At 36.4% G+C, this 67,026-nt stretch overlaps 1 protein-coding gene across 1 annotated transcript; it reads right to left on the reverse strand.

The window, feature by feature from the left end:
- Window positions 1-18,047: 18,047 nt before the first annotated feature.
- On the reverse strand, window positions 18,048-60,278 carry grid1a (glutamate receptor, ionotropic, delta 1a; the record flags this gene model as incomplete). The annotated part of the gene is made up of 9 exons (XM_038293911.1): window positions 18,048-18,951; window positions 25,029-25,269; window positions 29,942-30,108; window positions 31,559-31,754; window positions 42,957-43,095; window positions 48,270-48,597; window positions 49,057-49,254; window positions 52,219-52,320; window positions 60,159-60,278. Coding segments are annotated over 9 exons (1,929 nt in total), but the record flags the coding sequence as incomplete, so codon positions are not given.
- Window positions 60,279-67,026: the final 6,748 nt, after the last annotated feature.

The raw sequence follows: 67,026 nt of genomic DNA on the forward strand, positions 1-67,026 counted from the left end.
ATGCAATTACAGATTTCATCAGCATGAATAGAAAAACATAAGCTATTCCAGGCAGAGGCTAAAAATCTATAATGCACTGTATCTTCACAAAATGTTAACTGTATAATAAAAGTTATTCTGGGCAAACCTAATGTGTTGTTCAATAATGGGGAGGCTTTAGTCACATAATGACGCTGGCTACTGATGACTACTGCAGTGGAGATACAAATACTGTTACATTATGTTCATGGAAAGTTAGTCAGCATTAAGATTGATCCCTGACATGATTTATTTCAACCAGATGGTCACGCAAGCTGCCACTGAAACGTTCTTACAAGTATCACTGGCTTTTGCTATCAATAGATTTTGTTTTTCTTTGGGCAGCCATTAGCTCTGCTTCCCCTGCTCAAATGACAATTTTAGAAATGGCATCTTCATTAACTGGCTGGTTGTATTGTGTGGGTGAACAGAAACAGTCTGGTGTGCAGGGGAGGAATACAAGGCATACAAATTCTGCACTTTAAACTATCCAGAGTAGAAGATACTATTTGGGTATATTTGAAGAACCAGAAATGGTTGGGGGGTTAGAAGAAAAGGAGAAATATTGGGATACTACCATCTGTGTCTGCTATTCAGCAAGAGGATGAGCCTTTGCAGAACCGAGCATAAAAGTTTCATAGCTCTGTCGGGATGCTGCGTTTCTCTTGGATTATTTATCAGATAGCGAGAAGTTGTTTATCAGACAGCTAATACTCCTCTGCACAGGTAGGAGCAAGGGAACTTCACATATTTGGCCCTTATAATTAATATTAATCTGTTTTCTGCAGCAAGAAGGAAATAAAATGGATGGTCCATATTGGTCTGACTAATGCATAGAATAAGATGGGAGCTTCTCAGCCCAGCTAGGGAGCTCGCCTTATGTTCACAGAATAATATTCTGCAAATTATATGCTACACAGAATGTTTTAGAAATATTTCCAGCTTCAGTTTTGCCAAACAGAAAAACTAATAAAAAATAAATTGTGGAAAGAGCATTTCTTTAGGCTTCAGTGCTAGCTTTGTGTTTCACATATTAGTAATTTAACCAGACAAAATCTGGGGACATTTTCAGCTCAGATATAAAAAAATTATAAGATGTTCTCAGTATGGAATTAAGAAATATGGGTGTTTACTGTTTTTTTTAGTTGTTTAAGCAATAAAAATCAGATGTTATAGCAAGAATAATTCACCCCCAACACACTTCCCCTGCCTCGTCTGTTATTGGTGGTCAGAGGGATCAGTGGCACAAATGTTAGGCATCTGTAGCTATAAGATAACTTAACATTTTTTATACGTGAGTCAATGTAGTTTAGAGTTCTTTAGGGTTCTTGGTGAAGACCAAGACATGATAAGAAGATTTTTAAACAACAAAATGTCTTCTGGCAAAGGCTTTCTCCAGATCTGTTGCAAGACAGACTGATACAGAAGATCCTTCCTGCCTACAGCTATAAACACTTACAACGACTCGATGGTGGGGAAAAAATATATATATATATTTTGAAATATATTTAATTTGATAAAGCTCTATGTAGCTACAGGACATTTAAGCATTCCTTTGCACTGAAAATACACTGTGGTGTAGATGCTGTTAATAATGAAAAAAACAACATTCTGGCTATCTAAAATCAATATGTGGAAGAAAAAAAAATTTAAATTGAACTTCCATGTGCCATAAGGCCAAAGTTTTTCTTTTTGTTTTGTTGTTTTTTTTTTCTTCTTTTTCCTCTTCTACTAAATTAGCTACCAAACTAAACTTCTACTACGCAAGCCAGATTTGGGTATGTTGACTGCCTTTTGAAAGTCCCTGCTAAGGTAAAAATCCACTCTAAGATAGGCTAAAACCTTTATTGCATTTCTCACCTTTTTACTTTGTCATTTCCTTTTTTGGATATGGAATCAACAAAAAACAGTTTGTCTTAAACCTCACAAAACCGTTATGTTTTTATCTTGTCTCCTGAACATCACTTTTGATCCACATGTATATAAAAATTTATGTCTTTACTTTATTTGTATTTTACTTTTCCAAAAAGTTCTCTTTAAACAATTGCAAAGTGATTGCAGTTTTATGAGCGTAAATATTGTTACTTAGAAACCTGCTGGGCTCTTATCCAGATGCCTAAAAAACGAATAGTTTTAAAAGTTTAAACGCGGGTCATTGAATGCAGAAGTATTTACTGTGAGGAGACCAACAAAGTGTTTAATAAGGCGTAAATAATGCATAATTTAAAAGTAAAGCACTTAAGCAGCTTTACCATTGTGAAAATGTATTCTGTAACACCTATGTTCTTACTGCAGAGGCCCTTTAACTTCATGAAAAATCCATTGCTTTTAAGCTACAGTGTTTCTTATCATACAGAAATTATGAACTTTAGTTTTCTTTACTTTTGTTAAAAGTAGTTTGAGTTTTTCTCACTACTAGCAGTGTGCATTATGAAAGTTGTATCTTGTTACCTTGTTGTGAAAAAAGCTCAGTTTGCTGCTTCTCTTGTGTTTTGTTTTTCTACAATTCAGGAAACCATTGACTAATTTATTCTATTCATGAATGCAACTGTGCAGTTTGTTGGTTCACCACCCTCTGGCTCCATTGAGACTCTCACAAACTGTCAGTCAATAGGCTCTCTATTCAGTTCCATGTGAAAGAATTCTGAATATTTGGAGGCTTGCAAAGATAAATTTTAAAGGTATTCATTTGTGTTGCAGTGTTTTGGGGATTTGTCTTTATTACTTTCATCTGCTTATCAGCTGTAATAATTAATTTCAGTCTTTGGTTTCAGGCAATGTACAATGACCAATGAGGATTTTCATAACTGTCAATATTGTCCCAGTTAACCTTTAACAAGAGCAAGTTGATTCAATGATTTATTTATTTTCATAGGACACCACCTAAAAATTGTCTGCAAAGCTATTGCGAGTCTGTCTGATTTGATATATATATATATATATATATATATATATATATATATATATATATATATATATATATATATATATATATATATATATATATATATATATATATATATATATATATATATATATATATATAAAGATATTAACTATTATTCTGTAGTTCAAATCATCAAAAATAATCAAAATATGCATTTGGCAATTAAGGTCCCAGAGTTTGAAGGGGCACCCGAGAAACACTGAACAAATATCTATGGAAGTTCAGTATGGAGTTTTCACAATCAGTGAAGAGTTTGGGTGCCTTATGATATGCTTGTGCTGATTGACTTGGTTTCACAGTTGGAATCAAGTTCACAGTTCATGCCACCTTCTACATGGAAATATGTTTTGGCCAACTTCTTTGGTATTGTTGAGAGGTAGATAAGGAACACTACACAAACAATGCAGATGAACTAAAGGCAAATCAGCCTGGCCTTTCATTAGTCATTATTAATGCCATAGGCTGATTGTCTCCATACCATGCTTTCTTTTGCTATGAATTATTAAAAAGTGGGTTGAGGCAAGTATTAAGTGCGGAGAAATAAACATACTTCTGCTCTTTAAAATGTACCTTTAAAATTATCTCCTAAAAGAAAGTGTTTTTGAGGCAGATATTTTATGTTTTGAATTTTTATCTTTAAGCTATAAATCCTAACATTACCCAAAAAAGACTGGAAATCTATTAATTTAAAATTTTTTCCAGTTTGTTTTGTTGAGCTAATATAGCTCTGAGAATTGATGTCCTACAGCTAGCTGATAGTTCAACAGCTTTGCTTTCACAAGAAGACCATTAAACTTTATTGAACATTATTTGGAGAGTAAGATTGTACACAACGGACACGGTAAGGGAGGTGAGAAAGAAAAGGGGGATAAGAATAAAGGCTATAGAGGGATGGAGATAAAGTAGAGACAGAAACAGGAAAAAAGAGAGAAAACAAATCAAAAAGCAAAAATAGACTACACAGAATATATAGAGTAACTCCAAGAAGTCTGTTTCCATACCTATATGAGATGAGAGGAACAGAAAGCAGCGAACATAACAGCATACGTAAATAAGGCAACAGACAACAAAAGTTAACTTAAAAATAAAATGCTTCAAGAGCAGCGGGTATCGTTTCCATGTCTATCGGAGTCAGAACCTACGTTGATTACACAATGTTAATCAGAGTGGTATATGTATCTGTAGCTGCTGGTTCATATTTAGTATTAGTATGTTACCGTGTTTACCCGAAAACAAATGCATGAGCATGCTCTTAAAGCTTCTTCACGAGGGCAGTACGCTTAATAGCAGGTGTGGTTGGCTCCAGACCAACCCCACAGGACCCAGTATAGAAAAGGAGGCAATGTGAGTCCCTTTATCCAGAGGCACCCCAGATCACTAGTACTGTACACAAGAAGGGAAGACATAGGGATGGCAGCACCCACCAGCACAACGAGCATGCAGATGAGCTTCCATGAGACGTTTCAAACAGTTAGTGAGAAATTCTTTGATTATGTAAACAGATTGTTTCAGCACTATCTTGAAGTTGAACATGCTGGATGTAGAGGCTGGTGTCTTACACTGCAAAAAGGATTTAGAAATAAGTAAAAAAATCCTTAAATCAAGTTTATTTACCCTTGATTCAAGTAGGTAAAAAAAATGATTGCCCAATGGAATGAGTATCTTTCACAATTAGATAATTGGATATTATTCACTCGAAATAAGAAAACAAAATAGAAGAAGAAAAAGGAAAAAAAAAAAAAGAAAAAAAGAGAAAGGATGAAAGAAAGAAGAGATAGAGAGGAGATAATGAAAAAACATTTTCAGTCTGCTTCATCACCTGTAACGAGATGAAAAAAGAACAGCACATCCGAAAGACATGGTACGAGACATTCAATAAAGCAACACCTTGAAACTATCGCTATAGTAATATTATACTCTGTGTTACCTGAAGATATGAATGTGGGGTTTCTGTATGGAAGTGAATCTCTGAGTACCTGAAGCCAAGCACCTGTAATTGTTTGTGAGGGTGCACTTGTGCATGTAAAGTTTATCTATAGAAAAAAAAAAAAAAAAGCTCAATAGTGGTTTTGGAGAGCTGAAGAGGCACACTCCCCAGAGCACTGATTCCGGCGCCGGGAGACCCAAAGCCCCAGGCGCCCAAAGGGACCCCAAGAGCGAAGGCACCAAGGAGGGGCCAGCCCCGGAAATCAGACCCCCACCAAGGGAGGAGGAGAGACAGCCCCGAAGAAGCACCTGCCCACAAGCACCTCCAGCCTTTATTATGAACCTGAGAGAAAAAAGTATATTCTTTGCTCTTAGGATAAAGAGAGAGCGCCATGTACCACAAAGTCCAAAATCCCTCATGTACTGCTTATACTATATGCATTGACTGCCAACTGCGTTTCAATCTGTTGTGTTAAGCTTGTCTATTTCTTTCTGAATGTTCCAACAGAGCTGTGAAGAAAGAGTTAAAGAATGAGGGGTCATCAAATACAAAAGCTTTGGTTATCTATAGATAACTTTAATATTATAAATATACCCCCTAGGTCTGTGCGTGTGTCTAATACTGTGTTTTTTTTTTTTATTAAGATAGCTACTTCTCTTTGCTTGGTCTTATAGCAATCAAAGAACACATGAAGGAACTCATGTGATTTAAGATCATTTACAGTTGCAGCTGATTTATGAGTCTCTTGTAATAAGACAACATCTTCCTGTAATCTTGAAAGTTGGTTAAAATATTTTAACCTCTTTTCTCTGCTGCCAGCTCCATGCATATTTGCAGTGATAGACCTTAGTTTACCCATATTAAAGCATGAGTGGATAATGCTAAGCAATGTGTATCACCATAAAAGCGTATATGACCCAGTAAAATCATGCTTAAAGCCTGTGGTTGTCTAGATATTGGTTTAAAGGCAGAATTATAGGAAGCAGAAATACAGAGAGGCAGAAAAGTGAGGAGAGAGAGTTTGTGTGTGACAGAGAGAGGAGACAGACAGCCAAAAGGTTCTGATCAGACCACATACACCGTGCAGTATCATACTAAGCTGTGCTTCACAGTAATTACAGTTAATGATAAACTAACAGCTATCTTATCATTTGGGATTTACATTTATACATACATTTTTCACTGAATCTAAATGTTATATAAAATATTTCCTATTTCAAAACAAGTTTACATTTCTGTAATGAAAAAACATATATATAATTTCTGACCATTTCATATATATATATATATATATATATATATATATATATATATATATATATATATATATATATATATATATATATATATATATATATATATATATATATATATATATGTATTATATATTTAGCTACATTTGTTAAAAACTATGAAGTTGATGTTCTTCTCTTACTCAAATCTTTACTTTGTTTTAACACCTACAGGACAGAATCTTGACTTCTACAATTTAAGAAGACCTACTGTTTTGGCTACAAACCATCTTGATGGTTCCAGAAAAGGTTAGAAGTGACACAGAGTATTACTCTCTGTGTTTTTGCTCTGTGTTTTTTTTTTTTTTTTTTTTTTTACATTTAAATCAGGATGCAAACCTTAATTCTTTGGGAGCCCTTGGCAGTGACATAGTTTGTTTTGCCATTTTGTCTGGTAAAAGCCTTGTTGTTAAATTGATAATAAACAAATAAGAACTTATTTTTAAAAAAACACGCTCTGACCTACCCAAGCAGATTTCCCAAACTTTACAAAAGTGACTTGTGGCAGTTTGTAGAAAACATTTAAATGTGCATTCAGAACAAATTTACGTTACAGTAAAGGTTGCCCTGTCCTTCAGAGGATATTACATCATCTACTGTACAGATGGCTCTTAAGGTAACATATGGTCGGAGAAGAGAGGTTTCTCTCCCTGACACATCATAGGAAGTAATATAACAGATTGCTAGGTGTAATTCATGATTTTTAATTTTTTTTAAAAAGCATGCAAATAATCAAAAGTTTTTAATGAGAAAGGTTTATGTCAGTTTATGTTATTAAACATAAACTGATAAACTGGGCTGGTTGAAAGTTACTCTTAATGTGGTTACAAAAAAGAATGAGGAACTTGGTGAAAGCCCTTTATCAGCCTCTAAGGTACAATGGCTCAATGAATGGATAATAAGGCTACAGCAGCAGACTGGACAGACGGTCAGTGATCCCCCCACAGGGAGAATAGAAGTTATTTTACAGCAGATTGCCTCACACTGCCCACATGAGCTAATTATACGGCCTATTCATGCAAGTCATGTATGACAAATTTTTGTAATCGCACAATCTCTGTTCATGTTTTAATGTGCTTCATGACAAAATTATGTAGATCTTAGTTTTTTATGTAATTTGTCTCTTATTATGAGATGTTTCTTCAATGTACTGAGTGCACTGTTCGCTGTAGCTCTGCCCTATTATCTGTGAAACGGATTTGTCTCGGAGCTGATCTCTTCAGTAAAATTAGATGAAAGTTATCAGTGTACCTCTGGGGATTTATTTCTTTGAAGTGAGACAAGGAATTGTGCATTATTTATCTGAACTAGAGGTGAAAAAGGCTACAAATTTGAGTCTTGACACAGGGATGACAACAGACTGTTTATGTAAGGCAAAACACAGGAATCCCCTACTCGACAATGCTCAGGTTGCTCCCCCAAAAAAGATCAATGGTTTCTTTTAGACCAGCTGTTAAGATTTTACACTCTTGCTGAGCAGGGTGTGTGTAACTGGGTTTCTCAACTCCCACGTATGAAGGGTTCTTTGGGTCAATACAGAAGAAAATAAACCTCTCTGAGTTGAAGTATCTTAAATGAAATATAATCTCTGGGAATTTGTTGGAAAAAGTTTGTAACATTTGTGTCTCTTTGTGGGACAGTTAAGTGAAGTGGTGCTATCTTAGCTTATGAAATAAGATATGATAAACTAACAAGGCTGATTGCAATTGTGTTAAGTCACTTATCATTGCATGTTTAGAACTAAAGTTTTTTTCTATCTTGGATAAATTTGTAGATATAAAGCAGATTCTGAGTCTACAGTATTCTATGGAAAAAAAGATGTTGTTTAGGGCAACAGCTATTAGATATTTTAGCATATAGGTTAATAGAATAAGTTATTTAATAGTAATGAGACACAACTTGAAAGGTCTGCCATTGTCTGCCGTGCTCTGATAGGCAACCTATTATTTGTTGAGGTCTCATAACCAAATCTACTTTAACTGTGTTATGGTAAAATTTAGGTACAGATCCCAGTCCACTTGTTACTGTCAGTTTAGCTTTTGGAAATTTCAGTAAAACCTCCAAAGAAATTTTGTTTTCAAAGGCATAAACTAATAATAACTTTAGAATATCAGAACTTTTCCAGAGCAGGGTATATGCCGCAAAAACAGTGGTGGGTAGCAGTGGTGGCTGGCCAATAGAGGGCACTAGTGCGCCGCCCAATCAGCCCAATGACCTTGATTAAGACATAAAAAAATCTAATTAAAATGAAATCATAAAATAAAAATATTTCAAAATATTTTGATATTTTTTAGATGTGCAAGATACATATTTAATCATTAATGACGACTAAACTGTAATTTCATTTTTTGTCGGATTGGTTACGTATTTCTGCCTTAGGGCACATAAATATGTTTGCCCATAGACTCTAAAAGTTGTACATGAACAGTGGCTCCTATGAAATACATAAGTATAGAAGAGCTCTTGGCACACCAAAGCTACGCTCTGAGGTGACAGCAACTGTAATCACAGTTGTTGTGAGGGTGATTGACAGGCCAAGTCATGGGAGCGAGGCAAACTTACCAAGAGAAGCTGGAGGTAAAAGCATTTGGACCTGATCAGCCAAACATCTAAATAAATCAGCAGTCCAAAAGACAGATGGAGATGGTACACTCTTTGATTTCTCAGGACCTGGTTTAGCTACAAGGCTTGGCTAACTGCATTGGAGCGAGGCTAATGCTTTATTCTGCTGCCTTGACTGCCTGCTTCCTTTTTCAAACATCAAGATCTGACCCAGCATGGATAAAGACTATGGGGTTAGTGCCAAAATATGTTTATGTGTCTTCGGTTATGTTTATGTGTCTTCTGTTATGTTTATGTGTCTTCTGGTATGTCCATGTGTCTATGTAAGGTGTGCATGTATTGTGCTTATGTAATGGAAGCTGTATATGTAGTGGTTTAGAGTCTATATGTCAGATGCATATTTTGTGTCTATATGCTGTGAGCATATGTATTGTGTCTACATGAGGGATAACATGCATTGCATTATTCTTCACTTTATGGTGTTTGACCATGTTGTTGAACCTGTCAGCATGTGATCTTGTTTTGCTGTCGTTTCCTTTGCTGTTACAGCCTGCAACAACAACACGGTCAAACAACATAAAGTGAAGATTTTTTTGATATAAAAATATATATATGTATTTTTAGGAGGAGTTTTACAGCATTGTACTTTTTACTTTTACTTGAGTGAAGTTATGATAAAATATCACTACTCTCACTTGAGTAAAATTTCTGGCTACTCCATCCATTGTGAGTAATTTAACTTAATGAAAAAAGTTTGTTTTAAACTAACATGCACAGATGAGAGACACCCTTTCTTGTTTTTGTACTCAAGGCTTATGGGTTAGATGTTATTTCAAACTGGGGAGACTCACATGGAGAAAAGCTGCACTGAAGTCAAATTTGATTCAATTCAGTTTATTTATATAGTACCAATCCACAACATTTCATCTCAAGGCACTCCACAGAGACCATTCAACTATATTATAAAGAAACATTGGTTAAATGTTTTTTAAGGAAAACCAGCAGATAGCATGCTTGTAGCAACAGAGGGGAGGAAAAATCCCTTTTAACATGGCGGCAACTCAGTGCATTTAGGCATGTAGACATGGTCAAGACAATCCCCTGCAGTTCAAACCGAGCATCAGTATGGGGAAGAAAGGTGATTTGAGTGACTTTGAACGTGGCATGATTGTTGGTGCCAGAAGGGCTGGTCTGAGTATTTCAGAAACTACTGATCTACTGGGATTTTCACGCACAATCATCTCTAGGGTTTACAGAGAATGGTCCGGAAAAGAAAAAACATCCAGTGAGTGGCAGTTCTGTGGGCGGAAATGCCTTGTTGATGCCAGAGGTCAGAGGAGAATGGCCAGACTGGTTTGAGCTGATAGAAGGGCAACAGTGACTCAAATAACCACCCGTTACAACCAAGGTGGGCAGAAGAGCATCTCTGAATGCACAGTACGTCGAACTTTGAGGCAGATGGGCTACAGCAGCAGAAGACCACACCGGGTGCCATTCCTTTCAGCTGAGAACAGGAAACTGAGGCTACAATTTGCACAAGCTCATCGAAATTGGACAATAGAAGATTGGAAAAACGTTGCCTGGTCTGATGAGTCAATTTCTGCTGCGACATTCGGATGGTAGGGTCAGAATTTGGCGCCTACAACATGAAAGCATGGATCCATCCTGCCTTGTATCAACGGTTCAGGCTGGTGGTGGTGGTGTCATGGTGTGGGGAATATTTTCTTTGCACTCTTTGGGCCCCTTGGTACCAATTGAGCATCGTTGCAACACCACAGCCTACCTGAGCATTGTTGCTGACCATGTCCATCCCTTTATGACCACAATGTACCCAACTTCTGATGGCTACTTTCAGCAGGATAATGCACCATGTCATAAAGCTGGAGTCATCTCATACTGGTTTCTTAAACATTACAACGAGTTCACTGTACTCAAATGGCCTCCACAGTCACCAGATCTCAATCCAATAGAGCATCTTTGGGATGTGGTGGAACGGGAGATTCGCATCATGGATGTGCAGCCGACAAATCTGCGGCAACTGTGTGATGCCATCATGTCAATATGGACCAAACTCTCTGAGGAATGCTTCCAGCACCTTGTTGAATCTATGCCACGAAGAACTGAGGCAGTTCTGAAGGCAAAAGGGGGTCCAACCCGTTACTTGCATGGGGTACCTAATAAAGTGGCCGTTGAGTGTATATCAGTGCTTTTATCTGTGTCTGCATTTAAAAGTCTATTCTGATAGATGCATGCAGGGGGTGAGAAAGCATTATGTCAATCTCAAATTATGACCGGCAAGACTTAATAACTATTTCTACATATGGCTATCAAACTGTCTGTTATATAGGGAAAACCTGCACACAGTGTCTATATTTGCCAATTCTCTACTTTCTACCTTCTACTGAGGCAAACCCTGAACATACGCAGGCAGCCTTCCTAAGAACATATGATGTGTCATCTCTATACTTCATTTACTTCCCCCTTTCTTTCTTTTTTCTTATTTTTGAAACCCATTACAACCACTGTAGATCTCTTTACGCGTCATATTACAGAGCTGAACAAACAACCAAATCAGAACTGAAGCTTGATCACAACAATCTATGGTAGGCACTATCACCCTTGGGTTAAATCTCTCCACTTTGGTCTGTAGTCACACTGCTGTAGATAATAATCTCCCTGAAATTAGTTTTTGGAACTTGGGATGTCTGTAACATGTGGTGGTGCACTGTCAACAATGGTTCCAATCAAGGTGCGCAGTCACTATTTTCGGTGTGTGATGTGTGATCATATACTACTGAGAATTGCATAATTGTATCTTCTTGGCCGATTTATGGAACTGTTGCCATATCCTGAAGCTTTTTCATATGATGTAATTCATATGTACTTCATATGGGGCCCACCCAGATAACTTACGGGCCTATTGTTGTGTGTTTCCACCATTGTTCAGTAACCCACATAAATCAGCTGGCATAGCAGCATGAACTGAGCCATCAGCTAGACAAAAGGTTGCAGGCCCCAACAGTTCAATGACTAGCTGTGTTGCAGACCAAAATGAGAGCAACTTTTGAAACCAATGAGGTTGACAAATGCAATGTGTATAGTATAACATTACGGTTGTGTTAGTTAGCAAGATATTAATTTTAGACAGTAGGGATCAATGTCACTGATGGTTTTCTTTGACACTTTTCACATTGGTGGAGGTTTACAACTTCTTTGTGTTTTTGATGATTTTTGATCATGCTTAATGGCTTACTGTATTCAATCCACTTGCCTTCCTCCACCAAGTTTATAATCACCGCTTATCTTATTCACCTGCTCCTGCCTCTGTTTAAGCTGCTTGCTCCCAGTCATGTGTGCCATTTAATTCAAGGCTTTGGTGAGAGTTCTCTAGCGTACCTCTTGTTTTTCTGATTAACTGATCCTCACCAGTTGTGCCAATGGACCTTTGAGCCTCCCTTTTTCGGATTTGTTTGTCTGATCGGTCTTCGGACTCATGCTTGTTTCTGCCTGCGGACTGAGCTGGATCTGCCTCCTGACTTTGACTTGATTTACCCTCTGTACCTCTTCGGATCTCTGATCCTCTGGTCTGGACTCCTGTTAAACTCTCCAAAACTGACGTGGGCTTCATCTTCTGGAAACTCCTGCCTTCCTTCATCTGCTTGGATCTGCTCGGCGTCAGTCAGTTCAGCAGTCTTCAGGCTCCGGCTCCTGTAACTCTTTTGGCAGCGTTCGCTGCATGCTGGTAGCCATCTGACTGGATTCCACTTCTTCTTCTGTGTACAGACTGAACTCTAAAACTGGGTTAGAGACTCACATGCTTGTAAACATCCTGCATCAGATTTACGTGGTCACTAACCCGAGTTTTCCCTCTAGAGATTCTGGTATTTGACGCCCTTGTTGCTGGGTTGCAGATCCGATGTACAGTACGTCAAACACTTTGGTGAATCACACTTATCTGCTTCGAATTCTGGATCCTTAGTTCTGATCCTTGACAGTTTTGTTTGTTTGTTTTTTTTTGCTTACATGGAATATATTATGGTTGAAGCAAAAACTAGTAGATCTACATAAGTTGGAATTATTTTCTTTGACTCAGAAGTTGTTTTTTTTCAGTAGGAGATAAAACAGACAATATATAAAAAATGAATGTAAATGGTGCACCAATCATATACATCTGATTAAAATATAACATCACGAATTCTAAATGTAAATATTCAGATTAGCATTTCAATCAGTCTTCCCAGAGCTTGTGTCTGTTTTTATGTTTCCACTGGTGTTTTGAGAATTATTCTTGGGTGATTAGCTCTAAATCTGTTGACATAGGGAACCCCAAACACAGTTTAGCAACATTCACAAATTCATTTTAGTTTGGGTAGGCACTCTGGGGGAACTTCTTTGAGGAATACTTAAAGCTACAGTGTGTAATTTTCAGCGACATCTAACGTCCAGACTGCAGACTGCAGCAACATGAACGTCTCCCCCCCACCGCTTCTCCCCCCCAACAGTACGGCGAGCGTTACGGGACAAAATGTGTTCCACGACGTCCGCATCACCTACCTTCTCAAGTGATGAGGTTTGTTTACATAGATAATTTTACATATAGTATTTCATTAGTCTGTGTAGGGTATAGATTTCATGTAGACTTTAGATAATAAATATACCCGTTATTTTTTCTACGTCGTTGTGACGTTTTGGTGAGCTGCTTTGCATGGTGATATAAACAGACGAAGTAATTGTACTCATTAGTTTAACAGCGAGATTGTGTTTGTTGGAAAAATATATATTCCCCGTTTACAGAGTCCAAGTCTTGTTTGTGGCACGGGGGTTACAAGGCGAGGAAGAGGGAGAGGAAGAGGGCGAGGGCATGCAGCTAGGGCCAGGCGAGGGAGGGGTGCCAGCGGGGTGACTAGAGCAGAGGAGGAAAGGCTTGAAGATCTCCAAAGGAGCCGGAGAGAAGTAACCGAGGTATCCAGAAATTTATTTTACAGAAAATTACTGAATCATTACCTGTGAAATGTCAGGGACGTTGCTGAATAAGTATACTGGAGAGTAACAGCATCATCACGCAGCATGTTATTGTTTTAGACAGGTCTGAGCATCCTGTACTCCAAAAACTGCAGTGATATTAGACAATTGTGTGTGTAGGATTAATTACCTGTCCAAGAGAAAACTGGCAACTTGAGCGTCACTTTGAAAACCTTTTTCCTCCATCAGTGACTTCCATCGTGTAAATGCCATGCCAATGTTGATCCGTGTTTTTTGTTGTTTCTTGTCACGCTTGCATTTATTCTCGTCGTGTTTCCGCTTCTTAGATGACGGGGGTTCGGTGTCCGCCACTTTTCGTTGTGATACAGAGTAGGCATGATCCTCCATTCGTCTGATGTTTGGCCACACAGTGCCAAACAGTTTGCAAAGTCACTCACGCCTGCCGCCTTGTTCACCTTTCTTGTTACTGAGGCGCAGTATACCTGCTTCTTCTTCTTCTTCGGTTTCAGGCAGACTAAACGCTTCTCAGGCATAATACTGCCATCTACTGTTCAGTACCGTCTCAGTTAATCTCTCTCAACTTGCCGTAGTTATTTTCGAGCGTAATGGGAGATCTCGCAATCGCTAGTTTGTTGCCTCTGCGCTTGCCGTAGCGCAAAGATGTCAGCCTCCATGGCTGCGAGACCCGCTCCTATGTAATTATAAACAACGAATTCTAAGGCAACGCAAATATTATGGTTAAAAGGCTGAGCTCATAGGTGATGATAAATACCATAGTTATGTATAATATATTAAATTTCTTACTTTATATCCCTGTAATTATTACACACTGTAGCTTTAATAAAATGATGAAAATCAGCTTGAAACAAGACATTTGACTTTGGTGTCCCTCAGCATAAAAAAAATAAACATATAAATAATAAACCTTCAGTGGAAGAAAAACAGGTATTTCCCATTAATTTCTGAAAGAAGAGGCTTAATTTCAAGTTGTACATTTTGACTAGTAAAGTATGCTGACATTAATGGCATGACTTCAATTTAATTTATAATAAAAAATCAGTTTCTAGAGCTATTGGAAAGTTGTCTTTTCTATAGTCAGAGCAGAAAATTATACCTGATGGTTGCTCTAATGGTAAAGCTTGACTGGCAACTACTGATAAGGCAGTTTTTAAGATTCAGATATGCATTACCAATTGTTGGTGTGGTATGTTGGATAGGTTCAGCTGTGATTGCAACTCCTCAAGCAACCATCTAAGCCCTCCTAAAACCATGATACATATACTTTGATGTTTAAATCGTATTTTCTAGATAGGATTTAACGTGTGGCTTGAGTGTGAAGTGAAAGACTTCGCAGAGTTGTTTTGTTTCCTTACCTGCTGTGGCAGTCAAGGCGATTAGAGCTAAGATCTTGCAGTTTAAAAACAGACAGCTGCACTGAGCTCAATATGAGTGCAGGTAAGCAGGTCAAAGAAGTCAGTGGGAGAGTTGAGAGTATGATTTTTATCAAAGAACATCACCCCATGTTTGTCCTGCACGTGATGGCTGGATAGAACATTGAAATGTCTCTGTTGTGGGTGACCTCACAAATCCTTTACTTGGTCTCGGGGCTCAGGAAACTGAACTTTTGAAAATAAAAAACGAGGTGTTTTAAATATTTTACTCACTTGAAATCCAGTAATTTCAGTGAATAATTACTTTAGAACTGCCATATTGTGTTTTTTAATTACATATATTCAGATCAGTGGAAGTTGGAGTAATGGTCTTCAGATCTTTGCCAAAAAACAAATTGTATATGTCTCCAATTGTTTTGCAAAGTTTACTTTACGGCTTTTGCATCAAAGTTTGTTTCATGTTCCATTTTTAACACCCACTTAGAATAAAAATTTCTTCAGCTACTCTTTGCTTTCCCAACATCTCCATGTACACCCTTCCCTCTAAATCTTGCACCAAGCTGTGTTTTGTTCATATTACCCCATGTGTGCTTACGGAGTAGTAGGAGTGTGAACACTTGTCCTCAGACTTGACAGATTTTGTTTTCTTCTTTACCTTTTTTTTTTCTCTCCTTAATGTTTTGCCAAGCTCGACTGCATAAAGAGGGAAATCAAGGCATAAAGTGAGATTACCAGTTGATATTAATTGCATTAAACATTGGCAGTAGGGCTATTAATATTGGTCTCTGGTGCTATACTGATAAGTACAGTACTTGGCTCTAACTGGTAAAAATTGTGCGCAGATACAGGAAATAAGAACTTCCTTTTGGTGTAAATAAATAATTTATCATTTTAATTATCTTTATCTGGCTGTTTGTTTAGTTTTCCATCATTTGGAGTCGGCAGAAACAGGATTTCTTTTTTGCAATATAAAAACAGCAACTTTTTCATAGATTTAACTGCTTTTACTCAGAGAAAAAAAAGTGTATCCTATTTATTCTAAAGTAATATATCTTTTTGGTACAAATGATCAATACACAAGCACAGATTTTTGTTTTCCCTGATACAGTAGTAGGTATAACAAATTAAATAGTTCTTCAAGTGATCAGTAATCCATGTGGAGGTATTTGTACAATGCTAAACTATATCATTCTAATGGAGCTTTAAGGTTTTTCTAAATCTTAGGGGGTTTTAAAAGAAAAGAAATACAATTCTTTGTGATATTTTCAAAAATGATAACTTTAAATGAATATAGATTTAATTCAATTGGTATTTTTGCTCGGTTTTAGTGTTATTGATGACTGATTAGCCATTTAATGCATCTCTCAAAAGAAAATTGTGACAGATGTGTTATAAGCACGTTCTGTAGTGGTTTATTTATAGCTAGCTGATTGGCAATGTGCAGCAAAACGTATGGCAGAGCTATACTGCGCCTGTGTTTCAGAAAGCTGTAGTAAACTCCTTTCCCTCCGATAACATGCAGTATCATGCTCCTCTTCAGGATTTGAAAGTAGGAATGGTATACTAGAAGCATAACAACCTATTATAAAATAATAGACAAAGCCACTGAATAGTTTGAGAAAATATATTTGAAGACTGGGAGGCAACACAAAGTAACTGCTGTTCCGACCTGCTTCCCTTTAAAGGAACTGAAAATCATATTTTTTACAAAATAATTATTCAAATGTGGTTGCTCCATTTACACTCTTTTTGGCAAATTTCAGTTATATAACTTTATCAACAACAACAAATTCAGGCAGTTAAGGTGTGGACTTTATAGTTATTTTTGAGTATATTAAGATGTTGTCATGGATGATTCTAAATCAATGTTATGGCTTGATTAACTTAATGTTAATATATAGCTTAATTTTAAGTAAGCGCAGAGAGCAGAACTTGGAATGACATTATTGCCTGGACAGTTTATAGTGAGCACATAAGGTCACACACATATAGTCCCTCATGGTACCAAAGCAAAAATAACTTATAAGAGCCACACAAGCAGGCACAGGCTGAATCAGAATACATCAAATTCACAAGGACTCTAGCCAAAGCAGATGTGTCAGCCGTTGCCATAATAAGTGCTGTTAGGACAGTGCAGTCAGTAAACAAAGGGGTAGAAAAAGGAGCCTGTATATTTCCTATCATAGTGTCTGTAGCAAAGGGACTTTGTGAGGTTCCTAACTGGTGTTAAGGAGCTGTAAGGAATCCCACCAGTCTTGCATGACATGATGTATAAGCACAGACCACCTTAAATAAATAAGCAAAATAAAAAATTATTTCTTCATGTGTCCTCTGTGTGACACATGCAAATGAACACACCTTTATATGTTTGGGGTTTTTAAATGGAGAGCTTCAGTTGTTCTCTACGATTGTGTAACTTGCATTTTTGTAGTTCTTTTTTTGAAGGCTGATTTGACCACATCCTCCTTGAATTTTGCATAATGATGTACAGAAGGCTAGAGGCTTCCTAGAATTGGAACATTAGTCTGGGTTTCCTTTCATACCTACAATAGTTTTGGCTGCTGAGGCCATAAAATGTGAAGGAATTTCATGTACTTGAATTCAAACATAAAGCAGGTGGTATACAACCATAATAGGACTATCTACAACATGGAGACCCTCAATATATGTTATATATGATTGTGCCCAGAGTTGGGAATAAACAGCTGATATCACTTGCCTCCGTAAATCACTGAGCCATTAATGATGACTGAAGTTCCTCCTGCCTCATCCTCAACACTTCCTTGTTGTCAAGGAAACTTGCAGATTAAAGGAACCACCATCGTTTCCCCCCCTGACTCAGAGATGCGAGGCAGAATGATAAAATGATACCCTTATCCCCAGTTATAGTCTGGCAGCATCTTTTATTCAAACACACTACTGGGTCATTTGGTGTTTGTTAGCTTTTATTTTTTATTAAACAAAATCAACTCTTCCCATGTATTTTGAGGTGTGAAATGTCTTTTTTTCATGTATTCTCACAGTACAATCAGTTAATGTTGATCTGAAAGAAAACATTTTTAAACTTGGCACTTAGAAAACAACCACAAAGAATTATCACCTTTAATTGTTTGGAACAAAATTTACAAATCCATTCAAACAGTCATTTTTTAAAGTCTTTTAGGATTTTTTTTTAAACTCAACTGTGAAGAATATTCAAAATACACTTTTTAATGTTGCTTTTTATTTGTACTTACAAATATCTACAATAAAGTCTTAGTGTCTGTCATGTGTCGTCTCACTTACAATAAAAATCCTTTGTAGTGTTTATTTATATCTCCTCACTCTGTAGGCACTCCAATTAGTTCTGGACTCTTCTGTTTGAGCTTGAGTATTTGTGAACGTTTGCCATGCTCAAATAGATGTCCCGTGGCTGGGCTCTCTGGCCTCTGGGATTGGTCCTCCTGGCACTGGTTGGTAGGACAATGGCATGGGTGTCTTGACTGGGCTCTGTCGGAAAAGACCCCCATTGGGCGCCCTGTGCTTGCACCGGATAGAGGGCATTGTGGCACTGCTGAGTGGCAGGGGCAAGGTTCTGCCAGCGGCTGCTCCTAGTGTCCTCCCTGCCCCACGGCTCTCCTGAAGGAAGGTGGTCACAGACAGGGGCGAGGGCCCACGGTGTGATGGGTAGTCTCGAACAGACAAGGCCTCCAGAGACTGACTGGGCTGCATATTGCCAATGTCGAGGGCGGAGATCTCGATTGACTGACCTGGCAGCTGCTTGTGTGCTAGGTCCTCATCCAGGAGGCTGTTCAAACGCTGGTGGACCTGTTCCAGGTTCACCTCTTTGTCCTAAAGATGGATGAAAGGGAGGACAGTGCCAAAGTGTGGATAAAGAATAAAAGCCAGAAGAGAATTGTGGATAGAGGATATATTGGAATGGAGAGAGCATGGATGTTATTGAGGAGAAGGTTGATAAAAAAAAAGCCAAGTTGGGACAAAAATAAAGGTTAACGATGAAATGAAAATGCAGAATGAAGGAAGAGATTTGTTATAATAGTTCTCAGTTCATCTTTACTCATGAATACAAACTCCATGCAATCTATTCTACTATCATGAGAACAGGTACTGCCCAAGCAACTTTGTTGAAAGATGCTGAAATGGTTTATTCCAGCTTCTTTCATATAGGTTTATATTTCTTTTAGTTTTAAAGCCAATGTCTTAAGTGTTCAATGGCAAATTTCAATGACTTCCACAAAATATATTCCATCTAGAGTAGGCTTACATGTGTTGCTTTGTGCAAAAGAGATATTTTTTGTATAATTGGATGACAGAGACGAGACACAGACTGAATCATCTGGTCACAACACTGATTTCAATGCAACACACAAAGATGCAAAGATGATTGAATTTAAATAAGGACAAATTGAAGTTTGCCTCTTTGTAGGAGTGTGATTATCCAGCTTACAAGATGGGACATAATACTTGACTAATGAGAACTAGACAAGAGTTTATCAATACTAAGATTCTCATTCATTGGAAAATAAGCCAAAGATAGATGTTTTAGACAGATTTCCCAATAGGTATTCTCATTCTTCATTTTGGCTTTTTCCCTGTTTGATGCACCCATTTAAGTCAGACAAAACATGACAGCCAGATATAGGATAGACAATGAGGTGAAATAATGGATGATGTGCCCTCCTGCCCTGCCCTACTGCCGGGTAACAAGCAATGCTGACAATGTTGCCTTTTAGTTTAAGTTACGGAGAGCCTATAGAGGCTTAGAAGGGATCTTCCTTATCTGTTTTTTACTTGTTTTCTTAAGCCACAGAAAGAACAGGTAAAAAGACAAGGAAGAAAAATGAATCAAATGTGTCTGCTTGCTCTCTTCCTGTCATGACAGATGCCAAAACCTAAAACTCTTTATCTCCATCTCCACTTGACCCCAAGATCATTTAGTAAAAACCATTGGTTTAAATTCAATACCTTATCTTTGTTTGTAATGACTTTTTACTATGTTGAGAAAACCTAAATATAAAACGGTCATAATTCTGACTTGACTGGGAATCCTCATAATCAAAGTGTATTTTAGTTGTATTTAGTTTGGATAATTGATTGAATTAGTTATGTGACAAAGACAGTCAGGGGTAAAGATTATAAAATAAAATTCTATAACTAGCATATAGATAAACAGAATAACTAGCCAACTTAGAGCAGATCAAACCCTTGAAAAATTTGAGCAATGCCTGCGTTTTTCTAATCCTAAATCAAGAATCTCTAACAGCCATTCCAATGCTATTTTTGATGCTTTTGATCCTTTTCAACTGATCAGTAACATTCTTAAAAGCATTTTCCATAATGTTAAACCATTTGGAATGTTCTTTTTCATTTTTATGGATATCCATTTTAAACAGCTTTCATTGTGCCTACACACAATAAAAAAATTAAATTTACACACCAAATTCTTTGAAAACAATATGCTCATTCTCTGCAGGCTTGAAACGTATGTTAAAAGAACACTATCAGACTTTTTTTTTTTTTTTTTACATTTTTCTGTTTAACACCAATGTAGCATACATCAGTTAACTAAAATAATTTTGTTTTGTAACTCTAAACACACAAAAAAAAGTAAAAAGAAAACAACTAAAGGGCACGATAATGGTTTATGGTATAAAATATGTTTAAACCACTAAGTATTCAAAACCTGTTCTCATCTCACAAATAAATTAAAGCATTTGAGGGGTAGGATTGGATAGGAGGGATTGGAATAAAAATTCCAACAGAGAAACTAAAATGTTAAACTAAACAGTAATGTTTTAAAAAAGAGTCAGTTTTAGTCTATTATTGCTTTGTGAAATAGCCATGGACTGGAAGCAAAAGAGTGAACTTTTGGTCTTTTGTTTTTGCCAGTTTAGTTTGGACCATTTTAATGTTAAACTTTTAGTTTGAGCTGATTTACTTCTGGAAACAACAGGTAATATGTCACAATAAACAATAGAAAAAAAGCATCTTGCTTGGCTGCAAAAGGCACAAGTGTATGTTGTAAGTCCTGGCCAGGGGATACCAACATAACCATGTCATCTGCAAAACAGATAGTTGATATCCATTAGTATCACAACAAAACCCCTCTGCTCCTTGACTGTGCTTAGACATCCCTACCATGAAAAATATGAATAGAACTGTGACAGAGGGCAGCCCTGCCAAAGCACAGCATGTACCGGGAACAAGTTGGTTTATGGCCTGCACTTATATTGTGCCTTTTCAAGTCAGGGGACTCCAAAGTGCTTTACACTACATTCAGTCATTCAGCCTTTCACACTTAAATTCACACACTGATGGTGGCAAGTACATTGTAGACAGCTGCCCTGGTGCAAAACTGACAAAAGCCACCATGCCCTCTTATTACCATAAGGGAGAAGTGGCTTGCCCAAAAACAAAATGACTGAGATGGATGGCGCTGGGTTTAGACCTGGCAATCCTCCAGTTGCAAATCAAACTCCTGCATTCTATGCCACTGTCGCCCAAAGTTAGACTTAATGCCAGCATTGCAAATAATACTACTGCTTTACTTGTACAGTGATCTGATGGGCGATACTCCAGGAGCATCTCCTCCAGGCAACATAAGGCACAAGGCTCAATAACTTCTCTATGTCAACATATGTGAACCAAGCTGGACTGGTCCAGTGTTCGGTAGCTGCGACAAATACCACAATTCTCAACCTGAATCTGTTAGACTACGCATAGTCCCCCACACATATAAAATGTCAGTCTGCATCATGCCATATTGATAGACAAGAGCATCACTTGGCAACCACAATAATTATCGCCACATTATTCCACACAAACAAAAATGAAATATATTGCCATTCTATTAAAACTCCAGTTTGCAAAAGCTAAATATAAAATTGTTGCTGTTGGGATCAACCTATTTAGGGAAGAGAAGGGAAAAGTATTGCTTCCCCAGCTATCGTATGACACAGTTAATTACTAAGAGAAGACTACCTACAGAGAGAAGTAACATATAAACCTGAAATCCATGGACACATACAATCAATGTTTTAAAGACTCTGTAAATGACATCAGAATTCTTTCTGGGAATAACAAGGTTCAAGTGAATTTCAGAATGAGAAATTACATAAACATAAACCTCATAGCTTGAAGATACAGGCTAAAATATCAACACTCATAACCATGACATTTGATTACATTCTGACCTGTTCCAATGCAACATACAAATAAATAAAAAAGTAAAAAACATATTAATACACTTTGATACCCAAACCTGGTTAGCCATTACTTAAACCATTCTGGAAACCAACAAGGCAGTTATCTACACAGATAACACAAATAGGTTATATCACATGGGAACTATGTATCGGCCAGACTCTCCTCTACAGCACAAGCATAGCCCCATCTGGAAAAGGTTGGATGTGTGATCCTCTGTACGTAGCTGGAACACATACTATGGTAAGTCTAATTGTTTTGAAGCCTTGCTTTGCAAGACTTGGTGGAAGAAGAGATGTGTCATCATGATCACCCCACAACATCCCTAGACAAACCTCATCTCCCACTGATGCCTAACACCGTAGAACTTTCCAACCACATCAGTGACTTCAGCTTGGGTGATAGGGAAGTTGAACTGAGAGTCCCCAGGCTCTCCTTCGACAAGGGAAAGTATTTTTATGGTTCACCAGAATCATCTAATATCATCCAATAGTCCTCCACTCCACTCAGTTTTTGCCACAGCAACTGCCTGGGTCACAGCATCACTGACCTTTCGTGTTTGACATGACGTTGAAGAATATCCAAAGCATCAGGTATAGCAAACCTTAGGGTTACAGCTAGTTATGGGTGAAAATGTCCGGAAGGCTCCAACAAAGGAGTCAGAAGACTCTATTTAGTGTTGTCTTCTGACAATAGATCCAACCGGTTGGATTTATCATCAGCTCAGCACACCTCTCTATTTGGGTGTCCAAGACACAAATCAGAGTTCAGAAGACACATCTACAAAGTCATTCTGGAACCCCTTATCTCTGAACATGATAATCATTTTGGACAATCTGTGACTACTGAATGTTCAATAATTAAAACATCACTTATCTTAAGTGTGTCTGTTTTTGTGTTATTTTTTATCACTTGGTAATTGCCACAATAGTTTGTATTATTCCCATATCTCAATTCTTAATGTTTTGTTACAAATATAAAGTTTCTATGACAAAGTCAACGCTCAGCTCATATCTTTTCCCAGCCATTATTTTGCATTGGTTGTAGACAACATGTTTGCAGTTTAGGAGCAGACTGCAGACTCCAGATTCGACTACCCCCACTGCAGAATGATGCAGTCTTTTTATGACTATCGGGTAAAATCTGGCAAAACATTGTGCAGTGTCTACAGTTTTAGGCAGAAAGTTCTGCAGAGGCCCTGTTGTAAAACTTAATTTTTAATCAGGTGTGTAGAAACCAGGGGATGATCTAAATTATTAGAAACCCTGGCTCTTAAGAAAGGAAAGACCCCAAATAAGATGAATTCAAATCAGACAAACTTAAATGATATAAGAACTTAAAATTGAATATATCAGCTTCAAATTTAATAAAAAGTGCTTCACAGACTTGTACTACATAAGAATTGCAAATGTCATTGAATTCTGTTAGTTTCCTGTTTGATATAATATTGACTATTTGGGAAAATAATTTTTTTTTGTAAAAAAATAAATAAATATTGCTTTCTTTTGTAATAGTTTGAACTGGGATTTTTACCTAGATACTTTGCATTGACCAATTTAACACGAGAGCTAGATAATACCAGTACTAATATAATGATTAACACAAAAAACAAAACAAACAAAACACCACAGGCTGTGATGTCGACCTAAGCACTTAATATGTAAAACTTTTATGAGAACATCTTTGGAAATCATCTAGAACAAACTGATCTTTTTCTACTGTGAATTATTCCACAGTTTTTTGCTGCTTGCTCTTCTCTAGCCAATAAATAGACATTTTAGTTCTAAGGTTCAAGCCCACAGAGAAATGATGGCGACCAAAGAAATATGTAGGGTGGAAATATCCCAACATGCTTACAACATACTACTACTTGATTATAAATTGTGTCCTGATTTTTTACAGCCTTTGAACCGTAAACATATTACGCTGTTTTAAAGTAGGTGCACAGGGCGACATTAGGATAGGTGTTATCGGCTTTAACAAACTTTTTTGGGACCAAAGTTACACGGCTGTGGAGTTTGTGTTTGTCTGTTTTTTTAAAATGTGTTTTGGCCTTAAATGGGTGTTTTCATCTAGTATTGTTGAACTGTCACACCAAACAGGCTGGTGAAGGCTCACACTTTAGTTTAGGGATCCATGTCAAGCCTTAGTTGTCTGGACACCTCCTGCAGAGGGGCTGCCCAGTTCACAGCAGCAGAATGAAGGCAGAGCTCTAAAGCATTAAGACTTGAATGGATTAGCTAAAGAGAGCTATTGCACAACTGAAGCGCTTATCAGAGTACAATTTCAGTTGTGGAATTAGCAATACAATGTATACTTTTGTCTTTGCAGCTTCTCCCATATGAGGACCAGTAATCAATTTCGTAAAAACCAATAATTTCTGTATCAGCATTAGAGAAGCCTTAGAAGTCTGGACAGAGCACCCCGCCTCTTTCCCGACATGAGAAGAAATATGAAAACTGATGTCTGAACTATCACCAAAGGCACACCTATTATAACTGGGTGTACTGAAGCTCTACTAAATCGGGGCTTGCATCAGCGCCTGCTGGATCCATAAAGTAGAGTGTGGCAGTGGCATCCCTGGGCAGGACCGGGGGGCCAGGCGGTCTGGGTCTCGACCGGGGCCTTGGTGGGCCGGGGGTGGTGATCACCATGGCCCGGTTCTGGTTTAGCAGGGCTTGGCCAGATGAGTTGTCGGTTGTCACCTCTTTGGGCTGCTCTCTCCGGCAGTGGTTGCTGTTCCACCAGGTTTCCAGGGCGGCTACCAGGAGGGCAAGTAGAAGCCCGGCGGCTAAGATGCAAAACACACCAGCAAAGCTGTGCAGACGCAGCGCCCGTCCTTCAGGCTGTGCGTCTGTGTGGCTCTGTAGATCACAGCGGCCTTTCTTTGGCCACCATTTTTGCTTCAGGATGTCTAGATCACCTTTCTCCTGAAGTTCCAAAATCCTGCAGTGGGGGAAAAACAATTTTTTGCTTATGTGAGTAATTTCATGTGAAGCACTGCAGGACAGTAGGCAATCAATACACTGTACAGAATCAAATGCAAGCTCAAAAAATTACAAAATAAAAAAAAGTTTTGTTCATTATTGTCCCCCAGTAAGGAAATTTAGATGGACGTATCATAGAAAATGATGGATAATTAATCTATATTAAAAAAAAAAACAATGAAAGAAGGATCAGAACAATTACCACACCATTATAACATAACCATAATTAAAAACAACAGCTCATTGAATAAATCTAATAAGGAAAAATGCTGCACTGCTAATGTTATCCATTCACATTGACTGTAGGATCATTAAAAACCCATAGAGGGTAAAATGCTATTAAACAGTGCAGGTTTTAGTTTACAGCAATAGAGTGCAAGACATGATTGATTTTTAACAAAACTGAAAAGACCAGTGTTTAGAAATCGTTACAGGGAGAGAAAAAAAACTGCTGCCAGAAAAAAAAATACAAATTTAACACTTAAATGCTACTAAAAGAAGATCAAATGGGGTGGTTAAAATGCAGGAGCACAGAGAGAAAAGAAGAAACAAATGTAGTATGATCATGAAGGAGTGAAACTAAAGCTGTGCTGTACCCCTGGAGTGCTTTAGTCGCTGTAACTTGGCAGCCTTTATAAAAGGTGTAATACTTTCCTACTTCTGTGCAATTTTTCCTTGCTCTAGCACTTAAAGATCTTAAAAATGTGAAGTGCATTATAAATGTAATAAATTATTAGTTCTCCTATAGATTTTTCAAAACTGCAGTTGGATATAATTACCAACAGCCAGAGTCACAGTTTTATACACTATGATAAATAATGCAAACACAGAAAGGGCGCCCTTTTAAGTTTGAAACACTTTGCTAGAAGTGGGGTATATAAGACACAACATTAAGCTTAAAAACCTGGATAAACGAACTAAAATTGCATCATTGGTGGACAAACTAGACAAACCAAAAATTGCCCTCAACATAAATGCAACACAGTCCACATTGACAGAGGTTCTGATGTCTGACAATAAGAGAAAAGTCGTGACACAAATAAGGTTTTACAGTTAAACTAAAAAGCTAAAGCTTCTTTTTGATGTCACAATGATACCACCTTATAGATTTCTTGTCTAAGACCTCACTGAACTGATTATAAAGACAAATCATGTGCTTTATTGTAGAGGTAGAAGCTCAAGACCATGCTGCAATTTGGAATGACAGATGGGAAAAGATCATAGCATGGATGTACAACAACGCTGCATGATACGGCAACTCCCTTCTAATAAAACAGACGCAGTTCAGAATAGAATTACCTTTTTGCATACAGTAATATGCTTGTTATTTGACCTTGGAATTTTAGGTTTTAAAAAACAGTAGCCAGATAATTTGCTTTGTTTATTGGTATAACCATTTCATTGTCAAAAAAATACAGAAAGGTGCTACCTGAACTGGTATGCCTTGAGATGTTAAAAAAAATAAATAATGATTGACAACATTTTTTAGTCAAATGCAATGATTCAAGTCACTTGGAGATATAGACTAAGGCACTTGCTAAGCTTTGCACTGTAAGGCAGGTTTTTTTTCTGACACATAAATAACTGTGTCGCCAGCATATAGCTGAAAGTTAAAACTCTGACAGCAGCCCAGTAGGTCATTTGTTTACATAAAAACTAGCTAAGGACCTAATACTGACCCTTAAGGCACCCTCATGTCATTAGGAAAGAGATCCGATTTAAGTGCACAAACCTTAACACATTGCTGTCTTTCTTCTAAATAGTACTAAATCTATGTACATCATGGAACTTTACACTTAAGTCCACTTAAAATAAAATAAAAAAAATCATTATTAAAATTTGATATTATGATCTTAACAATCTAAGGTTTTACAGTATATTTAACATTTCTCTATCAGACAGTTAATGACATCCTAAATAAGAATGAAATGCTAAAAAGGTTAATTGCTGACAAAGTTGTTTTTTTAATGTCTGAAGCACCGTACTTGAGGTAAGAAGAAAGCTGATTGGACCAAAGTCCTCTTGTTTGTTTTGTTTTAAATCAATAGAGAGGCTGCAAAAGCAGAAGGTGGTAGCATTCTATGGTAAGTGATCGTTTGTTGAGCCATATCACTTTTTGTTGATCCTCGAACTTTTATCAATTTCAAACTGAGCAACCTGTTTGGGAAGTTTAAAATCTGTAACCCCCCCCAATTTTCCTCTACTGATGAAATTTACAGTATTGAGATAACGATTTAGTTTTAGAGTAGATCTTGTCACATGTAGACTGTCAAAAAAAAGTTCACTCTAAGGCCGGGTTCCTCAGCTCCGATGTCGTACACATTTTAGATGTGTCTCTGCTTCCTAACCTGAATCAAATGGCTGAATTACCTCCTCATTTGCAGAAGGGTTTTGCAAAATCCTGCTCATGACCTGATTATTTGACTCAGGTGTGTTGAAAAAACACACAACTACGTAAAAGGTACAGGACACTTAACCTCTAGGACCGGAACCCCTGTGTTAGAAAAATGTAAATGATATCATTTTATTTGTACTAAATTGCAGGCATTTGGCCTCCTATGAATGTAGTGTTGTTTTAACTTCAAACAGGGATAACAAATGTTTCTCAAAGGAAGGGAAATGTGCCTTATTCAGCTGTGCGGTTGCGGAGGACTGATAAACACCGGCAATAAACGTGCACCTCCGTTTTTGTATAAGATTTTGTAGTAAATGTCTGACCCCCCGATGTCTCTTTGAGGTCAGATAATAAAGGCAGGGGACAGAGAGGTCCCGGCAGAGTTGACCACAGACATTCAGGGAGTCATTCTCTATCTGGTTCCACTCTCCTCTTCTGCAGAAAAGTAACTTGTGTTGGATATTTCTAGGACAATAAGGGGTTATTATCATTAACCCTACTACCCTGCCTCTATGTGTATTAGGAGGAAGATGTCTCACACACTATACCCTAAAAATACAGGTTGAAAGGTGGTTGTAAAAAAACTTGGGCTTGAAAAACTTCATTTTAAGATTTTTTAACTCCGATTTTAAATTAAATATTTTCCTTTTCCCCATGATGTTTTCTTGATGTTATGATATCCTTTTTTTAATTCCACAAAGATGTTTAAAGAGTCATACATAAGATACACTTCTTTTGCAGTGTTAAAAGGCATTTTAAGCAAGATTTTAATACCAAAATGACTAATTGAATGTTTTTCTGATCTTCTGCCACAATATGATTGGCCTGTGCAGTAATAAATGCTTCCAAGTGCTGATTAAGAAAACAGCCTGTACTCTACGATTAATTTACACTATATTTACTTTTTTTTAAAATCATGATCTCAAGAAGAAAAGCAATCAAACATAATTGTAACTATTTCTTTAATTAAATGTTTCTATTTCCCATTCAGTAAAAATATGTACCTCTAAGCTGCATTGCTGATGCAGTAAAATTGATATTTATACAGTGTGTGCATATTGTGAAGGGCTTTTTCTATTCATAGCTACAAACTGGATAAAACCAGGCTTGTGCTTTTGCACAAATTACATGATTTAGGCCATACACCTAGCCTTGGTACATCTGTGGTGAAACAAATTTGTGTGCAGTTTTTTTGTCTTTATTGCAAGCACTCTCATCCATGAGACGTCACAGCATTATATTGATCTGTCTCTCAATGCGGGCACATTCACAGCTCTTATTCCATTCAAGAAATCAGTGTGATCAATCTTTGTATCTAAGATCTTATATCAAAGATTGGTAAAAACTGGTGCCCTATATCTTTTTATTTTGAAGACCGGCCTAAAAGCATATTGTGAAAGATCAATGTTGTCTCTATAAAAAACAAATGTTTAAATGAATATCAGGATTCTACCAACACCACTCAATGACTAAAGATTGGGGCCATCTGTGGCTCAGGCATTAGAGTAGCTGCTTTTCTAAGAAAATGTTGCAGCTGTCTCTTTAATTTTATTCAAATCTCATGTCTTTAACACATGAGCTCTAACCTATTTTGTTAGCATATTCAGTACTCTTTCAGACAATACACAAATCTCGCCAGGCATTTTTCATTTTCTAATATTCGTTTGATAATGAATAGATATTAAAGACTGTAAGATATACCCTTTTAAATCAAACCACTTTGTGAAACAGTTTCTTGTCTAAAGCTTTTTTTGTTACATTTTAATCTTGGTAATTGTTACTTACAATATCAGTCCAAGGATCCTAAGATTTAATATCTCACCAGATGTTTTGCTTTAGTGATTAAAGAAGAACACCTTTATTTTTATGAGCTGTATATTCAAATAAAATCAATGTCCACATTTATGGACAGACAAGCATTCATATCCAATGCATTTTGTTCTGGCATACAATCATTTAATCTCTGTGGATCTAGTGTCCACTCCAGTCAAAGGAAATTTTGTTAAAACTACAGATTTTTAAACTAAGCATTCTTGACTAATGATTGTTTTATTGCAAAATAAGGGTAATATTTATATTTCAGGAAATAGTAAAGTAGTCATAATTTCAAAAAACATATAAATCTCCTTTTGATTAAAATAACCTCTGTAAAACTATGTACACGTTAATTCCCTTTGGTCTATAATTTTTGTAACTGGATTTAAACTTAATTATACAAAATGTTTACCATACATACTTCTGAGAAAAGAGGTCTCTGTAAGGACTGCCGTGTTGCAGGGCCATGCCGTAGCCTCTGGTGCTAATACTGTTTCCTGCTATAGTCAGTGTGCAGTCGTCATCTGTCAGAGCAGCATACTCCACCACTGCCATGTCCCACAGAAATGCGTATGACTCTCGCTTCGCCTGTACATTGGAAACAGTTTCCACAACACCCACACAAAAACAGGAAAAATGGTAATTACATAAGATGTTTACAGGAAAGCAGTACAGACATATTGCTTCAACAAGCAATGCTTATGGCTTTGTTTCACTAAATAGACAGCATAATTTAACTTTCCAAAATAAATTAGGGGCAGATTTCAGTCATTTTAAAAATTGAAGGTAACATTTTTTTTTTCTTCCAGATTCTAAGAAATTTGGGCATCAACAAGGTTGTTTAATCACTAACCCTTTATTGACATTTTCTATTTTTAAAGAAAATACAGTATTTTTTTTTTTCATTAAAATCAATGTTTTCTGATATTGGGGCAAACCACACAATTGTCTTGTCCCAGAAAAAAAATGGAAAAAATCTGACTACTAGTTTCATCAAGACACAAAAAATTGTCTTTATTTATCAACTACAAAGAAAATTCAGTAAACAATATTTTGCTCAAGTATATTGTAAAGCACACAACTGGATTTTCCAACAGTTAATCCTCTTAATTCCCATCCGATATGCTAAAATTATGCTGTATTCCTGTCAATTTAAAGTCAAAATGCAAAAATGCAGGAATAATTATTGTGTTGTCAGCTTAACCAGAAGGCATTTAAGGTGAGTACAACTGTTTAAAAATCTGCAGTCTACTTTAGTTACATTTCAGAGAAAACACTACTTTCATTTGTTAACATGGTCTCAGACGTTTTCAAATGATTAAGGACATATGCATTCTTTAATTGCCTTTTTTTCCATGTTAAAAACAATTTTAAATGTAGTGTTAAAGGGATAGTTCGGTATTTTTGACATGAATCTGTATGGCATCCCCATCACCAGCGGCATGCAATCACACTGACTTACCCCTGGCAGCGTCCTGTGAGCAGAGTTATCGTCCAGTTTTGGTCAAGCCGAAAGTAGTCCTGCAGGTTTTTAGGAACAGCGAAATAAAACTTTTCTCTTCCCAAAACATTATGTGTTCAAAAGAGTGATATTTTCGCATCCCAAAAACATTGTAGTGGAAAAAGTCACACGTCGTTATCAATTGGTCCTATTTTCTCTCTGTTCGTATCAGTGCGCGCCGTCATTCAGACAGCGAGCCCAACAACAGCCATGTCTCCTTCCGCGGAAGGAGACATGGCTGTTAAAATATCACTCTTTTGAACACATAATGTTTTGGGAAGAGAATGTTTTTGGGAAGAGAAAAGTTTTATTTCGCTGTTCCTAAAAACCTGCAGGACTACTTTCGGCTTGACCAAAACTGGACGATAAATCTGCTCACAGGACGCTGCCAGGGGTAAGTCAGTGTGATTGCATGCCGCTGGTGATGGGGATGCCATACAGATTCATGTCAAAAATACTGAACTATCCCTTTAATAGCAGACTATAACTTGGCTCATCACGATTTGAACAATAAAAACTTAACCAGTATTTACACACCTTTTTGATGCCCTCTGATGGACTTGAAACTGAGTTATCAAAGCCATTGTTCTTGTTGACGACCTTCCAGAGCTCAGCAAATGTGCTGTCCTGCTCCAAAGGGTTGGTGCCTTTGGCACGGAAATATTCATACACAGCTGAGTCCCGAACTGTCCCATAGGCAAGGTCCACTTGCTTGGAAAGATCCTGGAATGACCTTTTTTGGGAGAACAAAGAAAAGTTATTGACCCACTCACACTTTTAGTGTAAGTTAAAAACATCCACCTTATTTCAATGCTAAAAAAAAAAAAAAAAAAAAAATTATTATTCAAATTGTTAATTATTTTGGGGTAAAAAGCTTAGACCTCATTTAATAAATGAATCAATTTATTTCTTAAAAAAAAAAAAAGTTATGGAGTCTAACAACAATGACTTAAAGGAGGGCATACACTGTTTGAGTTTTTGCCCTTTTCTGGCTGATTCTCCAGTGGTGTCTATGAGCCGATACACCTGAACCTTGTGCGCTGCGCATGTGTAAACGTGGGAATTCTTCTTCTTCTACTGTCTATGTTTGGGTTCCAGATTGATGACTCCGACTAGTGCCATCTCTAGACGCTGAGGTAGTTTTTGGATGTAGAGTGTGAGCAGTTAGATCGCATCAGGCCTCAAAATGTAAGAACATACATCGTGAGCTGTGAACTTTTAAACCTTGTGGTTTCGTCTTACAATTTGAGCTGTAGCTGAGTACAAAGATTGAAAATATAGTACAGTGTACGCCCGCCCTAAATGAGGGACTAACAAAGTGACTCCTCCACATCAACATAACTGTTTTTCAGAGGCTGGGTCAGAGCAGTCTCATTTTCAAACGGAGTCAGTTGAATTGAAAAAGCTTCCTGGATGAGAAGCGAAACATCTTCAAACTTGGAAACAAAGTCCAGTGGATTGTTTTTACTTTTTTGGATTGAACTGATTCAAAGCAGACCATAAAGCCATTTACCTATACACCTCTAGCCCTACTTTTAACTATTTGTTAACAATTTAAAATACATATGAGGTATTTTTAATCTGCACTATTTTTAGGTTTTCTCTTTACTTTTTTATACACCCTAGCCCTGCCAGATTTATTCTACCTTTTCATTTTACTAAAATTTTTCTTTGGACTAGAATAATGAGTTCTTGGAGTTAACTAGCCAGAGCCCATACTTGATTCTAAAAGATTAGGTTGATTTCAAACAGGCTTCCACCTCCAACAGTTGAAGGTCATTACCAAAGAAGAATTTTCAAAATACCAGTCCAAACACGGAAAAAAAACTTGACTTGAAATAGTGACTTTTTTCCACTTTAAAAAAAAAAAAAAAACTGTTATCGTGGCGATGGTGTTTGTTGTGCAGGGTTAAGCACATGACTGGTTTACAGAGGCCCTCAATGCAGCTGTCATACGTTCGACTCACGGCTTTGTGACATTTGCCTTTGCCCCTATCTCACCTCCCATTTCCTGTCTGCTTACTTTCAGAAATACCAAGAATAAAGGCCACTAGGGGCTAAAAATAATCTTAAAAAAAGGAAAAGTAAACAGGGTATGATGCTATAAAGAAAATCAAAACAAAAAGATTAAAACGTACATTTTTGGAGGTACAAATTTGATCTTAATTCAGAAAATAAATCAGTTGAAATATAAAAATACATTTATTTATATATATGGGGTATGGTTCATTTTTGACTTCAGTCTATCTGAGATTTTTCCTACAGAATGCAAATTGATAAAGTATCCTTATTTAAAAATCTGAAAATTTTTTTAAGTGCAAAACTGCCTTTTCATGAAACCATTTAAAAAAATTACATGTCAATTTAGAAATGTGAGATATTATTTCACTTACAGATTGGATTAAGTGAAGTCTGTACCTAGACATATATTTTACCATAAACTTCCTCCTTCGATATGCAGTCATCAATCTCACGGTATTTACTTACCTAAATTAGATCCAGTCTAGGTAGACTACTTGTTGCTTCTAAGCTAGATTGTCTTAAGTATTTCCAGCAATGATGAGTTAGGCAAATTAAAACATGACAAAGAGCTTTCAGTATAGGACTCTAAAATATTGACTTAAATTATCAGTGTCTGCTTATTAATTATTTGATGTGGTTTTGAACAGTTCAATGTCAGCTGACTCTTTTTATGAATACTTACAAATACTTTAGCTGTATGCCTAAAACAAGATACATAATTGGATGCAGCTCTTTTCCTTGCTTTCTCCATCTCTCTTAAAAGATAAACTGATGAATATTGTGTATGAATAGATTAATCATACAACTGACTGCAAACGTTAGGCTTGTCTTGCTGTTTACTTAAGTCTGTAGTGCCTTCTCTCATATAGCTATATTTTCACTGCTGATCATCACCTTAATATGACCTGACTCATTTTTAGAGAACGCATTCTTCTCAGAAAGTAAGCAACCTTGCAATTTTGCAACAAGCTCTGATGATAAGCATTATAAAATCTCTAGATCTGTTCAACTCAGCCTTTTCTTTTTGTGTGCATGAATTCTATTGGTCTGAGATATTGTGTGTTTGGAGTGGTTAGGATATGTTTTGACTGATTTTGAATTATTCTTTAATTAAAAAACAAAACAAAGAAACACTATTTAAAGGCATTTGATCAAGGTGGAATGAGAAAGATAAATACCCCTTTTCTAACATCAGTAATTAAAACGATAAAAAAGCAATATAATAAAAAACAATCAAAACAAAATAATAAAAGTAAAAAGTTTGATGATTTGCTGGCATGCACAAGGCTACCGTTAGTATTGCAAGTATTACACCTTTAAGTTGAAAGAACTGTATCCACCATGTGCTGGTATAAATGTTTACAAATAATTTCATGTATATATATATATATATATATATATATATATATATATATATATATATATATATATATATATATATATATATATATATATATATATATATATATATATATATATGCAGTATATATAATAATTTTTTTTTCTTTTATTCTCATTTATCAAATCAGCAAGGAAATCCAAAAGACACGCAACAGAAGACAGCGATGGGAAAATTACACGCAAAAACATCACAATCCCTTATGTTGCTGGAGTGTCTGAAAAGCTCAAGAGGATTTTCTCCAAACACAAGATCCCAGTACATTTCAAGCCAAACCAAACCCTTAAACAGAGGCTAGTGCATCCTAAAGATAAAACCCCCAGACCGAATATGAGCGGAGCGGTATATGCTGTTCAGTGCAGCGAGGAATGCTCTGATCTTTATATTGGCGAAACAAAACAACCTCTCCACAGACGCATGGCCCAACACAGAAGAGCAGCGGCCTCTGGACAAGACTCCGCAGTACACCTACACCTTGTGGACAAAGGACATTCTTTTGAGGACCAGAATGTCCATATTCTGGATAAAGAAAATAGGTGGTTTGAGAGGGGTGTGAAGGAAGCCATCTATGTTAAGAGAGAAAAAACAACTTTAAACAGAGGTGGTGGACTCAGATTCCAGCTTCCAAAAACATACAATTCAATCATAGACATGATCCCTTCCAGATATCACCAAACCCCCCACCCCATCACAGAGGAACGAGGGACCTACCCGCCCCAGCCGGTGAACAATACCTCCTTAACGACCAACCCTTAACAATCATAGACAGGTCTCAGGTATTACAGGAGACAATCCCCCCCTTAATGGCAATCCCCCCTTTAACGACCGACCCTCAGAATCATAGACAGGTTCAGATATTACAGGCTAACGATGGAACTAACGACCCATTCATCGGTTACCATTGCATGTTTCCAAGCAATACGAGGCCTTGTCCATATGAGACTCAAACTCACTGCGGATCCAGACATTTGAATTGAGAAAGCTTCCTGGAGAGGTGGCGAAACGTCTTCAAATCTTGAAAACCAAGTCCAGTGGATATTTTTTGAATTTTTACGGAATTTTATTGTCATTGTGATATAATTTGTTAATCTATTACTTATTAGATGGAATGGCTAAAAAAAAAACAAAAAAACACAACAAGCTTTTCATTTCAGTTTATATTTTTACACAAAACTGAGAGGTTCCTTAAACATCTAGAATATTCTGTGAATGTTGCTAATATTTAATAAAATGTTTGGGTTGTGTAGGAAATACACTGTTAGCCACAGGTAACTCGAACCCAGTTTATTATAAAAATAATACAATTGAGCAAAGTTGTAAAAAAAAAAAAGAAAAAAATATAGAACTAGGGTTTCTTGTAGTTTTGGAGTTATAAATTAGGCTCACAGACCTTTAGCTAATAGACGATAATGAGAACAATTCCAGGTTTCAGTTAAGTGCTTTGGCCAAATTGACTCAAAGCAATAACTCAGTTGAACACTGTATTCCTTCTGGGCTTAACACTAAAGGTTTTATGGAGTTCTTTACTCATAAAATGTACTAATTGGAAAGAATTTTCCCCTCTGCACTGCTGCAATAGTTCTTATTCCTGACAACCTTTCCTTCTAATAACTCTCAAAGTCTTTAGGATTTTTTTTTACATTGTATCATTTCTATTGTTCTTGATGTACTTGGTTCTATTCTGTGCATTATATTTAAGATAAGTTGATGTTATTAAGAAAATATTTTAACCTCTGCTCCTGAAGTTAAAAGGTTGTTCTAAACTCATCTATAGAGAGGCTGATCTAGCAGACAATGCTGTGTTTTAAATATTGTCTATTAAATTGAACAACTTTCAAAGACTAAGCAGCTAACACCTAACTAAGAGCCTTTTGAGTAAGTTCTGTTCTGATCAAGTGTAGCTGGCTTACTGTGTCGGGGAGCTGAATTATTAACAGGTAATATAAAGGCAAGTTTATTTTACAATTCAGTACATGGACTATTTAAAGTGCTTTACATGAATAAGATAATAAAGTAGGAGGAAAATAACAGCAGAATAAAGGCAAATAAAAATAAAAAAAATAAAATCTCTTTCTTGTCCTACAATGGGGAAATACACTCTCTGCATTTAACCCATCCCCTTGGGGTGCAGGAGGCAACCATTGTGTGGCGCCTAGGGAGCAGTGTGGGTTAAAGGTCTTGCTTAGGGATCGAGAGTGAAGGCTGTGGGGATCGAACCTGGTACTTTCAACCTTCTCAGAGCACAGGTGCACTGCTCTAACCACTGGGCCAACACTCCCCTAAAACTGTTGGACTACAACTTTAAACTAATAATACCTCAGTTAGCAGTTAAACTTCCATAGTCAGAGGAAGCTCTAAACAAATGGCTTTTAAACTTTGACTTAAAAGAACTTAGGCTTTCAGCACATTTAAATTCTGGGAATTTGTTCTAGATAAGTTGAGCAAAGGGACTAAATGCTGCTTCCCCATGTTTGGTTGTAGTTCTGAGTGTACACTGTAGACTTGAACTGGAAGACCAGGGGGGTCTGGGTGGTTGATACACTGACAACAGATTTGTTATGTATTCAGCTGCTGATCCATTCAGTGATTTATAGACCAACAAAAGGATTTTAAAATCTATTCTCCTGAGCTAAAGGGAGTCTCTGTAAGGAACACTGAACCGGGCTGATGTGCTCTACTTTCTTAGTTCTGTTGAGAACATGAGCAGCACAGTTTTGGATCAGTTGCAGCTCTTTGATGGACTTTTTAGGCAAACCTATGAAGACACTGTTGCAGTAATCAATTCTACAAAAGATAAAGTTTTACTAGATCCAGCTTGGATATTAGTCCTTTAATCCTGGAAATGCTCTTCCGCTAGTAAAAAGCTGTCATAGTAACTACCTTTATGTGCCTCTGAAGGTTCAGGTCTGAGTCCATCATAACACTAAGATTCCGGCCATAATCAGTGGTTTCTAGCTGAAGTAGCTGAAAACGAGGATGTCTCCTCCTTTGGTCTGAAAATTACTTTGTTTTAATTCAGTTGGAGAAATTTATGGTGCATCCACATATTGTTCTGTTCTAAGCATTTAGCCAATCTTCTGATGGGTTCATAATCACGTGATGACATTGTGATATAAAGCTGTGTGTCATCTGCAAAGTTCTGGTAACTGATCTGGTGGTGTGCTTTAATCTGAGCTATGGGGAGCAAGTAGATGATGATTAGGAGGGGCCAAAGAATGGGGCCTTGAGGAACCTTGGATGTGATTTTTTTTTTTTCCTGGTCTCTGATTTAAAGATTCCTACTAACACATAAAAGTCCCTGTCCATCAGGTAGGATATAAACCAGTCCAGTGCTGTACCAGAAAGGCCAACCCAGGTTTCTAGATGCTCTAATACAATCGAGTGATCAACAGTATCAAACATTGCACTGTAGTTTGATACTGAGATCAAAATAAAATGTCATAATGCAAACCAAGCTTAAAACATCACCAAGATGTTCTCAATTTAATCATCCTCTGAACAAGATAGGAGTTAATTGCAATTTTTTTTTGTGGTTAATACCTAACATTTTTATTAAAGCCCTTTCAGTTGGCCAAATGTGTGTACCAAAAATATCTTTAGCTTTATCTTTAATAGCTTTATCTTACATCTATGAAGATTCAGAAGATGTATGCAGAACTAAAGTGTGCAACTCCAAGTTCCCTTATGCAACTTTAAACGTAACTAACACCAAAACAAATAAGAATCTATGTGGTTGCACCTACTACTAAAGTCTGCAGTTCAAAAAATTCCTTAAAAAAAAGATTAACTGAACTATAAACCCAGTGGCAGACATGTGACCATAATTACATCTGTCATGCTAGCCTCCATTTTGATTGCCTCTCAAAAGATTTTCAAGCCAGGTAAGTGTTTCTATACACATTTACCAGGGTAATTTCACTTTTGCAGGCCTTTACTTTCCACAGGCATTGGTCCCTCCAGAGTGGCAGGACCTTTAAACTAGCCGATATAGCAATCAAAAATGGATGGCTGCTGTATCATCAAGATGCAATAAGCATTGGTGTGTGAAGTCACAAGAAGCTTAAGGAATTCAGGGTGAAAATTGCAGGTGCCCTGATCCACTCTGGAAAGAAGAAGAGGAGGTCTTACATGGAATGGAAGGAGAATGGGTACAGCCAGACCAGATGCATGCAAAGGCAACAATTCCAACACCCACAATTGATGTCTGTTATCATGTGATCCAGTGACCGAGTTTAAAACATCACAGCTCTCCATATCAAGTAAAGGTTCTGGCTGTGCAGTGAAGGAGAAAAACACAAATGTACTGCTTAAGGTGTGGTGTTAATCTGTCACTAGAAAAAACTCACACAACTGCTTTCAAGTTTTAAATAAAAATAAACAGAGATCTACATAGATTGATGGGCAAATAATGCATCTAATTGATCTGGTACTGCCCATTAAAATGAGCAGATTGCATGTTCTACAGGCAGCTTGAGATTGGCTGTAAAACAAAGGTGAGGTTTGGAGCCATAGAGATGTAGGTAAGAAGGATAATAACGATTGTAATATCAATAATATTAATATTACTACAAATAACAACATCAGTAAAAGAAGATAATTCTTGTCCCGTATGTCTGAAATCGGATAATTGTATCTGCCTCACTGTTTCCTCTTGGATTGTCTTCTTAATTTTTTTGAAAACATACTGCTCACTGCATCGTCATTGGAAATGTCTCACTATGAAAGCAACTGTGAAATATGTTTTCCAAAAGAATGAGAAAGGCTCAATAGTGTGTGCAGAATTTCTCTACCGTTTGTCCTTTTGTTGATAATGATGGTGCAGAAAAAACAGCTGCCACCTTCAAAGGAAGATCGCATTCTGCTTGACCTTTATTTATGTCTTTGAAATGTTTCAAATGGAAGTTGTGAGAAAAAAAATATCCTTTAGATATCTTTTAGGACACAAAGCTAAAATAGAACCAAAACAATTTATACCATTTAAAATTCAAGACAGTTATGGAGAAATGTGTAAAAAATATATATTTTTTACACATTTCTACTACTTTTTTTTTTTTACAAGAACAACCTTTAGCAACAAACACTTTAATAAGAGAACGGGATGGTAAAAAACAGAGATAATCTGGATTTGAAAATCTTACCTGTTTCAACAAAGATAAAAAAAAATCTGCATTTCAGTACATGGTGTAGTATGGAGTAAACACTGTTGAATTAAAGCAATGTCAAAGCATAGGACCAGGTTAACAATAGGCTCAGACTGGCTTTCTTAAAAGATGATGGAAGGAAGGCGTTGAAGCATAGTTTACCTGTTTTTTTTCAATAATGTGGCCATGTGAGCTAATAGTAATTATTGTATAAATTATATTGTAATAATAGTATAAATTGATATATTTGCAGGCACATGAAATTGTGTATTAATAATTTTATATCTGCATAAATTAATGCATGTGGGTATGGAGGACCAATCGTGCCATAATTAAAAATACATACAGAAATAAATGAATGACTTAATATAAAATAGCTTGAAAAAGTAGCTAAAAATATCAATTTGTGTGTCATTAAATGTGACAAAATAATAAAAATAAGACATTTCTTCATCAGTTGATCAATAGCTTCCAATAGCTTCACAACTATTGGCCAAGGCTAGCTCACCAGAAATGGTTAAGGAGCACGGGCGCGCATGCTTGGATTTTGCCTTCAGGCAAAGGTGTAGCGATAGGTAACTTGTGGAAAGCCCTAGCAAATGAACTCGGACAAGTTGCTGATTTGTCAGAAGAGCACAATTTCTAACGATCATGTCCTATATCGTCTCAACTGCTTAACTGAGAGAATGATAAAAATGTTAGAAACAATCAACATAGCAGATCTTGACCCAACAGTGTTGCAAAGTTTGGACGAGGTAGCTTGACGCTTGTACTCTACCACGGTGGTTAGTTTTATGTTCGACATTCTATTTCTAGTATGGACTCATGATATAAGAAGGAATGTGGAAGGTGTTGGTGATAATGACTACATAAAAGTAGAGATGGCGGGCTTAAAAAAATGTGGCTTCGTCGTACCCCTTTTCCAACATATGTTCTGGATTAAAAATATAACTTTAATAAAATATTTTTTGTTTCTGTTTTTCCTTACTATGCTTTCCACATCACAATGATTTTAATCTTTTTCATTATAAGTTGCTAATTCCTATTGAATTATATTATGTTAAAACAAATACTGACTAAGGGAGATCTACTCAGGTCGGAACACCATATAAAAGGAAGAGGAAGAGGGACAGGGGTCAGCATCCCCCTCCTTGGACATGTTTTGCAAAACATTACCTATTGTCACTTGTGCAATATTCTCTCTCACTGTGCAATAACACATGCCGACTACTGTGTAGCCTGTTTATTTTTTTTTACTTATTTATAAGTTCAGTACAATTCTGTAGTACAAGTGCAATAACCCAAGTCAACTACTATGTAATTTTCCCTTTGCTCTCTATTATGCAGATATTTGGATATCTAAGAGAAACATATTCCAGGAGAATAAAACATTTCTTTTTTTAAGCTTTTTTGAACACCATACCCTCTTTTTATATTGTCTGTTGTATTCTTATTTTCAATGACATCTTGACATCACTTTGTACTCTATATAAGCCACTGGATCCAGAATTTCTCTGAAGGAGTAATCCCATGGGATAAATAAAGTTGAGTCTAAATCTAAGTCTAAAAAAAATAGTTTTATTAAAAAAAACTGAAAAAGATGATTGAATCATCTGACACTGTTTTTTTTTACTATATTTGCAGAAATAAGCAAATAAACCACTAGCCAATCAAATACAAGCAACTGAAACCATTGGAACATTTAGAATTTTCATATTGGGTCAGAATGTAGCCAGAGCAACATATGATTGATGCAAACTGCCTGAGTTCACCACTCGGGCTGATGGTGATGGTACTGTATAATGGTTCGGGGGATTTTTTTTCTTGCCAGTCCTTGAGCCCTTCAGTTCTAGATGAGCATAATCACAGCCAACCTAATATTTTTGCTTAATGTGTCAACCTCTTTGACCACAATATACCCATCTCCTGATTGCTACTTCCGGCAAGTTAATGCACCATGTTACAAAGGTCAAATCATCTCAAATTAGTTCACCAAAAATGACACTGAATATATACAATATAACATGGTGTTCCTACATTCCCAAGATCTCATTTGAGTAAAGTACCTAGATCAAAACGTGCAATTGTGTAATGCCATCATGCCAGTGTGTAAAACATTTTGGAGAGCATTTGTTATAAAAATAAGAATTAAGTTAGGTAAAGGCCTTCCTATTTTTTGTGTGTAATAACATAGTCAGGGAGTGTATTTTTCACTAACTTGGTTTGCTATAATTTCTTAGTTGTTGTGCTCAATCTTTATCCTTTTTTTCCCCCTGAGCAACTGATATCTATAATTATCTTTAATGTACTGCAAATGTTTCCCTTAAGGAAACTGCCATCACATGGTGGTACGGTGCAAGATGTGAGTTGGTAGCTTTAACCCGCTGAGTTAAATGAAAAAGATGAGTTGCGTTTAACCATGAATATTAGTAGCAACCATACTTCTGAATGGAACTCGTTCAATAAGGATAAAATGGAGCTTCCTTCCTTCCTTCCTTCCTTCCTTCCTTCCTTCCTTCCTTCCTTCCTTCCTTCCTTCCTTCCTTCCTTCCTTCCTTCCTTCCTTCCTTCCTTCCTTCCTTCCTTCCTTCCTTCCTTCCTAACAGCAATAATTCCAACAGCTCTTATGTTTTTATGTGGCTAGTCTATTTAAAATATAACTTTTTAACACCGTCCCTTTTGATTAACTGACAGATAAAAACCCCAAGGTGCTCACTGTGTTATGCTTACTATGGTTACAGTCCTTATTTCTAAGAGGTTCAGATTGCATGGAGTACTTAATCACCTTTGAGTTGTTCTTTTAAATGTTCCACCCATACCAAGAAGATAGTATGGCCCCGATTGGTACTTTCACCAACACTTCTCTCATCCATTGTGCCTGTGAGCTATGTGCTGCTTAACATTCACTCAGTCTGCTGTCATGTCCCCATGTGGCTGTTTGCTCAACACTAGACAAAACCAATATAATCAAATGTCTTTCTGCCCTTTCTTTAGAGGGAGAGAGAGAGATCAGGCCAAATTGGATTCACTGGCAGATAACATTCAGTCCAAGAATGTTTGGTTGTTATTCAGCAAGTAAAAAGAAATAAAAAAAAAGCTAGACAAAGATCCTTGCAGATGAAACTTTAACCAAACCTCTTATATACTGTATGTCTTAGCAGTTCAGGGATTGAAAATATGAATAAATAAATAATTCCACAATAAAAAAAAACAATACACATGAGCTATGTCAATACATAACTGAACTGGCTGCATCTTAAGATATGTACAGAGATACAAGTGTTTATGCTCACCAATTTTGTATAACATAGTCCAGTTTAATTGGAAATGCATGCATTGTTTTTATATAGTGTGACAGAAGAAAGTATTTTACCTAATTGCGTTGTCCATGCGTGACACGGTGAGGTAGGCAGCCAGGTTTGCTGTGTAGGACGAACACACGATGAGGGTGAAAAGCCACCAGCTGCCCATGACAATACGCAGAGCCACTGAACCCAGGATGGAGTCACTGCCTGCACAGTGTCAAGACAAGAATAGTTCAAAAGCACAAGCAGAGACGCATATCCACGTGAACAGATGCTAGGTATTCAAAAGACATCACCTTCAATTGGTTTTGCACTTGTAAATTGTAAAGCCTGATCTCTGATTAGGGATTAATATAAACTTTTTAATGTGTAAACTGCATAAACTCATTACATGTTATAAATATAACTATCAAGTTTCTATTATTGTAAACATGAAACAAGTAATACATTACAGTAATCCCAAACAACTGTCTTTACCCAAATCAAGAATTACTTTCCTATTAACTGCTAACTTTCTACAAAAGAAAGTGCTTCATTTTATAATTTGCTGTAAACGCTAAAACTAAACCAAGAGAACAACCGCAGGATAACAAAACCGTAACTACTGCCAAACTGCATATTTATCTTAATAGTTATCTCAGGCTAGAAGACAGATTTATTTAATTTCTTTTATCTTATGTTTTGATAAAGGCAGAGAAATATAAGCCTTACAATTATAAATTGGGGTGGATAGTTTTCTGCATTATTATTGCAGTTTCTCCATTTTTATTGCTGGGCTCTGCTGGGCTTAGATTGATTTTTCAATAGGTTTTCATCTCGGTGGTCATATGTGTAGAAGTGCCTGTGTTTAAAATATACTTAAGTATCATGGAAAAGCTATATTTTTTACAATAAGACTGGTAAACTAAAATGTTTATTTATGTTGACTTGTATGGCTTATACGGATGGAAACTCAGAATAGTCTTTTTTTAACATAACTGAATATAAAATAAGACCATTAAAATGTTTTTTCTTTTTTCTTTTTTTATAGATATGCTGGCATATTTCAGAGTATAGACAGTCAGTACTTGGACAGGGATCATTTTGCATTAATTTGCTATCCAATCAAACTCACTGATAAGATGGTCATTGAAGCAGGTCTTGTTATTTTGGGCAGTGTGAGCAGATAGTAAGACCTACTGGAAAATGAATTCATTGTCTCTATTAAGGTTGTCAACAAGGGAAATCATGAGGTGCTGCATAATTTTCTGGTGAACAGCTGCATTCATTTTAGGGTTTTTTAAATATAGCTGGATATCTGTCTGTCAAAGTTTTTCTGTTGTTGGCACCCATGCCCTCTAAAAGAGCTAAACCTCACAATCCTCAGGTCTGTACTGTAGGTCTTCTGGACGTTTGAGCTCCCTCTTCTGTCATGCTTTTTCTTTCTACTCAACTTTTCATTAATAACCTTAGATTCAGCCATCAAAACAACCATCTTCTTTTAAAAAGGGTGTTTCAATCTTAAAATATTTTGTGGGGGTTGTACTTGGGTTTTCTGGTGAGGATTGGGTGAAGAAATTACACAGGAGAGATAATCAATTGTTTATCAAATTTATGAATCTTCTGAAAAATATTTTGTTTTGATCTGATGCAAATTAGGAAATAGAAAAGAAATAAATTATTCATCTAGACCAAAAAATATCAAACTCTCTTTTTTCTTTTTCTTTTTTAGCGGGAAAATGTCAGCATTATCAAGTCTTTAAAAGGGTTGGTTGCAGCTGTATGAAAAAAAATTAAAATTTATTTTTTAATTTACAAACCACACACCTATCTGGTATTATAACTTTTCTCCCATTTATTTAACAGTTTTAAGACCTAAAAAAATCTATTTGATTATTAAATATTTTTGGACATGGTATGCTTTTTTTGCCCTCTGAGGGTCGAGTACATTGAAGTACATTACCCAGACCTTTAGTTTGAACCCTATCCACCTGTGGATGCTTTTTGTGTGTTTTGCACTCAGGGATGCTTACAGTTTTTTTTTTTTTGTATCATTAAACACAAATATATCATTTATAACATTTGATGATTTCTTTGAATTCATATCCATTTTCGCCAATATTATGTCAGAAAAAAAGAAGACTGGTGTATCACATGTTTGTTACCACAGTATCAGATTTGCTTTCTTGCACTGGCCTGTTCTCTGCAAATTCATATACAATGGCTTAAGAGATGAGTGAGAAAAAAATGTCAGCGTCAATTCTGATCCAGAAAAGGAAAGCCATAGAAATGTCATATGAAAGTTTAAGGAGCATGAAAAAGTGATGAAAACATATTTGTCTGGAAGTGTCACAATCGGAACAGCTGCACCCTCAGGAAACCTTGCAGGAAAAGGAAAAAAAAGTAAAGTTCTTGTCAAATGTATAGAACGAAAGAATCAATCATTTTTTACACATGAGTTAGTATTTTCCCTCCATTTCAGGTTCATTTGATTTGAACAGCCCATGCTTACATTTAATCAGCTCTGATCATTATTATCAGTGGTACAATGTTTCATCTAAGAACCACATTGATTAAACAATGTAGTTATGACAAAAGTTTTTATCCATTTTGTCTTTGGGATGGTTCAGATTATATCCTACCCCCCTTTATGTAAAAAAGAGCACTAGCTGTATGAAAAGTGGCAGTCAGTGTCTGGGGGTGAACAATCTATTTAGCAGAGAACACACAACCCACAGTTCTGGCATATCATTATGGAATAATTTGGGTATTTGGATGCCAAGATTCAACTACTAACAATGGCAAACTATGAGCATCAGCAGTCAGATCCATATCAAAGGGTCTAACATCAACTCGATGGCCCCTTAAAAGAAAAAATCACTTGAATCATACAAGAAGTGGCAGCGCTGAAACATGAGCCAGAAATGAGGACAGGAAAAAAAGAAGGCAGATAAAAGGCATGCATTTGGCTTCTCTTGAAATATAGTGGGTGCTGGGTTAAAAAAGGTTCACAGGCAGTATGCCAGACTTGCAGTTTGGGCTTTAAAATCAGTCATTTGTTATAAAGGGACGTACCTGGATGGGGTGTCCTCCCTAAGAAAGGCACCTTTAAAAATGCCAAGGTGGCCATAGTGCCTGAAATGTATCATTTACTGAATCAGCATTTATTGTATGGTGACATCCACATATGTCTTCCATTTTATTGTAAGTTATTATACCTAAGTTGTTATGACAGCAGCAGCCAGGGACATTCTGCTTTTGCAACTTCAAAGGTCATCCTTTCTGTGTCAACATATTGACAAACAGAAACCTACATTTATTAAATCATTCAGAGTCCTAAAATATTTGCCAACCAGTTTAGATCTTTACAGTTGAAAAGGGAGGTTATCTTTTTTTTTTTTTTTGCTATCAGGTTTTGATCTACTTCATTTAGGGTTCCAATTTTACATGCTATGTAGAACAGTAAATTGCTAAGGAGAGAACCACCCAGTTATTTTGATTCGATTAAATTAAATTCAATAAAAAATACTTCATTGATCCAAAAAGGAAAGTAATCAACATTTTTTATAAAGTTAATACATTGCTAAACAATACAATAATTTGAATAAAGTTGGAAAATATTTCAAATAGGAACAATTATAACAATAAGTTATTTATTTCAAATAAATAACTTATTGGAATATATTGAATTAATTGAGTTTCTTTAAGCAGGGATAATTTTACTTTTGTAAGGGGGAGACATAAAATAGATTAATGGTGTCTTTAAAACATGGAAGAAAACTATTCATTGAATAATTATAACAATTTCAAGAATTCTTTAAGTTTTGAAATTTATCTAGTAGATTTCTTTATTTGATGCATTCATCTCAAGTTTAAAAAAAATAAATAAATGTATAAACAGCCATTTTCGCATTTGCTGTGGGATTTGTCGTCTAATTTGGCTTTCTTACAAGCTGCAGGTAAAATTATCCTCATTCATAAGCTTCTTAATGTGTAACATGCAGAAGCTCAAAACGCCATGGACATGACCTTCCTTTAGCAACTGAAATTCTTTTGCTGTATTTTGCTTTCATTCACTAGAGGGTTTATCTTTGTTCATCCATGAGCCTATGCCAAGTATCAGGATTGACAGTTGAAAACAAGTTATGAAAACAGCACAGCTATTAATGATTATCTGATATGATAATTCTTAATATGCTGCCAATATGTTATCAATCATAGCTGCTTTAATTAAAACTTACTCTAGCAAGGATGCATAACGTGTCAGAAACAGACATAATTTTAATTCCTTTAGAGGGAAGGACACTGCTGAGAGAGGGCTGTAGGTTAAGGTGGACTGGGAAGCATCTGAATCTAGGCCACTACTGCAAGGACAAATCAGAAGAAAAAAATGTTTTTTATAACTTAAATTCAATGACTGTTTTTTTTCTCCACAAAGAGCCATTCTTTGGTTGGGTTGTCCTTCTCCAATTTTAACTGGGCGTTCCCACTATCAAATTTTCATTTCTTACTGGGATTCTGAAGAAGGAGATACATTTTCACTTATCAAAACATATATGAAACATAGAGTAAGCAAGCTAATTTTAACATAGCTTCTTGGCCAACATTTTAAGTGAAAATATCCTTTGCTGGGGTGGATTGGCATTAATGGAAGACAATTATTAGCTTTTGAAACAAAGAATCTAGTTATGCCCGTTGAACCCCTATGAGCCGGTATGAGAGTCTACCCTTAATTCAACTCACATGGTATCACTGCAAGACAATTTCAAATAAAGCTGATGTTCTCATTGTGTTGTAACATATAACCTATAACAATTATGTCATTTATAAATTTAGATTTTATTTAGACTTTTTATAGACTTACGGAAAGAAATGCTCAACAAGAAAAACCTAATGTCATACAGATTTATTATTATTATTATTTTCCATTCTGCTCCATATACAGCACCCCTGGGAATATAACAGGCTGATGTCCACTGGTTAATTAGTTAGGTTATCTGGTAGAGATTGTATTCAAACATTATGCTCTTAGATTGCCAGTTGTAAAATATTGATAATAATACCTGCACACAGACACAAAACGAGCGGAGGGTCTTTATTCTATCCTGCTGATCAGGAGTTGCAGCAACAAGTTCGAGATTGGTAGCACAAGTTTTAAAAGTGATGATGTCTCAGGCCTACATGTATTTCCCTCAGCCTTTCTAATGGAGTTTAATTAATTTCAATGACTTTATTTGTTATGGTATCAAAAGTGATTAAAATTATTCATTAAATTACTTTTAAAACATTTAATATGCTTAGTGTTACTTTTTGTAGAGAATATGAAGTTCACAGGATCGCAAACAAATATTTGCTGCTAGAAACTATCATTCCTTTCGGTTTTTGACACAAGTGTGACTGACCTTGCTGCACAAAAGCACCATAGACAATCCAGATGGCACTCTGAAGCGAGGTAGAGGTGGACGGTGGTGGATGGCCTGTGTTGCTGTGACATCTGACTGCCTGGATACGCCGGAGCAGAAAGATCATAATGCCCACCACAGGGATAGCTGCAGCAATGCATGCCCATACGGCGAGGTCAAATGGCGCTAGCAGTGAGAAAATGTTGATCTTGTCCTCTGACTTGCGCGTCAGGATTCCCACAGAGTAGTCCAGATAGCGTTTGCTGAAGTCCACTACACTCTCCCGCTCTGGAGTGATGGTGATGGCTGACACAGCCAAATCAGCTCGCTGAAAATAAACCAAAATGTTTTTTGTTTTTTTTTAAAGAAAACCTCACACATCTAACCTATTTTCACAGTTTCTCTACATTTAACATATTAAGTGTGCTTGTGTTTCTGCAACAACTGAGGGTCAGACTTCATCTGCTTGTTTATTTCCTTACATTTTAAGCTATAGTGTTGAAAATGCATAAATCAAAATCCTTGTACTGTAGATATTTAGATTATATAAGTCAGTGTATAAATGTAAATGTTTTCTTTGCTCTTTAAAGTGGTCTAAAACATTTTGACCTTTTCATATTGAATGGAACAATACACACTTTTTTTTTTTCTTGAGGCTATGTTTGTTCAGTGATAGATTGGTGCTGAGGCCCTTATACCTAGTCTACAATATGGCTTGACTGTGAGAAATATCATTTTTAAGATGAGCATAGATATTGCTCCTTTGACACGTGGAAAAAATACGAACCTTTCCAATGAGCTCTCCAATTACGCCATTCCAGGATCCATTAGGGAGCGCTGAGCCATACTTCCCATCACCGACTTGATAAATGTTATACTTGAAACCCAGGATCTTGGCGAGGGCATCCAGGACATCGATAGAAAAACCTTTATATCGTTTGGGTTGACCCAGGATGTTTTCAGCCACCATAACAAATGGTTCCTCCTGTTTGGGTATATAAAAAAAAAAAAAAATCATAGAAACTATTTCAGATCATAATAGAACATGGTCTTACACAAAGAAATATATAATAGCAAGAAACTCCGACTTTGAAATGAAAGTGTATTTCCATTCAACCAAAACATTTTTATTTATTGAGATGCACAAAAAGCTGTTATTGGTCATATTGACTGCTAAGCTTGGGGCATAAAAACAAAAAACATAATGAAAAGCTCCTGTATAATGTCCAAACCATCTTATAATTAACCTAGTTTCCACATAAACTTTTACTCAATAACCATGTCATAACAGCTGCTATAGTAGGTAAGTTGAAATTACCATTTAAAATGTATCGTCTCCCCTGATAGTTCCCTTTTTGAGTAGAAGTGTCATAGCAGTATTAAATAGGTGAAATGAAAAGAGTTGAGCAGGACGGGGCGGGGGAGGGGAACTTGGAAAGAGGAGAGGTGTTAAAGTGGGCAGGAGCAAATGACTTGATGAAGTGAGACTGCCATGAGAACACTGAGCAGAACTTATGTGAATAAATATGGTGCAGGTAAATCATCTGTGAACAGAGAAAAATGGAGAGGAGGAGAAGTGATTGAGGTAAAGGACGAGGGCAGAGACTTTGTCGTGGAAAATAGGGTTTTACTTTTAGAGACACTGCTGTGCTTTAATGGTTTTCAGATCCATTATACTTTCAGGACAAAGCGAAGATTTCTGTTTGCTGGGGGGAAAAAAAACATGTTTGTGGAGTTGATGTTTGGTGTTCTCTCACAGTGATTTTAATCTTTGAAATGGAAAAGCATCAAAACATTTCATTGTACCTCCCTCTAAAGTGCTGATGACTTCCTAACTGAGTGTTTAACGTGTGAGCTGCTGTGAGTTTTATTGTTTAGCTGCTGTCCATAAAGAGAACTGAAGAGCGTTTATATACTGTGCTTGGTCTTGAAATGGAGATGGATATTTTTTCCATTGCCATTTCCTTAAATTCAAATATCATCAAAAGGTAATTTTTCTTATTTAATTGATATATTTTAATTTCACACACAGTAATACAATTGCAATTCTATTTCTGCTAATTTAGCTGTCTATGGCTTACAGCTTATGGAAAAATTTTTAAATACTATAATAGATAAAAAAAAAAAAAAAAAAAACTATATTTTAGTACAGCTATGTTACGTCAGTTGACCACTGACAGACTGCTGAGTTGAGAGTTGTCCAGTAGACAGTCAGTGACACCATCTGCAAGGTGTAGCAACACAAAGGCAATACATTTTCTACGTCACACACTGACATAGGATATGAGCTGCAACTGCAGGAACTCTATAAATAGATACTTTAGAATGATACTATCTGGGCTAAGAAAAGATATACCTAAACTGTTGCTAAATTATTCAAAAACTAATTTTTCAGATTGAGATAAATTATGAATTTCATGGGCCTGTAAAGGTTCCAAAAAGTAGGTGATGAGTTTGCAACAATCAAAGAGGCTGAAATCTAACCCTAACAAAGCAGGTGAGCTAAAGACAGTAGTCCATATGCCTCAATAAATGAGCTGTCAGCAGCAGTGCCGATATTATGGCAAAATTGACCAGTTTATGAAATGACCATCATCTATAATTGTACTGTAGGATATGGTTCATGCCCAGAGAATGGTAAATGGACTAAATCCATATAGAGCCTCTTCAGACATACTGTAAATATATACCCTGTGCAATAACTTGTTTCTTTATATTTGATACCCAGTGCAATTGTTATATAGATAAATACCCATCTATATAAATATAGTGTGCAATAAATGTATAATAATCCTGCTTTAAAAGAAAAAAAAAGACTTCAGCTATATATATATATATATATATATATATATATATATATATATATATATATATATATATATATATATATACCCATGCACCATTTTCTTCCTTTGGCACATTCTGCTTCTTTTTGACTATTTCAGCCAATGTAACGGCTCCTTTTCTCCACTGTGAGATCAATAAAATCAATTAATCAATCAATTAAACTGAAGGTGCTTTATACTCAATTTCTGCTTATCGCATTTACTAACCTGCTCACATTTGTTCATCGACATACAGATCGGTATGCAACTTGGGGTTAAGCTCCTTGCCCAGAGCAGCATTGACATGATGTTACAGAAGAAAGCAGGAATCAAACTCAAAATCATCTGAATGCAAGACCCACCCAGGGAAGAACAGTCGTACACAATAACATTCTGGACATATTCGGCACAAATGAGCTAACTCTTTAAGGTAGTAGGACTACAACAAAGAAAGGGTAAGAGGCTCCCTTATTAATGGGGAGCTTGAAAGTTTTTCTAGGCAGAAAAATGGCTACTTGTCAGTTCTGGACCAGATGAACTCAGAACACAATCTCTGCTAAGAAGAATATGTTGCAATAAATTGATAAATTTGGGCTTTCCATTAACTGCAAGCAATAATAATTGAATAAGTGAATATCATTTTATACATCTGTGTGTCATAAATCTATATAACCACTATATTTTATTTGATAACCAAGGTAAGAATATTCATTAAACTTAATTGCATTTAGAAGTGCATTCAGAGATGCATCTAAACATCCTTAAAAATATCCTCAGGTTATTTAATGTCTTTATTTTTGACTGTTTTTGCAACATTTATGTTATCAACTTGATTATTTCCCCCATCAGCGTAAAAAAAAAAAAAAACCTGTTTATATTCCGAAACAATTACTGAGTTGCATATCATCAAAAGCTCGTTAACACCTTAAGTATAAAAGTCACAAAACAGAGTCGCTGGAGCAGAAAATGTAATTTTTAACAGTAATTTCTGAAATAAACTGGCAATTCAGTGTATTTAGTGTGTTCAAGATGCTGTGGTAAAAAAAATTAAACTGTACTTTTTCTATGATATTTTATGACTTTGGCTGAAGTGTTGTTAGAGTCAGCGTCTTCCCATAACTTACCAGTAAGGTTACAATCTTGAGTGTCACTCCCTGCATACCACTCTCTATCCGATTCTCCTTCAGGCTTCCATTCAAGCCCCGAGTGGAGTCCCATGATGCCAGCTAAGGACAAGAGTAAGAAAAATCAGATTTTTAAGCCAAAAAAAACAAAACTAAATGACAATATAAATGCAAATATCTTGTAATGAAAAAGGATGGCAGAATGTGTTGTGTAAAGCTTATATACAAAAAACTATGACATGTGTAAGTCAATAATCAGTTAGCAGAATAAAATAAAAACTGTTCTAATTTCCGTAATTATCTTACTTTGATAAACTGTCTTTAATAACCATCTCCCAGTAATGGAGTATGCAAGACTGCTTTTGTAAGAACGGGCTTTTGTAAAAGCAGTCTGCACCATTCCTGTCATCTCACTAGTCATATATACAAGACTATTAAAATAACTGGAGAGGATTCCAAGTTTACTTTATGCTCCAAGTGTTAGCTTAGAGACTTCTTTGACTTTTGTCTTGAGTCCACACGGTCCTTTAGTTTTTGAACTTCTCATTCCACATGGTCAGCCTCTAGAGCCATGTCTCCGGTCTGTGAGGCTAATGTTTGTTAAATTCTTAATCTGTGCTGCTGGCTGGACAAGGATTCTCAAGGAACCGACACTTCATTTAGTGTGGCCTTTGATTTGAGCTGACAGAACAAGTTTCGTGGCCCAAGGTCAAACCACAAGCCATTCTGGCTTCAGGAAACATGACAATATTTTTTCCCACAGAAACACACCACACAAAAGTAACCTGGAAAATGTCTATGTTTAAAACATATTTTTTGAAGTACAGTTTTACTAAATTTATAAAACACCAAAGTAAACGAGTTTTAATCCATCTTTCAAATTTGCTAAACGTATGTATCATTAAGGTCAACAGGTAAGAGAAAACAAAATCTTTCACCTGAACCTAACTTAGGTCCTGATGGATTTTGGTACTGATATAGAACAATGAAATCCCAAAATTTATTTGGTTGGGATTATATATAACAGACTAAAACCAAGTAGACCATAATTAATATAAAATCTATATATAAACTATAAAATTTTAGATTTTTTTACAGATGAAAATGTTGGTACATTCACCTTTTCAAGACAGCTCCAGCTGCACTAGATGGATGAGTTGATGGAAATCAACTTGGTGTTTCTAATCCATTTTTTTACACACACACACACACACACCCACCCACACACACACCCACACACACACACACATGAAAAAAAAACCTTACCTTCCTTTTCAAAACTTTGCAACTTTGGATTTCTCTAGCACATGAATTTCTCATAAACTGAGTTAAACCTTGAGGATACAAAAAACTTTTGGAAGGCATCTGAAATATTGCACATAGATTTTATTCCGAAAAATCCTTACTTTGCTCAAATGCAACCTGTACAACTTTTGGATTTGTTCTTTTAGCTAGCATTTAAGTCTCTGTTTTATCACTGCACCACTTGGCAGAAGTTAATCTGTGCCTTACTGTAAGAACTATCCAACAAAGTCTTAAAATTACAAACTATGCATTTGGAGAAATAATTGATAAACAAAGCAGCAACAAAGGTGTTTAACTTTGGAAAAGAAATCATGCGAGGCAATCGGAGCTTGGCGAAAAACTGAGCAGGGTGTCTTTATCAGTTTGTTTGTCACATCCTCTCCTCTGAGTCTTAGTGCAGTTCATTGCTATGTATTGCTTTGCTGCAAACCCATTAATGAAGTGACTCTTGCTTAACAGCACACTAGTTTGTGTGAACTATATATCCCCCTATCAAGAGTTACTCAGTAAATGTGTCTTCTGTGTATCTGAGCAGAGTTGAAATGTCAGTCGTGTGAAGATGAGTTTTGATGTAGCACAAGAAGCTTAAGTTTTCCTACAAGGTATGAAAGAATTGTTGATATGAAAGGAGATCATGAGCCACATGTGAGTTGTAAGCACACATCTGCTAGTGTGCACAGGTGTAATGTCAGCTTATTCTTCTGTGTTGATGTTAACTGATGTGCCAATACAGATCTGACACCCGCTGCTTAAGAAGCTGTTGGTTATTTGAAAGGTGTCAAACTGCACACTTCTTAAGCAAAGACCCACAAACAAGACATCTGATGGTGTCCTATCTGGCAGTAAAACCTAGGATGTGCAAACTGAAGTCTTTTTACACATTTTATTACTGCCTCTGCCTCCATCAGGAAGGTGTCAACAGTTCAAGATTTGTCCTGTTTACATTTTTCTTTAATAACATATTTTTCTTGGTGGTCTGGAGCGTTGCCTTGTTTGTGATTCTCAGGTCTTTTTTTTTTTTTCTTGTCTAAAAGTGCTCATAATAATTCTGCCCATCTGTCTACATGACTGTGCTGTGTGCTTGTGTCTCAGAGTGTGCACTGAGGCAAAATGTCAGTGTGCACTGGCTGCCTCACAGGGGGCTATTTTCTCCATGAGCAGTTTTGTCCTCTATGAAAAACACTGAACAATCCTTGGTCTGTAAACTGAAGAACACTAAAGAGGAACACTTCTACTTCACAGAGCTTTGCCCACCAGTGTGCCATTGGAAAGGTGATAGCACAAAAAACAGGAAGTAATATCTCAAATTCACTTCACCTGCAGTTACTCAGGAAATGTATCACTAACCACTAATAGCAAACTCTTAGAATGTTAAAACATAGTTTTATATTTTTGCTGAAATAAAAATCTAAAAAGTGTAAAATGTGCATGTAGGCTGCTGCCCTGAATCCAATACCCCTGTTTAGATTAACTGCCTTTAAAAGACACCTAATGAGCATAGTATGTTCCATGTTATTAAATTCCGCTGTTCTGTGAAGGAGTTTAATTAGAAAATATTTGTGTACAAACAATATAGTTATTGAGATTTAACCAAGGTTAGATTATTAAACAATACTCCTAATCTTCACAACACATTTACATATGCTCTAATGACTAATCAGCTGTTATAGGAATGTGAATGGTAAAAAAAGGGAAACCTCAAACAACAAATGGTTGTTTACTTAGACCAGACATGTCAACTTCAAGGCCAACAGGCAATGAACATATCAGATCTCAGTGGGAGGAAGGTGAGAAAAAAGCCACCAAAAATCACATAATAACAAGCAGGAGCTTGTTTAATTATAACATAAGGTTTAAGGAGGCAACATTCAGAACCCAAACAGAGACTGAGTGACATGGCTAGATTATAAAGATTCAATTAATTTACAGCATCTAATTTTGTATGACATAATTTTCTAATAGTAAAGAAAATTTGGTGATTTAAATAGCACCATATTTATCCCTTTTATGAGGTCATGCTGACACATTCTAGCTAAGGATAACAATCTTTACACCTAGTTTTTTTTTCTAAACCATGCTTGTTAGAAACATATTTTTACTAGATGTGATGCTACATGTTTTGCAGCGTTAAACTTGTGAAAGCAGTTTTTAAATATTTATTTCTCTATATTCTTGATTGTGTACATATATTTAGCATATATCTAGAATTGCATTAAAAACACTTTGCTGCCATTAGGTGATACTTATTTTACCCAATTGTTTTATATTTGTATACTACCAACATTAAATTCAATTCATATGTTATATTTATATTATCTGTTTACCAAAAAACAAAACAAATGTATTTCTTTATATTATGGTAAATAAAGAGAGGCAGTAAGGAGTTTCAAGCTTTTATTTTTTATCATCACAATCTATAGACTTGCATTCTGTATGAAATATAATAAACAAAGCTTGGAATCATTCGAATCCCCTTTAAGATTTAAATATAAGGCATTGATTATGTTGTACTTAAGTCTAAAGTAGACTTTTTCAGTCTGTAAAAGAGATTTAGCAAATCAGCAGCATTTAGGCATAAAACCATATTTCTGATTCACTATGAAATGATTGTTGATATAAATTTACCTAAAAATATAGACAGAATTGAGGTCTGCATCATGACGACTGGGTAGATTATTTATATTAGCTTATACAACAGTAAAGTAAGATTGTTTTGGACCTCAAAATATTGGCTTATACAGATATCTAATTCATTTTTCATTTGTTGGATTCAAACAAAAATATTTTTATTGACAAATGTATCAATGTTTTATTACTGAATTTTTAATCTTGCAATAATGTGTAATTTTATGTATTATTACTTCTTTCAGACTCTCACACATACAAAAATTCCCCAAGTGAAGTAAAAAAAAAAAAAAATCCAGGGGCAGATAGATTGATGATGCACATTTAAAATAAGCTCAGTTATAGTTATATTGGTGGGGTTTCTTTGGTCCTGTGGTTTTAACTATAAGTAGGCGGACATGTAAAAGAAAAAGCATTTGGAGAAGTTTTTGGTTTTTCATCAGTTTACTTTTGATGCTGAAAGAGCTGTACTTTACCCAGCGATCAGTGATCATCAAGAAATATGTAATAAAGCCAATGTTCTTTGCATTATTTGTTTATTTACTATTTAATTTAATAAAAACATATAAAAGATCTCTTACCTGCCATTTTTTGCAAATAATATTGCTGATACCTTATCTTTTGCAATGTAACTGAACAAACTTGTGAAATAGATTTTGCTTTAAGAAGCACCTACAGTAGTATCTGTTTTATTGTCCTAATTGACTGAGAAATTTCATCTTAGCAGGTGTTGGGCATTTTTAATATATTTTAATTATTAGCAATTAGTTTCTCACTTTACAGGCGAGAGTTTGTTTATTGTAAATAAACTAAATAATTGGAGTTGGACCAATACTATAATAGGGTGCAAATGAGTCAGTAAACGAATCAACACCATCTTTTTTTGTTTGCTTCTTCTTTTGTGCACCTGTGGGAAGGATTCGAATCAGCCAAGGGACATTTTAAAAAACATGATGGAGCCAGAGAGAGCATTTATAAAAGCCAGGCTTCATAGCACTTTGCAAATTAATTGTTGGATCAACACTTCCATCAGCCCCCTGCAGATGTATTGTTGGCAAGAGATAAGTGCCCTTTAGAGAATATTTAATGTCATTTGTTCTTGATGAGTCAGTGAGGAATTAGTTTGAGCAGTTCAGTGAATGTGGCGCCTTTAAACTACTGCATCATTTACATGCAGCATGCAGTGTTGCACATTAAAGCTCATGGGAAACCCTGCATCCATTATCATCAGCAATTGTTTCTTGAAGGGTGATGATGTCCAATAAGAAAACTCTCTTCTAACCTTGTGACTAGTAAACATGTTCCCTGACGCTTGACTTGTCTACAGTGGATTAAAGGTTAGTTTCCTCATTTCACTTCAGATTGACCAGATCGTTCTGTAGTGACAAGCCTAGATCTAAAAGGCATGTGGTCGATGAAGAGCTCTAAAAGTTCAACTTTGTTGTACCTTAAAGAGCAGCTATTGTGAGAACTTGAGGGGTAAGCTTTAAAAAATCTGCTGCAGAATGTTTGTTTAATTAATGTGTGAATGAAATGTATCTGCCATCTTAAAAAAAGCTACAAAATTAATTAAATTAAATTAATTGCGGGTAAGGGGTCAGGTCTTGGTTCTGAACTCTATGGGTGCAAGTTTTGAAAAATCAAACCCGTGCAGAACTCTGCTGTGTAATACTTGCCAATGGGGCAAGTTAGTAATATCAGACTATATTTTGAGAGGGAATTTCATACATTTACTGAAATAAAATAGCATTTTTAGAGTAATGGTGAGTCCAATGTTTAGTAAGATTTGTGTATGACTGAAGTTGCACAATTTGCCAGATATCATATTGTTACTCAAAAAAGTATTTGAGAAAAACTCCATCTAAAATCCAAATGAAGGATGATTTGTATCTTAAAGATAACATACATTCCATTAATCTGAAACAATCACAAGAATAATATCATGCAATGTTTATGTGATAAAAATAGGGTTTTGAATAATAATGCATCGCTATTGAAGAAACATTTTAGAGATAATCTACAGCATAATGCATGCAATATGCTTGGCTTGTAGGAGCAATTACATTCAAATAAATAGACTTTTCTCCAAGAGAGCTCAATGTAAGCTGGAAGTCATTAGGAATATCTGCTTAGAGACGAGCTGACACATCAATAAGACCAAACCGGGAAACCAAAACAACAACAACGGCATCGATCACTCTGCATCAGCAGTGGATAGTGCAGAAATCTCACAGTAGCCATTCTGGAAATAGTATTTCAGTCTTCATTACAGTTTCTAACCAGAAAGACGCCTCATCTAAGAGCCATCAGGCTGGGAAGAAAATGGACTGAATGCAGATAAATGATGATGGAGAGGGAGAAAAGCGGGTCTGAAAAATGAGAGTAAAAGGTTAAGGGAAAGTAGAGGAAAGGAACACAGAGGAGAGGTGGAAGAGCGGGTTTGGACGTTAGAAAATAAGTGTGGGACCAAATGAGAAATACTGTGAGGGCTTGGCAGGTGCTGCACAAGGTGGAATCACAATTTCAAAGAAAGAAGAACTTTGACTCATCCTGCAGAGAAAACCCTGCAGTTATGTTTGCTTTAAGAATAATGTTTCCATGTTATATGGAGAAAACTATATTGCTGACACGTATAGCAAATGCAGACATTTTTGTCTGTTTACTTGTATGGTTTTTGCACAGAACACAAACAAAGCCCATAATGAACAACAGCACTAAGTGCAAATCCATTATCAGGCCCTGCTCACTGTCTGCCTCTAATGATCTCAAGAGACATGCACCCAAATGTTGGTATGATCCCTGCTGTTTGCTCTGTGTGTACCTGGCTGCCTGTCCAACGTGTATTAACGCTACATGTTCAGAAGTTTTTCTGTACTGTTTGCAGTGTGCCCTTTTCATGACTAATGTGTGTTTTTCCTCAATGTTTTTAGAATGTGTGTATCCTCCTTGCTAACTCTATTGCTATGATAAATATGCTTCATGAATTCAGTCAGGCTGAGTGGTGATTAAATCTCCATTACTGCTTCTGGTCAGTCCTGCTCTACATAGATTGCTCAGAAACCAAATTCTTCTTCATTGTGGGAGAAGTCTCTGACTGATTTAGGACAAAAAGTGTCAAATTACAGCTGAGAATGGAGTGCACAAATAATGTTCTCAATCTCTCAGTTCAGCTGCACTGCACTCAAAGATAAAACATCTCTCACAGTAACAAGTCAAAAACAGTCTTCAGCTAGCTTTTTCATTTAAATCATGTATAGACGTCTTCTCATTAAATGACACAAGATTAACAAAAAACAGGCCTATTTTTGTGCTCGTTTTGTCTTATTTTTTTTGTTTTTGTTTTGACCAATGAAAACCGAGTAGTTGTGTGGTAAATCCTAGATTGTAGCAGCTTTGAAAAGCTCAAGAGGTCCAGTATAGGGCACTCGCACACCTGACACTTGAGCACCAGATTAAGAGATCAGAATACAAATGATCCAGATCAAATGTCCGAGCAGTAAATGCTATGAATCATTTTCAGCATTTTAAAAGTTTTTGCTCATAACAAAATTGATAAAGCATATGTTTAAAAAGAGAAACCCTAGAGGTAGCTGGTCCTAAAGGTAAGAAAACATAATTTAATTGCAAAGAAAAAGGGTTTAATGAGAAATGGCTTCACTTATTTCATTTCTACCATACAGCATACAGTGGAGTTTCATATTGAGGCATAGGGGCTTTTTTCATTAGGGTTCTCTCAGCACCTGTCTCAGCCATGCAAGTCAGCCAGAATTAAATCTACCCACTAAAAGTGCCCTGAATGGACTTTTAGAAGGAAGCTTTAATTGGCCCTCATTCAGCATATTCCAATGACCACATAACTTGGACATGGAATGGGCACTGTTCTACATTGAACTTAAAATGTGTAACTTTTTTTCATATTAAAATGCACTACTTTTTTCTGGTGTTGGGAGCCTGCAAAAAAGGAAAAGCTGTTTAAAACAACTTTATATTTAAACAAAATACAGACTGACCCGTTTTACATCCTTCACAAAAGCATCACTGTAGCTAGTCCCAAGGATTTCAAACTGTACGTGGGAATTAGAGCCTTCTGCACGGAAGTCCATCAATCCTGTCAGTCCACTTATTCGACCCTGTAGCAACAAAGAAATAAATAAAAAGGCATTTATTGGGTAAAATGAAGAATTATATTTAACACAGTCCTCAAAACAGTAAACACGTAATCATCAACTTAAGGCTACTCTTTTTACAAATCAGAAATGTTATTATGATTTTTTTAAATAAAGTTAAAGTTATGAAAATAAAGACTAGTAATAAATTAACAGAAGCTCAGATTCCCTTTTATTTTGACTATCCTAACATTTTCTTCTCCACATTCCTATGCTTTTCAACATGTCTAAACCTGTTTAATGTTTAACATTCCTTCATTTGATTAGTTGGACCATTCAGTTAACTGACTCCTTCATCAAAAAAGCAATTTTTAACACATATTTTTCTAAATTGAAGCTATTTGAACAGAATATGTCAGTTAAGGTCAGAAATGCTCTCTATTGAAATCTAAGAATTATATGTTAGTTGGGGAAGTTTTAGTATCTGTATCTGTTCTTTAAACTTTATCATTTAATTTTATAGGAAATGCATTTACTGGTTGTATACAGGTAAATTTACTCACAATTCTTTTGCAATCTACAAACTGGTATATTAAGCCACCCTTCCAAGCAGTGGGTAAAGATAACATACAGGTGCTGGTCATAAAATTAGAATATCATGAAAAAGTAGATTGATTTCAGTAATTCCATTTAAAAAGTGAAACTTGTATATTATATTCATACATTACATACAAACTCATATATTTCAGATGTTTATTTTGTTTAATTTTGATGATTACAAATGACAACAAATGAAAATCTCAAATTCATCATATCAGAAAATTAGAATATTGTGAAAAGGTTCAAAATTGATGGCCCCTGGTGCCACACTCTAATCAGCTAATTAACTCAAACCACCTGCAAAAGCCTTTAAATGGTCTTTCAGTCTAGTTCTATAGGCTACACAATCATGGGGAAGACTGCTGACTTGACAGTTGTCCAAAAGACGACCATCGACACCTTGCACAAGGAGGGCAAGACACAAAAGGTCATCGCTAAAGAGGCTGGCTGTTCACAGAGCTCAGTGTCCAAGTACATTAATAGAGAGGCGAAGGGAAGGAAAAGATGTGGTCGAAAAAAGTGTACAAGCAAGAGAGATAACCGCACCCTGGAGAGGATTGTGAAACAAAACCCATTCAAAAATGTGGGGGAGATTCACAAAGAGTGGACTGCAGCTGGAGTGAGTGCTTCAAGAACCACCACACACAGACGTATGAAAGACATGGGTTTCTGCTGTCGCATTCCTTGTGTCAAGCCACTCTTGAACCACAGACAGCGTCAGAAGCGTCTAAAGAGAAACAGGACTGGACTGCTGGTGAGTGGTCCAAAGTCATGTTCTCTGATGAAAGTAAATTTTGCATTTCCTTTGGAAATCAAGGTCCCAGAGTCTGGAGGAAAAGAAGAGAGGGACTTCATCCACGTTGCTTGAAGTCCAGTGTAAAGTTTCCACAGTCAGTGATGGTTTGGGGTGCCATGTCATCTGCTGGTGTTGGTCCATTGTGTTTTCTGAGGTCCAGGGTCAACGCAGCCACATACCAGGAAGTTTTAGAGCACTTCATGCTTCCTGCAGCTGACCAACTTTTTGGAGATGCAGATTTCATTTTCCAACAGGACTTGGCACCTGCACACAGTGCCAAAGCTACCAGTACCTGGTTGAAGGACCATGGTATCCCTGTTCTTAATTGGCCAGCAAACTCTCCTGACCTTAACCCCATAGAAAATCTATGGGGTATTGTGAAGAAGAAGATGCAATACACCAGACCCAACAATTCAGAAGAGCTAAAAGCCACTATTAGAGCAACCTGGGCTATCATAACACCTGAGCAGTGCCACAGACTGATCGACTCCATGCCACGCCGCATTGCTGCAGTAATACAGGCCAAAGGAGGCCCAACTAAATACTGAGTGCTGTACATGCTCATACTTTTCATGTTCATACTTTTCAGTTGGCCAACATTTCTATAAATCCTTTGTTTTTATTGGTCTTCAGTAATATTCTAATTTTCTGATATGATGAATTTGAGATTTTCATTTGTTGTCATTTGTAATCATCAAAATTAAACAAAATAAACATCTGAAATATATGAGTTTGTATGTAATGTATGAATATAATATACAAGTTTCACTTTTTAAATGGAATTACTGAAATCAATCTACTTTTTCATGATATTCTAATTTTATGACCAGCACCTGTAATCTAAAGCAACTTACTGATATTTCAGATTTTATGAAGCATATACAGTATGTAGGGAAGCAATATATTCTTTCTACAATTATACATATTTTACAAATAGAAATTATTAGATTAAATATATATACTGTGCAATTATGTAAGTTACTTTTTTATTTGAATTAGCCAGCCAAAATTCCCCATGTAAACATTTTGCCTAGCAAAAATCACCTGCTATTTTATTTACCCCCCCGCACTTACCGGCCAGGCGGGGGGGTAGATACGATAAAGTCAAATGATACGATTGGCATAAAATCAAATACAAACAACATAAAAATACAACAATAAGCCGGTCCCATCGTGGTGTAATCGGAGACAATGACACACGAAGAGTGCTCCTAATGTCCAGTCTGCTCTGTAGCTTTGTTTTGGTCGCTGTAACTGCAGAAAATCCTGCTTCGGCCCGGTACCAAATGACCCACGGACCGGTACCGGTCCGCGGCCCGGTGGTCTGGGACCGCTGCTCTATATCATTCAGCTGGTGATGCACAGGCTGGGATCAAGCCAGTCAAACATTTCGCCTACAGCAGTTCAGTGAGATGAAAACATTTTTTTTTTTTTTATTAAAATAAATATGTGTTGCCAAACTTTTTCTAGATACAGCAGATTACATGTGATTTAAAGAAAATAACAGTATCTTTTATTTGGTCAAAACTCACTGAGCAATCTTATGTCACATCTAATTTTAAACCAGCATCACTACTTACAAAAATGAGATGGAGGAGATCAAACCTCTCTAGTGTTTGGGGATTGTTTCATTGAAAAAAAAAATAAATAAAAAGGCTGCCTAAGGATAACAAGATCAAAGCCCGGAAACTGCCATAAATCTGTCCTGAAACCAGGGGTAGAGTTCATGTTTAATATTCGGCTTTGTCTGGGGCTTTTATAAAAATATAAAAAATACAGTTCTATTGCCTGGCCAGCAGTGTGTTTTGCCTGTCTTTATTGTTAGCCTGATTGTATACCAACACCCTAGCATCACACATCTTTGTAATGTATAATTCTTTAAGTTTTTTTTCCCCCCTGGCTTTTTTAAAGCAATCTTTTTTAAAGCTATATATATTATATGAAATATGAAAAATATGAAAATATGATATTTCATGTATTTATGAAATAATTATCCTTTATTTTTACCTTTTCTTTTAAAAAGTAGACCCACTATAGAAGCAGGAAATGTTATTATTGTATGAATTTATATGAATACATACAGAAACACTTGTGCTCAGTGAGCTTTTACTCTGGAGTTTTTAACAGGAACTTAACATTTTGTAAACAAATTATACATTTTTTAGATGAAAATCAGATATTATTCAAGGGATCACATGCCAAAAAAAACAAAAAACTTTCTTAAATATTTTTTTCCCCTACAGTTTTTACTCATGTACCCTATTATTTATCCAGACGTCCAATGAGTAAAGACTTGGAGTAAATTCCTAAAGATGGAGTAAATTCCTAACAATGACTAATAGAACAAACTAACTGGGATGACTGATCTAGATTAATTGATAATACAAACAATTACCAGAGGTTGTCACTAGTTACATTTAATCAATTTCATTTATTTAAACAACTTTTTGAAAAAAAAGAAAACTTTTAGTAGAAGTGTAATATCAACATACTTTTTGCTTTTATTGGAATAATATCAACATGTTGCATTCCTACTTTTTAGTAGAATTTTTGAGAACTTTACCCACTGCGAATATCCTCACTTAATGAAGGACAAGATTGCTTGTTTGTCGGGGAGTGTTGGCATTGTGGATTAGAGCAGCGCGCTTGTGCTGTGAGCTGTTCCTTCTGAGAAGGTTGCAAGAACCCAATTTATTAGGGGGGCCACATGCCGAAGGCATGGCCCACCTATTACTATTGCACATATTTATTCCGCGTATTATTAGGGGGGCCACATGCCGAAGGCATGGCCCACCTACTACTATCTCACATATTTATTCCGCGTATTATTTTTATTATAGCTTATAGTTCTCCTCGCCACCAAAAACTTCGGCGCGTAACTAGTCACGCACCATTCGTCGGATCGGGTCCAAAGTTGGCACACGCGTCGGGACCAATGGTGCGATGCGTGCTTGTATAAAACTTTCTCATTAGTCCGAAGGTTCGCGAATTATTAGCGAAAACGTCGCAAAAAAAATCCCATAGGAAATGAATGGGGAGAGGAAAAAAAAGCATAAAAAACAGCACTTCACTGTGTCGGCATACATTCATGTAGAAAAACAGTTTAAAGCTCAGTTTGTAGATAAATCCTTCGTCTATTTAAAACTGAAGACGGTATGTTGATAACTGCTACGGTTTTTGTATAATCAGACCTCAAGCGCCACAAAGTTTTAGCAAAATCCAGCCTCCTAGAGTGGAGCAACTGAAAATTTAGAGTGTGAGGCAGCCGTTTTTTTAAGACCCAAAAACATTTTAAACTCGCCCTCACGGCCACATTTTTATAGCTAGAGTCACCATTTTTGGTCAGTTTGTAGACTGAAACCTCTGGACCCACACAATGTCTTCGGAATTACGGTAGGATTAATACTTTTCCTTAAAAACCCTCCAGACCGACCTAAAGTCGATGAAAATCAGAGCCGTTTTTCATTGGTTTTGGAGCAGAAGAGGGGAGAAAAACGAACAACACTATGTGTTTTCAAATCGTCATAAATATTGTTCTGAAAGACACACACACACCAAAGTTGGCACAGTTGGAGTCGAAGGATGGCTGACGCTCACGGTGAAAAATTTTTTTGAATAACTCATACGGTTTTTGCTCAGCAGTCGTTTGTTCGGAGGGTGTTCTAAGCACCTTAAAGCTAGGGGACAGTGAGCTGCTGCAGCTAGCAGTTAGAATCTAAGGACTGAGGACCCGTTTTTTCTTATTCTTTCTCTTCCCATTCAGGTTGTAGATGACCTACAGCCATGAAAGTTACTCCAATTGAAGACAAGATATAGCTGTCGCTTAGATAAAAATAATTTTTCAGATACCTTTTACGGTTTTTACTCAGCAGTCGTTTGTTCGGAGGGGTGCTTTAGCAGCTTAAAGGTGAGTGAGAGTGAGGTCCTGCAGTTAAAACAAAGGGAGGAGCAGGTGGGGTCAGCCATTTTGTTTGTGCTTCGTTTTGGGTTGTGAAAGACCTACAAACATGAAAGTTACCCCAGTCTGAGACAAAGGATAGATGTTGCTTTCACTGAAAGAATTTTTCAAATACCTTTTACGGTTTTTGCTCAGCAGTCGTTTGTTCGGAGGCTAAGCACCTGGAAGCTAGCTGACAGTTAGCTTCTGCGGCAGGCAGAGTGAAGCAGGCTGTCGTTTTTTTAAGATAAAACATTTTGTTCTTGCCTCACGCCCACATATTTGGAGCTACAGTCACCATTTTTGGTCAGTTTGTAGGCTGAAACCTCTGGACTCACACAATGTCTTCGGAATTACGGTAGGATTAATACTTTTCCTTAAAAACCCTCCAGACCGACCTAAAGTCGATCAAAATCACAGCCATTTTTCATTGGTTTTGGAGCAGAAGAGGGGAGAAAAACGAACAACACTATGTGTTTTCAAATCGTCATAAATATTGTTCTGAAAGACACACATACACCAAAGTTGGCATAGTTGGAGTCGAAGAATGGCTGACGCTCACGGTGAAAAAAGTTTTTGAATAACTCATACGGTTTTTGCTCAGCAGTCGTTTGTTCGGAGGACATTTTAAGCACCAGAAAGCTAGGTGACTAACCTGCTGCAGCTAGCTCAATTAGAAGCTCTGGTGTGATGAAACGTTTTTTCTTATTCTTTCTCTTCCCATTCAGGTTGTAGATGACCTACAGCCATGAAAGTTACTCCAATTGAAGACAAGATATAGCTGTCGCTTAGATAAAAATAATTTTTCAGATACCTTTTACGGTTTTTACTCAGCAGTCGTTTGTTCGGAGGGGTGCTTTAGCAGCTTAAAGGTGAGTGAAAGTGTGTTGCTGCAGCTAGCTCAGTTAGAAGCTAAGGACTGAGGACCCGTTTTTCTTATTCTTTCTCTTCCCATTCAGGTTGTAGATGACCTACAGCCATGAAAGTTACTCCAATTGAAGACAAGATATAGCTGTCGCTTAGATAAAAAGAATTTTTCAGATATCATTTATGGTTTTTACTCAGCAGTCGTTTGTTCGGAGGGGTGCTTTAGCAGCTTAAAGGTGAGTGAGAGTGAGGTCCTGCAGTTAAAACAAAGGGAGGAGCAGGTGGGATCAGCCATTTTGTTTGTGCTTCGTTTTGGGTTGTGAAAGACCTACAGACATGAAAGTTACCCCAGTCTGAGACAAAGGATAGATGTTGCTTTCACTGAAAGAATTTTTCAGATACCTTTTATGGTTTTTGCTCAGCAGTCGTTTGTTTGGAGGGTAAGCACCTGGAAGCTAGCTGACAGTTAGCTTCTGCAGCAGCCTGCTGCAGTGAAGCAGGCTGTCCGTTTTTTTAAGATAAAACATTTTGTTCTTGCCTCACGGCCACATATTTTGGGGCTACAGTCCCAT

Source organism: Cyprinodon tularosa, unplaced genomic scaffold (assembly GCF_016077235.1).
Source record: "Cyprinodon tularosa strain WSP-4 unplaced genomic scaffold, ASM1607723v1 ctg331, whole genome shotgun sequence".
Lineage (NCBI taxonomy): Eukaryota > Metazoa > Chordata > Actinopteri > Cyprinodontiformes > Cyprinodontidae > Cyprinodon > Cyprinodon tularosa.